Source organism: Beta vulgaris, chromosome 3 (genome assembly GCF_026745355.1).
Source record: "Beta vulgaris subsp. vulgaris cultivar EL10 chromosome 3, EL10.2, whole genome shotgun sequence".
In the NCBI taxonomy this organism is placed as follows: Eukaryota; Viridiplantae; Streptophyta; class Magnoliopsida; order Caryophyllales; family Amaranthaceae; genus Beta; species Beta vulgaris.
The window spans coordinates 44,609,995-44,682,083 of NC_079204.1; the positions used below are offsets into that span (position 1 = coordinate 44,609,995).

At 35.2% G+C, this 72,089-nt stretch overlaps 4 protein-coding genes across 9 annotated transcripts; all 4 read left to right on the forward strand.

Moving 5' to 3' along the window:
• Positions 1 to 8,449: 8,449 nt before the first annotated feature.
• Positions 8,450 to 27,527, forward strand: LOC104888733 (general negative regulator of transcription subunit 3). 6 transcript variants are annotated; one of them, XM_010673773.4, is made up of 18 exons: positions 8,450 to 8,745; positions 8,857 to 8,988; positions 12,347 to 12,484; positions 14,166 to 14,216; positions 14,707 to 14,796; positions 14,918 to 15,064; positions 15,216 to 15,326; positions 15,522 to 15,536; positions 16,793 to 16,861; positions 18,227 to 18,752; positions 18,866 to 18,951; positions 19,782 to 19,946; positions 21,278 to 21,443; positions 21,540 to 21,682; positions 25,667 to 25,945; positions 26,038 to 26,172; positions 26,265 to 26,446; positions 27,337 to 27,527. In XM_010673773.4, exons 1-18 carry the CDS (start codon positions 8,653 to 8,655, stop codon positions 27,401 to 27,403), a joined length of 2,595 nt encoding a protein of 864 aa, XP_010672075.1. In that variant the 5' UTR covers positions 8,450 to 8,652; the 3' UTR covers positions 27,404 to 27,527. The 6 variants fall into 6 exon arrangements, with proteins under 6 accessions (XP_010672075.1, XP_010672077.1, XP_010672079.1 ...); XM_010673775.4 differs by having other exon boundaries at positions 21,555 to 21,682; XM_010673777.4 differs by having other exon boundaries at positions 12,368 to 12,484.
• Positions 27,528 to 31,317: 3,790 nt separating this feature from the next.
• Positions 31,318 to 35,732, forward strand: LOC104888732 (glucan endo-1,3-beta-glucosidase 8). The gene is made up of 2 exons (XM_010673772.4): positions 31,318 to 32,820; positions 34,594 to 35,732. Exons 1-2 carry the CDS (start codon positions 32,459 to 32,461, stop codon positions 35,693 to 35,695), a joined length of 1,464 nt encoding a protein of 487 aa, XP_010672074.1. The 5' UTR covers positions 31,318 to 32,458; the 3' UTR covers positions 35,696 to 35,732.
• A 5,973-nt stretch (positions 35,733 to 41,705) lies between these two features.
• On the forward strand, positions 41,706 to 48,093 carry LOC104888731 (glucan endo-1,3-beta-glucosidase 8). The gene is made up of 2 exons (XM_010673770.4): positions 41,706 to 44,261; positions 46,926 to 48,093. The coding sequence occupies exons 1-2, from the start codon at positions 43,924 to 43,926 to the stop codon at positions 48,028 to 48,030; spliced, it is 1,443 nt and encodes a 480-aa protein (XP_010672072.2). The 5' UTR covers positions 41,706 to 43,923; the 3' UTR covers positions 48,031 to 48,093.
• A 10,082-nt stretch (positions 48,094 to 58,175) lies between these two features.
• Positions 58,176 to 61,368, forward strand: LOC104888730 (transcription factor bHLH91). The gene is made up of 3 exons (XM_010673769.4): positions 58,176 to 59,240; positions 60,001 to 60,441; positions 60,980 to 61,368. Exons 1-3 carry the CDS (start codon positions 58,449 to 58,451, stop codon positions 61,094 to 61,096), a joined length of 1,350 nt encoding a protein of 449 aa, XP_010672071.2. The 5' UTR covers positions 58,176 to 58,448; the 3' UTR covers positions 61,097 to 61,368.
• Positions 61,369 to 72,089: the final 10,721 nt, after the last annotated feature.

Sequence of the window (72,089 nt, forward strand, 5' to 3'; positions counted from 1 at the left end):
TTGCAACTGATTGCTCGGAGTCACCTTCGATTTTAGAGTTTCTCAAGACAACATCCTATCCAAGCTAGCTATTACAAGCTTAAGTTTTAGTAACCGCAAATTGAAGACAAAGAACTGAGAAAAACTATGAAAGACCAGATTTCTATGCGTAATATATGCTTGATGAAAAAACAGTATTATGTTATTTATTTCGCTTTACATTCTTAACTACCGCATAAGTCAAACACCCAAAACGTGCAATAAAAAATAGACTGTAAAACATCACAAACAAAACAAAACGAAGTAAAAATCTGATGTATTAATGGGACGAAAAAACCTGGAAGAAAGATGTGGATGCAGAAGAAAAGCATCAATTTTATACTCTAAGAAATCGCTGAAGAAGGTAGCAAGTTGTATACCTCCTCCAACTTTCTGGACCAAAGAGATTTCTTCTTCAAGCTCACTACGATCTTTTTTTGTTGTCTTAACCCGTTGTCTAACATCATGAGATGCTCCCCTACAATTTGTTAGAAACAAAAATATAACAATCAGGCCTAGGAAAAAAAGATTACGAGTAAGCAGAAAAAAATACGAAGCAAACTCCTTACAACCTTGGGTTCCGATTCCGGTTCATTATCATCACTCTCTGCTTGTAGGTTCTCGAAATTTCTCATAGCCAACTCTTGTATCGAACGCACCTGGTAAGAAAAGCAAGATTCAATAAAAGGACTTAAATGGCATACAAAAGTACTTTCAAAAGGCAAGTCTTTTTCACCTGCCGAAAGTAAATGGTATACGGAGCATTGTATTGCATTGCATTGGAACAGATTAAGAAAGATCATCTTTCTGTATAACACAATGGGAAATTCAGACAGAAGTTTAATTGGCAAAGTTCCACACTCATAGTATAGAAGTACTTATGATTTACATAATTTTTAGTGTACAAAAATTGCTTGTAGTAAGGGTTATCAGTGATTTGTGTATGCAAGGAATGTGTATAAAGCAATAAGAAAGTTGTAAGAGCAATGTAAGAGGGTGAACAACTCCCTTCAAGGACTCAACTAGTTATTAGGCCCGGGCTATGTCCTGGGTAAGAAAAAATATCATTTATTAATATAATACTTTATCATAATAACACTAGATACAACTTAGCCTGGTGGTTAAAACTTTAGTATATGTATTTGACGTCTCGGGATCAAACCCTATAGTACGCAATTTCTTAATTTTTTTATTGTAGATGGTTTACATGAACTAAAACTCCCTAGGAAGAGCGCCGCGTGGCACAATTTCTTGTTTTGGCACGCCTTTTAATATATTTGTACAGATATCCTGCACTGAAGAAAAGAACATAATTTTTTGATTCAAGATGAAGAATTAGGGTCCAAATTTTCATCATCGAATCAGCTTGTATTAGAAAACAAAAAAGTCAAAAACATATAATTTTAACTCTCCTAATGCAAGAAATAACAACCAATATACATGTAGATTCCAAAAATCTCTATCTTCATTGAAAAAGAATAAAGTCTTACTTTTAAACAAGATATTAGATTCTAGTAATAGAAAAGAAAAAAGGGCTTGCGAAAGAAAATTAAGGTTTTTCTAAAGAATTCAAGAATAAGGAACCGAGGGAGGCTGCTTCTTCCTTAAATTCTTCGACATATATTCATCGAAAATTATCAAAGGTTTTTTTTTTTATGTTTTTGTGTGTTTCTATTAGATCCGATCTTCTTCTAAATTTTACCTATTTTCTATTTTTTTGAGGTGTTGGAAATCGCATGAGTTAGGATCTTCGAGGTTTTAATTTTGGTTTGCTGAATTTATGATTTTAGATTTGTAGTCCTAACAGTTCCCTCAAAGTTCTGTTAGACGGATCATTGAATATGAGGTGGTATTATTTAAGCATGGTAATGTCATGCACTCATGCAAAGTATTGTGATAAAAAGGGAGAAGGTAAAAACTCCTTCAGAAATTGTTGTTCACTTTGCTTAGCTTATTGGAGACTAGGGAGAGGCCCAATCACTGGAATGCTTAGTAAATTGGAACGGAACTTGTAAAATCACTTTGGTAAGTGGGGAGTGATTAAATGCTTCATAAATTGCAAAGAAACTTTTGGTCATAAAATCTCGGACTCTCTCTTTCCTTCCCTCCCTCCCTCCCTCCCTCCCTCCCTCCCTGGTCAGTTTATAGCAACATGATATCTACATACAACAATTAAGCTCACAGAAATTTAGACTGGTGTATTATTCCACGACACAAAGAGGCCTCATTATATTAGCGTAACACTTGCTTCGGGTGAGCAACAATTTCACAAACTTCGATTGCATTGATGTATTGACTGCAATAATATCATATTGCAGGATTTTTTTAGTTTTGTTTTAATGTACAGTTTCAAAATATAACTTTCTATAATTTTTACAAAAACATTAATGATATTAAGGTCAAAAGCGTGCATCAATTGATGAAAACAATACTGCACTTATTTGGAAAGAGAATAGCAATAAGCTTTGAAAGTTTCATTTGAAAGAACGCTATGATATACCTCCAAAACAACAATTCGAAGAAGAACCCACTTGGCAATGGACCAGTGCTCCTCTAGAAAATCATTAATCATATCAAAGTTTCCAATTTTGTCAGTGGGGATTTCCTGAAAAGATAAGACATTAGTTGGTTTAGATGGTAAAAATAGGATGCAACAAAAAAGTAATAAATTCATATGAGCATTTACATCGTTCCAGTTTCTGTCAAAGAATACAAAGGCGACACATCCAAGCTCCAACAAGATCTACAAAATTATGAATACAACATACTAAGAATGGTTAAGGAAGACCATGTTTGTAATGCAAATTAGATGTAAGGGCAGTAAATTAAATTTTCCCCTATAAATATGCATGATGTTCTGCATAACCATTCGAGCTCATAATCATAGAGACCGCGTGAATTCAGTTGTATGTTAATTTCTACCCCCACAAAAGGAGGAAAAAGGAATCTTGAGCTAATAAGTCTATAAAACATTAATAGTTTGATGGCTTTGAGGTAATAAGACAAACATAAACAGAATAATAGAGTACATAGTGTTATGCAGTATCATGCATTACCGTAAGAGACCATGTATTATTTCCCTTCTATATTCATAACCAGTTAATATCTACATCCTTCCCTCTACATGATTAAACAACTTAGATACAGAATTAAAAATCCACACTTGCTATGATACTAAAGCTTCAGGCTCCTCTATTTCGTAGATAAAAAAAATCCACACTTGCTATGATAATCTGTTTCAGGATCCCCTATTTCTCCATTCCAGTGCCAATTTTACTACCCAGTCTTATCAAGTTAATCCTCCGTGCTGCACAAGAGTTCCAAGCTGCATAAAAGCAAGCTAAATCCAAACCACCGGAGGCTCACAAATAATAGATCAATGTGTGCAAGTAACAAGCCTAAAACTCTTTATACTCTTTAAGTTCAAAGGATACAGTTGATAGACAACATCCATCTTTTGTTGATGCTCCTATGCAACCAACACATGATATGACAAAAAGAACAACTCCGACACCGATAAACATATATATGAACCTGCAAGTTAACAATCACAGAAAATGAGCAACATATAGGAAATAGGATCAAGGAAGAAAGCAATGCATATCAAGACTTGCAAATCATGATTACAGATTACTAACTAAAAAAGTCTAAGTAAGCCATCATACTGTATCAACAAAACTGACACTGAAGTGAAGAGAAAAAAAAAAGGCGCACTTCACACTATAAATGATCTTAGATGAAAAAATGAATTAAATAAGTTAATATTATAGAGCAGACGAAAAATTATAGGCAAGTCTTTCTAATACATAGCCTCATACTCAAGCTTTGACAAACCATTACGCATAGTCACACTAAGTGCTTGTTGGGTTAACCTAAGAAAAATAGCAAGTGGAACTTTTTAGGACGTAAAATAATGTGGAATTGTTTCGTTGGCAAAAATATAAAAAATATCTCATATTTTGGTTTGCTGAAATTAGGGTTGTTAGATTAGTTGTTATTCCAGACAACACACCCTAATAAATCCAAAAATATAGATTATTTGAGATCAAATCATCAACACACAACACATATAGATCTTTTAGAAGAAAAAACACACCTTAGATCTGAAAGATAAAATGAAAGTGGAGATGGATTATTACCGTTGATTTCGCTCTGCATTGTAGCTTACAAATCTGAAACAAAAAAAGAATTGAAAGTCTAATGTTCATACATTATTATACCTAGAAAAAATATCAACAAAAAAGCAATGAAATCAAAAACAAAAATACCTCACATCGTGGCTTATCCAACAAGCACTAAAATGCAACAACACAACACACAACTACTTCTACTTTTCTCTTTGTCTTTCTCGCCCCTCTTCCTCCCAAATTTCTTTTATCATCATCATCATCTCCTCTCTAACACCTAGTTTTCAACAAAGATCTTTCTTTTTTCACTAATGTTTTCCCTCTTCAAACCCTAACCCACCTCCCACTATATTTTTTCGAGCACTTCACGTTGTCATCTTTTAAAAGGAAAATTTAGAAGAAGAAGATTGGATGGGATGGTAGCTCTTCTGAAGATGAAGAGACGGTAACCAGAGAAAGAAAAAAAAGGAAAGAGGGAGAAGGGAGAAGAGAGGGGTGAAGGAGAGGATAGAAAGAAAATATTGTGTGGCTGAGATGGAATAACAAATGAAGGGCTGAGATTTGTCAAGGCTTATGAACAGTGAATTTCATGAAATTGTGACTCATAACACTATTGATTAGAATAGTGGTAGAATTTGCCACTTTTAAAAGGTTATGGATTATGGATGCATTGCATATTATATAACATCATATTCCAAAAATCAAAATGTAGACGAAAGTCATCTATTGTTGTCTTAACGTCTTCAAAATAAGTTAAAACCCCATTGCTTCTATTAATATTAAATGTGAACATACTGGACATACCATGGAAATAAAGATGTCGTCCATGAAATAGTGTTAAAACCATAAATTCAACATCTAGATAATCCGAATATTCAAGTTTAGGGGACCACTTTTTGTTTGTATTATGTGCTTGTGTTAGGTTTTGTGGAGGGCATGATATTGATTTACATGTAGGGGAAGAAGTTGACATGACTATGCAACTTACAAATACGAAAATGAGTAGTGATCATGTATAATAAATCTTTACTATTTATAACAAAAAATGCTTTGTAAAATCCATATTTATTTTCGGATATTTATGTTAATTGGCTAATCAATACACGAAATTATGGTTGATTGGCAATTAACATAAATCATGCATGATTGATAAATTAATTTCATTACCATATTTGAATTAATATAGAAATCCAAAAATGTAGCCAATATGAGAGTGGATGATTTTCGGCCAAATATCTATTATATAAGGGAAGGGGAGAGCAACAACGTCCTCTTTTGAAATGCCTATTTTACCCCATTCCCTTTCTAAATTACAAAAGGAATGTCAAAATCAAAATCGGCACTCAAATAAAACTATCGAAAATTAATTTACAACACCCACTACAAATCACTTAAAAGAAGAAATTTTACAAATCACCATACAATTGAGAAAATCACGTTATAAAAATCACGCAAATCACTCAAATAATCAGGAAACTTTATTAAAACTTAAAATTAACATACAAACTAAAACTAATAACCTAGAACGTCAATACATACAAAAACATTTACAAAGATTTAATGGTGGATTATGATAAAAAATAGAGGTGTATTTGTAGTGAAATCAGAATTTAGAAGTTAGACAAGAAAAAAAAATTATTTACTTTTTTATAGTGTTTCCTATATATAATGAAACTTTTACATATATTTGGACCTATCTTTTTCTATTATATAATAGCGATTAATTATCAAGGTAAAAATGTTTAGGTAAAATATCATTCAAGAATATATATAAAGGGAAGGGGGAGCAAAAATGAAGAGACTATGTTACCCCCTTCCATTCTAAATTACAAATTCGCTTACAAATCAAAGGGGACTTCAAACAAAAATACCAAAAATATAATTATAACAATCACTCACACAAAATTGCATAATTTACGTTACGCAAATCACTAAAATGAGGAAAGTTTACAAAAACTTGAAAAATTCACTTACAAACTACAACCTATGAAAAAATTTACTTGAAATCAAAGTGTCCACTTTCTTTACAATTTATGAAATACTGTGCTTAATTCAAAAATCAACTAAAATATTATAATATTAGAAATCATAAATAAATTCAATAAAATTTCTATTTTGTTCATAGAATTTAACTTTGAAAAGTAAAAAAAAAAACAAAAAGAATGGTGAGAGACTTAAGTGACATAAACTTTCGTATGTCTAATGTTCAAATTTTGACTCTTATGCCGAAAAAAATCGAGTTTCTATTTCGAAAAAAATTCAAACACGCATCGTGTGCACAAAATTCTAGTTTAAATGGTGTTTTGGGATTATGAAATAACTTGCCATATTTATTCCATAAAAATCAATTCCTAAAACTTAAAATTTTTGGATGCACTAAATCACAAATACACAAGAGCACTTTATATGATAGCTTTTGATTTGGTTGTGCTCTACATTTGCTTGGCGAATATGAGCTTGCAACATACTTACTCTGTTTCATTTTAATCTACACACTTAGGCTATGTTTAGTTCACCTAGAATTTTCTGATCTGAACTTATCTGATCTGATCTGAACTTATTTTTTCTGATCTGATCTGAACTTATTTTTTTCTGATCTGATCTGATCTGATCTGATTTACAAGATCTTATCTTTTATAAAATATATTATTACTATTATATTATTACTTTGTAAATCATTATTATGCAATACATTATAAGATCTTCTTTATAGTATTACTATTAATTAATTTTATTTCTATTACAACTTTTACACAACTTTTATTTTATAATATAATAATTATTATCATTATTATAAGAACAACAATAATAATTATATAACATAATAATTATTATTACTAAAAATAATTATATAACTCAAGTCATTAATTTATAAGAGCACTTATACAATGTTTCACACTTTCCTTAAAAAAAATGTTTCACACTTGAGAAGTCGGCAAACTCAACTCTTTTTTTCCATATAAAATAAAATAAGATATACAAACAACTATGACTTGAGCAAAAAAGAAATAAATATCGTGCAACTTCAAATAGCTAGAGAGATTTGGAATTCGGTAGGAAGAGGTATACCGAATCTAAATTTATAATTTGTATCTCACACTTAGCTTATTTTGAAATGTAATCCGAACTTAGTATTTTCGTTGTCATGAATTTGAGATATCATATTTTATATATTTCTTATTTTTGCGTCAATCTTATGTTCTTAACACGTGGCTTTTAATTTTCTATTATTTAATAACAACAAAATAACTTAATATAATGATAACAATGACATTTATAATGGTAATAACAAGATTAATAATAATTATTAATATTAATAATTACCAATATTAATAATTACTAAGTACAACAACAACAATAATAATAATTCTTTTGAACAAATATACTAGTAAATAATAATACTCCCTTTGTATTTTTTTATATTTCTCACTTAGAATCTTGACACTATTCACAATTAGAGATAATCTTTTTAGATTTTTCTCAATATATAAGAAAAAATATAGTCATGTGGGGTCTTGTTTGATTCGTCTCAATGAGTTCTTTATTAATATTCAATTATTATAATTTTTATTAATATGTAATGAAAGATATTTAATAATAATGAGTTTTTAAATATAAGCATGTTCTGAACTGATCTGATCTGGTCTGATCTGATCTGAACTTATTTTTTCTGATCTGATCTGATCTGATTAGATCTGAAATAAGCAAAAATAAGGTGAACTGAATATAGCCTTACACTTTTCACGCATGCCAATGCAAAACTTTGAGGGAAATATCTTTAGTTTTGTATTTTTAAAAATTATAAAAAATACGTATTAATAAAATACATGTTATGATGAATCTAACAAGATCCCACATGACTACATTTTCATCCGCGTATAAATCACAAATGATTGTTAAAGTGAAATTTGTGAATGGTGTAAGTGTGTAGATTAAAATGAAACGAAAGGAGTAAAATTTAGGATTTTGATTTAGATAATAATAAAGATGAGATAAATTCTAAAAATGAAAAACTTTGCACGATTGCTATTTGTTAGTGATTTGTGTTTAACAAAGTACTACTACTAACAAGTAACAACAGTTGATAATAGAGAATATGAGTAACTAAGGATTCTTGATGTCCAATGCTATGACTTTTATCTTCTACATGAGAAATCAATGTTCAAATTTTGATAGAAGCAAAAATTTCAATATTGTTCGGGGGAGGAGATTTGGGGCTTGTTGGACCTCTTAGTGAATGGCACTATGCGAGAGCCGCTCAAAGGAAATTAATTTTACCACACGTCGCCAAAAGGTGTAAAAAAAAGAAAAAAATTATACGAGTATTAAAACATTTCTCTTTCTCCTTCCATCGCCATTGTCATCGGCTTCCGAAGGTAGACGACGAAAAACCCTAAAAGCTTCTCAACTCAAATTAACGCTCAAATTTCACTAAAATCAGTCAACAAATCCAGAAATTGCATGTTAATCCCCTCAAATTCGCAACAATTTCCTTCATTCTGACAGAATGGGAGCTAGTCGAAAGTTACAAGGTGAAATCGATCGAGTTTTGAAGAAGGTTCAAGAAGGTGTCGACGTTTTCGACAGTATATGGAACAAGGTTTCTCTCTCCTCCGCCATCTTTTTGTACTACTGAGAAGATTATTGATGAGGCAAAGAATATACTATATTTGCTTATTCGTTTCTTTAACTGCAATTTCTTTTACTCCAGGTTTACGACACTGATAATGCGAATCAGAAAGAAAAGTTTGAAGCTGATTTGAAGAAGGAAATTAAGAAATTGCAGAGATATAGAGATCAAATCAAAACATGGATACAATCTAGTGAAATTAAGGATAAAAAGGTTTGATTTTCTTGTCCTTGTTTTTTTTTTTTTTTGTGTGTCTGTTCTATTTTTGCACTTCCAATTACTTGTTTGTACACTGTTATATGAAGAAAGTGTAAAATGTGATATAGTAGGGGAATTTGATCTTTTATCAGTTTGGTTTTGACGTAGAATGCGTCTCCGAGTAGAATGTAGGAGCTTTAGCTAACAGGAGAACTCTTATATTAACTTTGTACTTCCTCCGTTAGTCCGTTTTTTAACAGTTCTACTATGTTGACTTTTGACACTATTAACATCCTCTACTTTGACCCTCTTGTATTATGCATAGGTAAGTAAAAATTTCCCGTTATGTATTTTCATGAAATAAACTTTTTCGAATTTTCAATTATGCTATTAATGCTCAAAGCTGTGCATTGGCATACATGCCGGATCTTTTGGGTACAACTATTAAAAAATAGAGTACAACATTTTTTTTTTTTTCCTTTGGTTTGCTTGCCTAGTCATTTGATCATTATAAAGCCTTCAATGTAATACTTATGAGAAACTTCTGTTCATGAATTGAACTTTTATGACATATAAGACGGTGTTGTCTGTATAAAACAAGAGCGGTTGATATGTAAGTCAGTGTTGGGATTCAGGATAAAGAGGGGTGCAGAGCTAGAGTCCTATCTAGGGAATTTTGTTTGGAGAGTGTGCCTGCTGCTAGCTCAATTTCCAGCTCACTAGATGATGCTACCGGCTACCTTTATAGAATAGAATATACAGTGGATGAATTAGTATATTGGGAATGATACTCAAAGCAGATACTAGATTAGTATCCAAGAACGGGTTACAATGTTTAACATGGCATTTCTAGCCTCTAGGCTCACGAAGAGTGGTTACACAGTTTATAAGATTGGATTAGATTTTGCTGCAATACATTTTTACATTTATGTATACCTAAATTTTACTTTGCTCTTTTCTAAAGTTTGTGAGAATGGATTGACTGTTCGGAGACTGTAGTCTTATTTCTTCTGTCTCATTTCACCTAATAGGACAACTTAACGTCTTATAAGACTCTAGAGTTTTGGATAACATGGGACTATCCTTTTCAAGTTTCTCAACAGAAGGCAATCAGGTTTTCCTGGTTATACTTTCAAAGGTTAATATTGGATCTAACAAGGATTTTGTGGTATGGTTGTGTCATGAAGGAGGTGTCTTTTCTGTGAGGTAGACTCGGAATAAACATGAAGGGGCTTGTAACTCTAACTTCCTTTAGGGGAGCATTTGGAGATAACTTCTTGCTTTGACAGTTGTGAAGATGAAGAATTCGACAGAAACTTAATTTAGAAGTAGTAATTTTATATTGCAGCTAGATGTAATCTCTGTGAACACAAAGAGATGGTTGATCATCTCATATGTTTCTGTCAATGGGTCTTTTTTCTGAACCCTTTGTTTGGAATTAGTTGGGTATGATCTGGTAAAGCAAAAGTAACTTTTGCAAGCTTGGAAGAGAGTGGATTGCAGAAATGGAGTGCTCATCCTTTTGTCATTTAATGGAGTTGGTGGAAGGAAAGGACTACCCAGTTCTGAGAGTAAAGCCTTCTTTCTAGGCGTCTAGGTTCTTGTATTGTTGAATCAAGCACTTCATGTTGATCATCAGTGTTTTGAATTTTAGATAAGATCTTAGTTGATTGTATGTGATTGAAGGCTATTAGGCTACTATTCGTCTGTAAGTGATTTTGAACAGCTTCTTTTTTTTGGTTGATCAGCCTTCCTTTTCTATAGGATTCACCCCTTGTTGTATTTCTAATGAAGTATATTCTTCTGTACTTAGTCTAGAGAAAAAAGAAACCTGCACTTTTTTCAAAAATAAATTTAAAAGAATGGAAGAATACAAGGGGGACCAGAGGTCCATTAGAAACAAAGGAAAAAGAACTCTCATCTCGCTTTACATCCGAAAGGGACAGATCAAGGCTGCTACCACGAAAGATTTTTCACTCTTCTTTAAAGAAGCTCTCATAATAGTGATGCCGGCAACTTACAGTTTTATCACCAAAAAAACACATGTTCTTAATCACTTACAGACTTATTACGAAAAAACACACATGTTCTCAGATATGTTCCTGAGTAAATGATCCTAAACAGTCAGCCCAATTATGACCAATCGAACTGAAGGATCTCTGGCACAGAAACGTTGCCACCTGACAGGCTGACAATGCAGAATCACCTGTTCTCTTCACTAAAGGTGATTTGTGGACATAGCCTTGTTCGGTCTCTCAGTTGTTAAACTTTGCAGACCTCTGGGTTTCTTGCCCCAATTACCTTTCCCCCTCTGAAAAATGAGAAGTAGTGAAAGGTCCAGCTATATAAGGTATTTAGAAGTAGTGAAAAGTCCAGCTGTTTAAAATTTCTGGACTTTTATGCGCTGCCGCTTAGTTAAGTATGATACTCTTTCAAAGTTTGAATAGAAAAACACCCTAGACTTTTACATTCTTTTTCTCTTATAAGGTATTTAGAAGTGCATTAGACTTATTTAGTGACATTTGGTTCTTTCTGATTCAGCTGTAGATGCTTTTTTTTTTTTTTTTTGGGATTTAGGTCAAAGAAGCTATATTTATCTGAGAGTTAGCGTGAAATTCCAAGAATAAAACTTTTAGAAGAATGTGTGCACTTGGACATTCTAAGACATAGGATTGGTTTCCAAAGTTTTATGTTTCTAGTTTCTACTACAGCAGGCGGAATATATCACATAGATTTTATCGACATTGCTTTTTTCCGTGCATAGGATTCTGCTGCAGGATGGAAAAGTAAGTATATCGCTGTGAATTTCTTGTTTTGGTCTCTGTATGAAGGACAGTATCAAATATGTCTCACCTTCCGAGCTCTCGTCTTTCAGCCTTTTAAATTTGCATATAGCCATATATTTTGAATCTATGTTTTATTTGCCTAATATTTCACTGAATAAGTCAGTGTCTGAAGATTAAATAACTACTTCCTCCATTTTTTCTAGTTCTATCACATTGATTTTTCACATTTGTCAATGCACCCCTTTGACCACTAATATTTTTAAAACTATCTATTATTAATAAAATTGATAGAATATTGATATTCAGAGAATATATATTGAGACGAATTCAATTACATTTTATGTGATGACATTGTTTTAATATATTAATAAAAACAGGTGAAAGTGGTTTGTATGAATAGTGCAAAAAGACAATATAGTGCAAACTTTTTTATAAACGGTGGGAGTAATTCAAAAGATGTTGATTGATGTATAAACAGAATATTAGCTTCTTTACAAAGTTTGGGTGTAAGTTACACGTAAGAACTTTCCATAATCATGGCTCACACTTTCTCAACTGATGTTGATATGTGATATATGTTGACGTAGGTTAGTGCATCTTATGAGCAGGCTTTGGTGGATGCTCGGAAGCTTATTGAACGTGAAATGGAACGGTTTAAAATATGTGAGAAGGAGACCAAGACGAAAGCATTTTCAAAAGAAGGCCTTGGCCAACAACCTAAAACTGTAAGTGTCCAAGCTGTTTTATTTCTTTAAACCTGTATCCCAAATTTGCATTTGGGTTCCTGTGCTTTGTTCATGTCACTTTGATTTGGGACTTAGGCTGCTGTATCTGAGTTTACATGACACGACACTGGTACAACGACCTTATGCGGGTTGGCCTGGTATCCATCATTAAGCGCGTGGAGAATTTGTGGGATATAGATTGCTTGAGGATGTGGATTGATTTTCCCTTACTGAGAGTGATGTTGGAACATAGATGTTGGTGGATTTATTGTTGTACGAAGGAGTGATGCAGAGATTTGGACTGTGATCTGCTTTGCATTGTTGCCTCCTTGGTGATCTCTTTCGTTTCGTACTTGAGGGACAAGAGAAGTGCAGCGACAGATTGTTGACCTTGGGATTGCTTGTTATGTTTGTAAAAGCTGGGGGCTGTTGATTTTTTTTGTTCCTTTTTTTTTCAGATGCTTTTGTGTTATTGTTAGAAATCTTGAACACTGAAAGCCATACAATACTATATTACAGAATTGTGTAGTGTCTCTCATGAGCCTTCCTCTTGGGCAAGGTACGGAAAAGGAAGCTTATAGGGGCAGATGTACATGTACTTCACTACTTAGCCTCATCTGTTGCAATTGTTAGAGCTTGTCTTTGTTAATGAAAAAGAAGTAGATATACTAAAGAGATAATGGCTTTAATATTGTTGTGTGAGAAAATTGCTTGGCAATGAGCTATGTTGAATATTTAACAGTTTATGGTGTCTCACAGCTTGAGACAGAGCACAGTAATCATCTTAAACTACCAAGTGTACATAACTTATCAAAGAAAACTTTAGATAAAGGAATTACAACTTATCAATTAAAAAAAGGACTTGTAGAGTAATGAGAATATATATGTAGATGTGAATTCTAAATATTTATGTGGTCCATTTGTTATCCGTTTGCACTTTGTTCGGCAATAGGATTTGAAGGTAAAAACAATGTTGATAGTGTTTTGGTGCAGCTTTCAGAGGTAGAGCTGCAGAGGTAATTGTTTAGACAAACTAAAAGAAGTAGCTTTGGAGTAACGAATAATATGTAGTGTTGAATGTTTCTTCTTTTACTAATCCAACTTCTGGTGCTATCTAACTCTTTAGTGTTGACAGCTAAACTCTACGGCTAATACTGCCTCTGTTTCTATTTAATATAGACACTTTGCTTTTCACCATAATCAATGAAGAAGTGAAAAGTATGAGAGAGAAGGGGAAAGTAAGCAAATAGTAGATTGCATGGGGGTCTGATTTGACAAAAAGTGTGGGGGGCCCAAGTTCAAAAATAGTATTGCGCGTGTAGATGAAAAAGAAACTTTCCGGAAAGGATATTGTGTAGATTATACAAGAAAAAGGTTCCAAAAAGGAACATGTGTAGACTAAAAAGAAATAGAGGGAGTATCTTCTTGCTATGTTTCGTAACTTCATATGCAACATTGTTTAACTGCAACGTATATTGGGTTAGACATTTGGTCTATAGCTTCCGAATCAGTTATGGCATAAATATGAAACTCAGGCAGTCGGGCCTCAACTTTCTGTATGTTCCAATGCTCCAATGTTTCTTCTTTTCCATGTATTTTTTTCGTAGTATGAAAGACTCTTTAGATGTCTGATATTTTCAATCACCCTTATATGTTACATGTTTTCTCTTATCTTAAATAGGACCCTAAGGAGAAAGCAAAATCAGAGACAAGAGATTGGTTGAACAATGTGGTATGGTGAAAACTTCTCTTTAACTCTCATTCTTTTTAATGTATTTTCTTGGTTTTGTTGTGCTGAAGATAGAATCAACTTCATGCAGTCAGTGTGCTCAGAAATCATGATCTGTAGTTTGTATTTTATATCGGCCAAATCTGTCTGAAAGTGAATTTTGCTGCAATTTTATTCTGCCTAACTTTGAGCATGTGAAGTTGCTGTATCCTTCCCCCCCCCCCCCCCGCCCCCCAAAAAAAAAAAAAAAAAGAGTTAGTGGCAGTTTCCTTTCCTTCTTAGTAAATTAAATCTTTATTTTTGTACTGTTATTAGCTTATATAATTAGAATCGAAAGCGCTGTCATGTATTCCTATCTTCCTCAGTCTCTCTAAGGTTCAGGTGATGTTGTGTCCTTGATGTGTTACGACTTTATGTTAATTTCAGCAGACGATCATGGCTCTGCTTATAGTGTTTCAAATACTAGATAATTTACTGCTTTATGTATTTGCAGGTAGGAGAGTTAGAGTCTCAAATTGATAATTTTGAGGCTGAGATGGAGGGCTTATCTGTTAAGAAAGGAAAGACAAGACCCCCTAGACTGGTGAGATGAGGATGTATTATGTATATGGTTGAAAGTTTCACTAATGAAGTAATGATACAGGAATGTCTTTTATTCGTGATGTGGGAAAAAGCTCATTTTAGTTCTTATTTTGTCCTTGCAGACACACTTGGAGACTTCCATAGCTCGTCACAAGGCTCATATAATGAAATTAGAATTGATATTGCGATTGTTAGATAATGATGAATTGAGTGCTGAACATGTAAATGATGTGAAGGACTTTCTTGAAGATTATGTGGAACGTAATCAGGTCTGTTTTTGCTGTAATTTTTTACGCTTAAGAATTTTGAAGAATTTATGGATTTTATATTCTAAAGCATGTGTAAATTTGTTTAATGATAAGGTTTGGCTTGTAGCACATGATTGTTTTTGTTTTTTTGGCTTTTGAATATGATCTCCAGGAAGATTTTGATGAATTTAGTGATGTTGATGAGTTCTACAGCACCTTACCATTAGACAAAGTAGAAGCTCTTGAAGATCTTGTGACAATGGGCCAACCCGGACTTGCTAAGGTGTGTATTAGTCATCAAATATACATGTGCTCATGAATCATTTGATATTCGATACCCATTGATTGTTGAGTATGACTTTATGGCATTAACTTATGTTAGTTAGCTGATTGATTTTACCTTGTCATTCTTGTTGCGTGACCATGATTTTTGAACACCGGTTGCGGTTATTTTCAAATCTTCAATTTTGACATTAAGGGCATGAAGTCACAGGTTCGAATCTCGTACTCTGTAGGTCACATTAAAGAGAACTGTATATGATTGTCTTTTATCTTAGTGTCTGTGGAAGATTTTATTTTCTTCTTATTATTGTAGATATGTGCCCTCCATCTTTGTAACTTGATTCTTGTTCTGGATTTTCGTAGATGTGTTTAACAATTTTAGGGTGGCAATGATCCTGCTTTGGTGTTTCTTTTTCTGTTAATCTTTTTATTCTTATTATCATTATACATTTATACTTATTATTATTTCTGTTTCTTATTTGCCATTCAATTGTTCATTACTTTATTTCATAACCACAATAGGTTGTATTCTCAAATATTTTATGATGCAACCTTGTAATTACTGTAAGAGTTGATATCATGAGTGGTAGGTGATAAGGCTCATGGCATTTTTGGAGAAAGAGAAATTGTTATCATGCTGCTAATGAAAAAAAATTCATTTTATTTAATTTGCAATGTCTGTGTCTGTGAGCTCTTGTTTTGTCTATCATGTAGAATGTCCTCGTTAGATTTCAGCTTTGTGAACGGCCTGAATAGTGTCTGTCGCAGGAACTAATCAAGGCTTTATGTGGATGCTAGTACCTGGATGTTGTTTTGCACATTTGTTCCGATTCTCACACAATGACATAGCAGATTAGCAGTTCAATCTTAAGTAATATTAAATAACAGTGCTATGTGTACCCCGCTCTTCCGGCTTTTTTCTTTCCCTTTGTGTGTGGATACTGTGTATTCTTGAATAAATGCCTCTACAATTGGCCATCAGCTAATTGTATAAAATTAAGCAATGTGAAGTTTGACTTGATTATTCGTGATTAGAATTTGCAATCCCTGGGCAGTTGTGTCAGCTTCACTAGTCATGGATGGGGGTTCTTGCACAGCTAAAAGGAATAAACAACTTCTGGTTAGAATATGAATAGAAAGCCTTTTTGGCTTTGGCTGTATGTTAGCCTTCATACTTGTTTGAATGTGGTTTATGCAAGGAAGTTTTACTAGTAGTTTGTGGGGCATAGCAGAAACCCATAGCTTCCAAAAAATTTGTGGCAGATCTATCTACAAAATCATTATCAACTTGGTGATTAGTTGCAGCTCGTATCATTCTGCCTATGCACTATGGTTGCTGCGTGGGTATCTGTATATTATGCACAATGTTTGAAAGCTGTCTGTTTGCCATTGAGGTTTTGAACAGAAATGCCTAGTGCAATTCAAATTCCTGTTGTTATAAGTCCTTTCTTCTTGCATGTTTGACAGGCTGGTGGTGCTACCAGTTCAGTTCTAAGTTTAAAGACATCATCGAGTACATCATCTTCTTTGGCGTCGGTATGCTATAATAACCATTGCTAGTAGATTGTAATCAAATTGACGTGCGTCGTGTATTCTTTTGTAAAGCATCATCTTTGTGTGGACTTGATGTTTGTGTCGGCCTTTCTACGCATTTTTCCAAAAAATATTTTCAATAGATTTGCTTAAGTCTCCAAAGAATGCTTTCCTTTTTCTCTCATAGAACCTTATACATTCTCTTTTATTTGTCTCTCTACAAATTTGTGTATTAATTTAGGCAGGAGAAGGTCATGGATTGTCTGATGTGGTGTCTTTCCTAGACTTTTGCAACATATTCTATTAGAACTTGTGAATGTAACTTCCTGCAGCCTTTTAGTTTCGCGCTTAATGTATTTTTGTTGCTTTGAGCTGCTTAGGCATAGCAGCAGTGATCTCTTAAGTTTTGTTGTCTGCTTTTGCTTGATTCCTCTTATGGCTTGTCTGAATACAAGCATTTACTTTCAAATTCCGGAATTGAGTGAATTCCTTTGCTTGGATAGTCAAGAATATGATATTATGGAATTGGCTGAAATTTCTAGGGTTATTAAAAACAGTCAAGAAAATAGTAATTAGAAAAGCAGTGGTTTAGGATGTCATTTGAAACGCTCCAGCCTGGATTTTCTTTCTCTCTACAATTTCACATATAAATGGCTACTGAGAAAGTGAGGTCAGTTAAAAAAAAAATCAACAGATGATACTATTAAAAGATGGAAAAATCATGGAAAATATATGCCATTATGAGCACAGTAACCAGCAGAGCATTTTGAAAAAGTATGATGCAGATGTTAGTTCCACCATATTTAATAGTTCAGATGTCCTTTACTGAAAGTACTTTTTTCTCTTGACTTAAAGGTAGTAAGTAGCTCACCGATTTCCATTTTTGTGTACGCGTCCTGTAATCTAACTTGGTATCCATGTCTTCTATAGGAGTATGGTATAAGTAAAATTGTTAAATAAAAAAATAATGAATACACCTATCCAATTTTCACATTGGTCTTTTACTTAAGTTTCATAGTTGTACATGTGTGAAGTAATTCCATGCTTGGTTGCTTGCTTTTGGAAGTATATCATTAGAATCAGAAATTATAATTAGAGTTCCTATAATTTGCCAAACACCATATATATAAATCAAATTCTAGATTTTGCATTTCATAATTTGATTCAAGGAATTCAAATGAAACCCTTCTATCCGAACACTACTTATGTCATTCTACTTTGTTCTATGACAGAATTCTATTCCAACCTTTTGCAATCTCCTATTGATCTTTTTATGAAATTCCTGTCACATTTTGCTAGGTTGTGGCAGCAATAATTTAATATCTACACTTTTATGTTTTATTTATTTTGACTGAATTTATTTGACAGGCGACAGTTACATCCCCTCAACTGAGTGTTCCCATCCAGGAGCAAGATGAAACAAATTCTCAGGATAGTAGTTCTGATACCGTCCCAAGAACTCCGCCTTCTAAGACTAGCATACTCAGTTCTTCAAATCCATCAAGTCTACCTGCAAGTCAGACTGCTTTAGCAAACCCTTCTACTCATCTTTCTTCGTCGCCAACTGCTTCAGCTTCTGTTCCTGGCTCAGGCTCCATGCGAGGCGTTCTGGAAGGTGCTATTCCTTCTTCTCCTCTGAATCTTCCAAATGTTGCCAAAGAAGAGGATGCAGTGAACTTCCCTGTACGAAGATCATCACCTGCTCTCACAGATACTGCAGCACTTACTCGGGGTATAGGTCGGGGTACCATACCTAGCCAACCTCCTGTTAGCGTCCCTCTTAGCTCTGTTGGTACAGTTCCTAGCAGCAGCATGACACTTGGTGCAGTTCCTTTGGCATCGGAATTAGCAAAGAGAAATATTCTAGGATCAGATGAAAGGCTAGCAAATAGTGGTATGGTGCAGCCTCTGACTTCTTTTTTAAACAGTAGGATGATTTTGCTACAGCATATCAAGTTATTGACTGATCTGGCTTGTCTGGTTCTGTAAATATTGATGATGTTTCAGTTGTTGCTGGTAGACAATTTTCTTCATCAGTGGTCCCTGGTATGCAGTGGAGGCCTGGAAGTTCTTTCCAGAGTCAGAATGAAGTGGTAATAATTATTTTGTTCATCCTCTGTGTGTCAGAATAACATTGCACCGGATCATAAAACAGCATATTTATTATCTTAGCAATTAGAATGAGGTGCTAATAGAGTGAAGTGAACCTGCTGGAGTTCTTCCTTCTAATTAAGAGTTGCTCCATAAAAGTGCATGACCATGATTCACTAACCTGATTAAAATTGTTTTGCAATAGAATATGGAGGATTAACAGGAATGTGTAGGTAGATGTTTTGCAGTGTTTCTCATGCTCAATCCTTGATTCCTGAATAGGATTATCTTTTTTTGTTGATTTTTGTTAAGAAATCCTGAAGAAGTTTGGTACCTTTGTTTTTTATTGTGAACTAAAAAGCTATTTCTATGAATTTAATAATATTAGTTCGGAGTGTCTAATGCTCCTTTGTGATGACATTCCTGTAAAACAAAATATTTCCTCTAATCCATAGATGGTTTTACTTTCTATTTAGATGATCCAACTAATATTTGTGAATATAACTTGGATATATAATGTATTTACTATTTATATGATAGCCTTCATTACCTTTTAGTTAGTGTTAAGTATCCATGTTTTTTTATCAACCAAACAAGGTGGCTACCATTTTTAATGCATTTGTTTGGTCAGTGGGGGGAATGTTTATGTGGGACAAAGTATTACTTTTTACTTCTGCTTCCATAGCACATTACATTATGTTGTACAATATGCATTTACATTAGATTGAGGATAATCTTTCACTTCTGCTTGGGTAGCACACTACATGTTGTGCAAATTGCTTGCATGTTAGTTGTATTGCCTTGAAAATGACTTGTGCATATACAAGGACAGTTCCGTGGAAGAACTGAAATTGCTCCGGATCAAAGGGAGAAGTTTTTGGAAAAGTTGCACCAAGTGCAGCAGCAAGGTCCCAGCAATATTCTTGGAATGCCAAGTCTTGCAGGCGGAAATTCTAAACCATTCTCGGGGCAGCAGCAAAATCCACTAATGCAACAGGTACAATTTTTCTTTTACTTCGTACATGATTGTAGCTTTGACAATGTGTATGGCAGTAGCTTGAACTTTAAAGTTGTATTGTGGCTGTGTAAAAGTAACTGCAATAGAAGTGTGTATTGATAGTTCCTACAATATAGACCTTATATTGGACAGATTTTCTTCTGAATTTAGACACATAATGCAAAGTTTTTCTAATCATCTCATAGGGTTCATCATTTCTGTGATTGATAGCTCTATCTAATGGTGAACATTTATGGTTATACTGCTCTACATACTGTTGGTTGCTGCTCTATTTTAGGCTTTTAGCTGGTAATCACTGTCTGATAGCTGTGTCCATTGATGCTCGCTCTTAATTGGACTTCTGAGAGGCCCATTACTTGTCTTTCTTTCTTTCTTTCTTTATTTCTTATGACATTTGACCTCATTGCAGCCTCGCCCATTGGCGTTGAAAGAACTAAGAAATATAAAAGTCGAAAGGAGGAACCAACTACTTGGTTTCCATACAGACTTTATCAGTATATTGTGCCTTATGCAAGCTGGTGTATAAATCCGATTACTAAGGGCTCGTTCATTATCATTGTCTGTTTCCAGTTTTCAGTTTTCTTGAAAACCAAAAACAAAAAAAATGAAAACTAGAAAAAGTAGTTTCTAGTTTTCAGTTGTTAGTTTTCAAAATTGACATGTTTGATATAAGTATAACTAATTTTAAGTTTATTATACTCCTTATATCATATAACTTTTATATTCAATAAAACAAAAGCTGAAAACTGACAATAATGTCGAACCGGTCCTAATGCAGGATTTTTATTAAAAAAACTTTACGATCCGAAAAATCTGTTTGATGGAGCTCTCCTCTCCTCCTATTACCTCCAAGAAGCTGCGCCGTTATCTAATTCAGGGGAACATCTGAGCTTGGATGCTTTTTGTGTTTCTATGTTACTATGCAACTAAATGGTCTAACACCTTCAATTTGAGTTATGCTTCTTGGTTCTGGCGTTCTGCCAATTGTGTATTGGGGACTTCCGTTTATTTAATCTTGGTTGTTTCATCACCTAATTTACTTCAACATCCTTTCTTTTGAGTTTTTGGTTAAAGATAGGGTTACTCCAGTCTTCTCTGTATGTTTTTCAAAGTGATGAAGTTAGTACTAGTAATGGCTTTTTGAAGGCATGTTTAGACTGCATATACTGTCATTCTCTGTGCTCTGTATTGCTGGACTCTCATGCTCCGGACTGCTTTCTTTATTTTCATTGGTGATCCCTGTTCGTTAAGATGCTTTAGCTGGGAATTTTTTGGTGTGAGAATCTCAGTTACACCCAATTGTTTTTCAGTTAAGCTCTCAAAGCTTGTCTATTTCCTCTCAAGTCGGGCTTGGGCTAGGATTGCAATCTCCTGGCTTAAGCACTGGTTCCTCTACGCCTATGCAACAACAATCAATTTCTATTCATCAGCAGGCTGTCCAGCGAGGATCTTCTATAGTTTCTCCAAAAGATTCAGGTAGATAGCATCGTTTTATCTATATTTTGAACTTTGCTTTCTTGTGTAGTTGGATTAGTAGGAATACATATACATTTATAAGTACCCTTAATTCAGATGATGGCCTTGCAGTGATCGAGGATCAGCAACAACAGAACTTATCTGAGGATTCGGCTGTTGAGATAGCTCCTGGTTCTGGGATCTCCAAAAATCTGATGAATGATGATGAGTTTAAAGCTTCTTATGTGAAGGATGTCTCAGTATGGTTTTTTTTTATTACTTTCAGCTCTATTTTGATGTATTTCGTGTGCTCACTTGTTGGTCATGCTATATGAGATTTCAGGTAAGAGTATAAAGATAACTCTGGCTTGATAGAAAAATGACTTTGGTTCACCAGAAGTCTGCACTCTGCAGATCTGGCAGAGATCCATAGCCAAAACAAAATCAGAAACTATGTTAATCAACTCGCTGATCCAAATTCAAGTTGCATGGGTCAGGTTTGAGCATTTTCTACCCTGTTACTTTACGTGACCCAACCCTCAATAACCCGGGACCTCGAAGTACGAATGGCAACGGGTCGGACTTGGACCGGATTATGCATAATCCGACTCCGACCCTACAGGAAGTCGGATTTTAAATCTCAGTCCGATTCCGACCCGACTTAAAATCCGAACATCCGACTCCGAATCTGATTAAAAATCCAAACATCCGACTAAAAATCCGAACATCCGACTCTGAACCCGATGAGACTTATTTTTCTGCCTTTTATAATAGAATAGTCTACTATAATACGATAATCTAATCATTATAATTTATTCTAATAATCATATGAAAATCTTATATAGTACAAATAATCTAAATAATACTATTATTTTTAACAATCATTTCTTTAATGGGAAAATCCTATATTATAATTTATACAATTGGCTGATAGTCGAAGTCAGGTTCTACATAAATTATACATTAACATAAATAAGAAAAAAGGATTGATTGACTCAAAGTCGTAGTCGGATGTCGAATTATTTTATGAGATCCGACTCCGACCTTCCTCCGACTCGGAGTCGGACTTTTTAAACGGAGTTGGAGTCGGATTACTTTTTGTCGGAGTTGACTCGGATTTTTTTTCTTCGGATCGGAGCGGACTAGGGCCGGATCCGGACTGGATTGCCATCCCTACCCAGAAGTAACTCAAGGCAAACCTGATTTGAAAGGAAACTCTTTGCATCTTGATGCACTTTGCACTCTTCAATATTAAGAGGAAAATAGAGGGAAAAAAGAATGTACATGAGAACATGACTGTGGAGATAAGGGGTGATATCCAAAGCCATAAAACAATAAAAACTGTGTCAGGGTTGAGCATTTTCTATCCTGTTACTTGACATGACCCAACCCTCAATAACTTGAACCCATAAGTGACTCAAATGCAAACCTGATCTGAGAGGATCTCTTTGCATCTTGATGCACTTTGCACCCTTTAATATTATGAGGAAAATAGAGAAAAATAAGAAAGAACATGAATATGGACACCTGTCAGTTCCGTGAGAAAACCAGCTGTATATCCAGGACAGCAGAATATTAATTTGTAGGGATGATTGAAGATGGTACTGTTGCTAGCATATACTCCCTTCGGTTTCTATTAGTTTACACTTTTTGACTTTTGACACTGTTCACATACATGACTTTGACTATCTCTTGTGATTTGTACTTAAAGAAAAATATAATCATGTGAGATCTTGTTAGATTCGTCTCAATGTGTATTATCCAAATATCAACTTTTTGTAATTTTTACTTATTGATAATTAGAGATGATAAGGTTCAAATTAGTGCATTGGCGCCCCAAAGAAATGGATAAGCTAATAAAAAGTAGAGGGAGTACCATATCATAAATTATTGTTGACCCAGTGAGACTCTAGAGGCTTCTGCTTAGGCAGGGATGGGTTGCTGTCTTGCTGACATCTGTTGGACCCTAGATTATAATGTGGTTAACTGACTAGAAGTAGAGGACAAGCTTGATGAGCTATGAAGCACGTGTACTCCTCCCGGGCAACGAATCCCGGACTGGTGACGGGTACAAAACAGATTCAGCTTGAATTCGTCCCCGAAACGAATCAAGATGGGTGGGTACATGGGTTTATATTGGTACGGCTCAGCTGGCTTTGGTACGGTTTGAGGACGGATTTTTAGAGTGAAAGAAATGTACACAACTCCTTTACAATGAAATCAATCTAGAGTTTTGTCATTTTTTCCCCTAAATTTTGAAATCTCCTCTTGAGTGCGATTACGAGCCTTGTAACACCAATTTGCCTCTCTCATCTTGTCGGCTCCTCGGCCACCGTCGCCGACATCGCGGACATCGTCGTCAAATCTTTGAACTCTTCGTCACTCTCCTCTCTAGTTGAACCTCCTCAATCTTCTTAGCAGACATCACTCCTCTCTCCTGTGCCTCGCCGGTGCCTCTATCTTGTTTTCTTGTTTGCGACCTTTGTTTTCTTGTTTGTTTAGCTAGGCAGATGAAGCACCAAAGGTGAAATAGAGGATTACAGGTGTTCCACACCATTTTCCTTTTCATATATAGAAGTGTAGTTTTTGGCTGCTTGCTGTGCAATACTTATCTTGGGAAGTCAACTAATTACTGCTTTTTTTTTTTTTTTACCTAAATTGACTTCTCGTTTTTTATATTCTGAAAAGAAAAAAACTTCATTAGTTTATACTTTTACATGAATGTCCCTGAATGTTTTTATAAAAAAATTAAATAGAAATTATAGAATATGTATTAAAAAATTAAGGTAATATTATTCGTTAAATATATTGAATTTTTAATTTTTTCTTTGACGTATATGAGCTGTACCCATTTTTGGAAAATTTGATTTTTCCGTCCCCGTACTCGTATACGTCCCCGTACCCATATCAGTGCTACCTAGCTGGTGAGACACTTGAGGAGGTTCATTAAAGCTAAAATTCTGTAACACATCTATATGAGCAATATGAGATGGTCTCTTTATAAGGGTGTGGGTCGTCATTTGAATTGAATTTTGCACTGGTTGCATGTTTTATCTTTTTTTTCCCTCTTCGTGGTATTCTTGTATCTTGGTGTAGGAGAAGCTAATATGCATATGAAGGGCTGGGATGGGGGGAGGGGGGAGGGAGGAGATAAAGGACTATAATAATGTGACTGAACCTTATCACCTATACAACTTTACCAATTTTCTTAACTTAGATCTCATCTCCTTCTTTCTCTCCTATGTTCTCTCACTTCCCTCTCTCCTTGACTTTCCTCCTTTTTTGTTGTCCATCTTCTTCCTTCAAATCCATTAATTCTCACTTTTTTCTGTTTTCACCGCTTTCTTTTTAGTTCCTACATACATTCATTAAGTTTTCTATTTGAATTGGTTCATCTTTTAAGTGTGGTTTAGAATTACTAGTTACCCTGTCATTTATGCTTATACACCCATGGATTGTGATGAAATAGCACTAAGTAACTTTTCTGTTTACTACATACTTCCATAGTAAAACAAAATATTAGCCAAATTCAAACTTAAGTTCTTAGACCCTCCATCCATTACTGTTTTGTTAGCAATTAGAAGCCTACTAAGTTTATATAATTACTTAATTCGTACTTGCTCCATGCCATGAACAAGTATTCCGTTACTCCATATACACACTTTAAGGCAAATTGGAGAGAGGGTGTAGAAATTTGGGTGCTACTTGGTTTCTTTACTCTATCTAATAAGAAAATGTGGGTTTATTATATATTAAAGGGGGGGGGGGAGATAGAGAGTGTGTGGGCCAAGGATGATCAAAGCACTATGAAGTATATCTTTTGACATAAGAGGAATAAACCACAGTGGGTATCTCTTCATGGAACAGAAAGAAACAGAAATAGGGTGCTTCATGGAATGGAAGGAGTACTTCACTAATACGTGTAGTTTGATAGGAGCCACTATATTTTTTAACAGTTTATAAATTCAATTGTAGTTAGTTATCAAGCCTGAGTGCCTGATATTTGACGTTGCAGCAGTACCTTTGATGCCTGTTTCCATATTTGGGTTATGTGTTGAAGTTCTATAGTATCCTGGTTTGACTTATGAATATGGTTAAATGTTTCAAGCTGAGCAAACAAAAGAATATGGAGGGGTGAAGCTGCAAGTCATTGTTCATATAACACCTCTCAATTTTATAATTTAGTCTCTGCAATCTAGATGATGATCAATTTTTGTGGGTTTTAACTGCTTATTGCTTTGCAGAGTGGAAGTGCATCTGGTCCAATGGCAGAGTCAGCCCAACTGACAAGAGATGCAGATTTTTCTCCTGGCCAACCTTTGCAATCAAGTCAACCACCTGGTAGCCTTGGAGTTATAGGTCGGAGAAGTGTCTCAGACCTCGGGGCCGTTGGTGATAGCATTGGCGGAGCAGCTAACTCTGGGGGAATGCATGATCATTTGTACAATCTGCAGATGCTTGAAGCTGCATTCTCCAAACGTCCTTCTTCCCATGACTCAGAACGTGCAAAGAGCTATACACCTGTATGAAAATTTTAACATCATATATTTTGATTGGATCGGTGCATTGCTTCTTGTTAATTTCTGATCCTTGTATTTCTTCATGCTCATCACAGAGACACCCTACAGTAACTCCTTCAAGCTACCCACAAGCGCAGGCACCAATTGTCAATAATCCTGCTTTCTGGGAACGACTGGGTCTTGATACCTTGGGGACCGATACCTTATTTTTTGCATTCTATCATCAACCGGTGCATTATCCTTTTTTTAATGAGTTCCCTGATATAACGTTGTGCGTTTAAGTGTTAGTTCCGTCGTTTGATTCTATCATTACCGCCTGCAGAATACATATCAACAATATTTGGCTGCAAAAGAGTTAAAAAAACAATCATGGAGATACCATAGGAAATACAACACTTGGTTTCAGAGGCATGAAGAACCAAAGATTGCCACTGATGAATTTGAAAAGGGGACTTATGTCTACTTTGATTTTCATGTTTCCAATGAAGACCCAAATCAAGGATGGTATGTATGCTATATACTCTTGCTGATGACCACGAAAAATCTTCTTGTGATCTAGTTATCTTCTTGTGCATTTAAGCCATATTTTTGAACTATATGTTGATGATGCTGGTGAAGATGATTCGAAAGTTTTCTGAATATTAGATACTTCCTTGGTCTCCAAAGGATTACCCCACTTGGTTATATCGAAGTCTCCAAGAAACGCCTTTGACTATCAATATCTTTGATAATGTATTAATTGAGATTGTAAGATTTAAGAGTACACATCTAAAAAATCTAACAAGATGTCCGACTTTTCTTCAATAATATGATCAAAGTTCAAAGTTAGTGAAGTTTGAATCTGAAAGAAGCCAATGGGAATTCCTTCGGGGGACACTCGGAATACTACTTTCTTGATATTATGTACGATGAAAATTGAAACCCGACCCGGATTAATGGGATGAAGAAAAGAAAAGTTCCATCCTGCTTTCGTGGCTTCTTATTATCTTGTAATGTATTTAGATCATTTTTTTGTGTGTTTTAGAGGTATTGATGTCTGTCATAATATAGTTTACTATCAGGAAAAGGATATTCCAAAAAATAAGTCCTTTTCCCTCAAAAGTGCAATGTCAATTGTGTAGTTTTGGTCATTTTCTTTTTCAAATGCCAATCACTGTATTCTTAAGTTGGTGAAGTTCTTTGTTGCATCTGGCAATGCTGGTTCTTGGGAAATGCCTGTTAAGTTTAACCTGGTAGACTCCGCACTTCTTAGTCAACTTTTCTAACTGTTCTTTATGATGACACCCCTTTTTCAGAACAGGAATATTTATTTCCCTTGGTATCTTTAAACACTAATTTCTGGTTAAAGGTCTCAAGCTTGTTGTGCTGACCTTAATCTTTTATGCTATTTTCAGGTGCCAAAGAATCAAGGCGGACTTTACTTTTGAGTATGGCTTCTTAGAGGATGAACTAATTGTATAGATGTATAGGCAATTGTTGAGTCTCAAGTTCTGTCAGTCTCTAACCCAAAATTTAGGGTTTTTACTTTGATGACTAAGTTAATGCTTGCTTCATTCTAATATGAACTTCTTTGGAGTGCCAGTCATTTTCGCTTGTCCAATTATACTGTCGTTTGTTCCTCCCTTCTCCCCCCCCCCTTCCTTCAATATTATGGTCGTTGGAGTTACCTTTGTACTCTACAGAAATCGCTCTACGGCTGTCATTCATCTGGTTCGTATTAGGTTCGGCCTTTGATGATATTGGGTTGACTTGATCTCATCTTCTACAGCCTAGTAAACCCGGTTACATTGTGGGCTTGTGGCCATCTTATTTCATTTGTGGCTGTCAAGTGCTGAGCACCAGGTCTAAATCTCGTCATACCATATTGTATATGCAGCTATGTATGCCCATTATGAAATTTTATTGGACAACAAGAGTATGGGACCACAGACTATCGATTATTGACTTGATAACAAGTTTGGCTGGCTAGTTTAAGTGTTTTCTAGTGGTGCACTCAAAGAATAGTCCCTATCAAGATTCAAGAGATATGGTCATTCATGTTCACAGGTGATAAGAATCATCTTGAGATGTTATGGAGTTATGGTGTATCAAGGACGCTCCTTTTACGTTATTTGCCTATTATTTTCCATTTCTTGCCATATTTGGACTTTCAATGGCGTCACAAATGATAATATGAATTACTCTTTGCTTTTTTTATTTGCTATATTGTTGTTTTCGAAATGAAGTCACTAAGTTTGACCGATTATTTTGAATATTTTATAAGTAAAAATATAGTCATGTGTGATCTTGTTAGATTCGTTTCGAAGTGTAAATTTATAATATGAAATTTATATAATTTGTGTAAATTTATAATATGAAATTTTTATAACTTTTACTTAAACGAAATAAGAAATATTAAGGGTTAATGAATGTCTTAAAAAGCAGAGGGAGTATTATAAGGTGGTCTGCATTTTAAACTAAAATGATCTGGAACATTTATTCCGTGAATTATATGGAAGAGTTGAGCAGAGACGTGTCTTCATTGATGTTGCTGACAACCAATTACGTTGGATCCTCCACGGAATTAAGAAATTTACTGTAACTGAACTGATAGCATCTCTTGTAAGATAGTCTCATGCTAATATTTACGGTAATGCCTGTTGATTTTTGAGTACTTTATTTTCATCACCACTAATGATAATGACCACTTTAGAGGTAGAGGTGGTCGCGAGTGACGGTTAAGATTCGTGAAGAGAACACATATTTGGGGATGAAGTTTTATTAACATGAACATTTTGATCAAACTTTGTTTGAAATTACATAACTTTATTACGATTCTATTCTATTTTTTATCTTACGGCATCAAGTGGGCTAATAAGAATACTAAACATACTGTATTATTCCAACTGTTCATTTTGAAAGAGAAAATATGATTTAGAATTGTACAAGTAATGAACTGCCAATGCCGGGGTTGTGTCAAGACTCAAGAGTGCATCTAAAGAAGAAATTTCTTGATATCTTGTTTGTAGGGAACCGAGTCAAATTGAAGGTTATACTTTGTCCTTTCTAATAATAGTTGCAAGGTTTGTTTTTTCTTAGAACTTTTAATCATTTATATTTTAATTAGTCGAAATTATAACAAGCTGACATGAAAAAATACACCTTGAGATAAATTCTACCACATATGACATGATTGTATATTATATATATGATCGAATTTGGTAAAGTTTGGCCGGCAAAATAATCTTCGTCTTTTTGCCACTTTCCCTTACGAATTGTCTAATGATCAAAGATAGTTCGAAGTATTATTAAGCCATGGTTCTTTACTGCCCGTTTGGTAGTTGGTCATAAATGATGGTAATGGGAATGAATTTGTGTGTAAATTTGTGAAAAATATCATTGTCCATTTCCATGGTAATGCTAATTTGTCCTAAAGTGTCCACTTTCCTTCTTGAATTTCCATTCCCATCCAATACCACCTTGTAGGGTGGTAATGAGTGGTAATGAAAATTGCTTCCCCTTGGAGACAAAAACACAAGTTTAGGGGTGAGATTGCTTTCCCATGGAGAAAAAATGTCTCCCCATGGAGATTTTAAGAGTGCTTCCCTAATAAAATTACACTTGAAATTCATTCCCATTACCACAATTTATTAACGATTACCAAACGGCCGTTAGTGTTAGCTACAAACACCCTATGTGGCTCTGTCAAATTCTTTTAAACTGAATTTTGACGGTTCCGCTACTTATACGATGGCTATAGGCTATTGCTAAAATAGTCATGAGTTTCCCGACAAACTATTGAAGGAGATGGCAACGTAGTAAATCTTGAATCTCTTGGAAAACTACACATGCACTCGGAATAACATTTTCTCATGAACGATGTTAGGCAGTTATTGGCTTATTGCAACATATCTTAGTATAAATTCAACATATCTTCATATATATAGGTCAAGTATGTGGCTGACTACTTATCCAAACAGGAATATGAATTACAATGATTTTTCTGATGTAACTATCACTTCTAATTTTATGGGCTCGTTTGGTCGAAGTTGGGAAGTGTAAATCTCATGAATTTGCATTGCTTATGAAATTTTATTTATTAGAAAGTACATTTTTTTGTTTGGTTGAACATGGGAAATTCTATTTCTCATGGAAATTTTCACTTATTTAGGGGAGCTTAAGTAAGTTATTTCCGGAAATAGAACTTCTTAAGAAGTTCTACTCCCTATGTTTTTGCAACCAAAAAACAACACATATTCATACCTCTCATGGATCAAAAAAAAAAAAAAAAAAACAACACATATATTTACTTCATAGGAATTTTAATTTCCCATGCATTTGAATGTTAAACAAACAAGCTCTATGAATATGTAGGACAAAAAAGATTAGAAAAGTGAATACTTTCTCCATTATAATTTACTTACAATAAGGAAGAGACACACATAGTGGTGGATCCAGTAATAATATACTACGGGGTCACTTATACAATATGTATTATGTGTTCATGTCCATATCACTATATCAGTAACTTAGTTATGGCCTGACATAACTTTATTCTTGCTTGATTTGGGCACGGCTGGTCGGAGCACGTGGCTTGTGCCCATCTCTACGTACAAAAGTGAAATGAAACAAACACAATGTTGATATAGAGTAGAATATTTCACTACAAGAAAATGTGTATTTAGCTATTAAAAACACCGACCTCCAACAAATAGGTATGTAGTAATATGTTTACCGGCTGAAAATAAATTAGTCATTAACTACCGACTGAAATAATATAAGTTAGTATTAAGGTTATGTTTTTCCAACTTATTTGCACTTATTAGAATTTATTTGAAATATTAAAACTACTTCAGGCCTTATTTGTAAAAAGGGTCAAACCTTATATTTGTCGAAATCGACTTGTTTGAACTTATTAACGTTTATTGTAACTAATTTGAATTGAAAATAAGTTGAAAATAACATAGTTGTTACTATTTTGAAGGATAAAGAATAGAGAAAGACAAGGTTACACAATTACTTTTTCTGTCAACCAGGGTCCTTTATACTTGAAAAAATAAACTTTACGATTTTTCATAAATAAGGAATTATACTAAAAAAAGGTTTACCACTGGCCACTTCCCTCTAGTTCAATCCGTCACTGAAGGCAGAATTAATTTTTTAAGAGAGAAGAGAGAGGACATAGAAAAAAAGATGACTATATTGATGCGGTGATATATATATATATATATATAAAATATCAAAAAAAGTAATGTTATAAGTAAATAGAAACAACATGAAATAGCATACCGACATACATTTAAATAGTTGCCAAACACACGTTTTCAAAGAGTTTTAGTCTCATGGATGATGATGGAGTAACTGTCTTTAGAGTGTGCAAAAGCAAAAGAACTTTTTTTTCTCCCTTGCACCTTTACTTCATAAGTTACTTTTCTCAAAAACAAAAATATATCTTTCAATATCTCCTATATGCACTTTTCAGCTCTCCCTCACTTAAATACATGGAAACAAAACAATGACGTGTTGAAAAACTCTTTTGTCAAAACTCAAACCTAATTCAAAAACCAAAGTTAAAACATCAATTTTAGTTCACAACAGTCACTACCACAAAATTAGTAGCCGTTAGACCTCTTTCCCTTTCCAACAAATAAATCCCACACTAATATTAATAATCTGTGATAGTGTACTAATTACTAAACTATTCTCTGATATCTTCAATCTTAGTTGAGACAAAATACAAACTCCAAAATTCCCCTCATTTTCATTAGATTTCCAAACATTTCTCCTTCTTCCTCTTCTTAATATACTATAAAATCTACTGAAAAACCTCATCTGTCACCTGGGTTTTTTCAAAAACTTTACTGCAAAATTTTCATTCCATAAAAAGTCATTTTATTTCATCAAATTCTTACTTATAAAAGAATCATCCTTGAAATTTTCCGCTTGCCATTATTTTATTTTCTGGGTATTTTTTGTTTTCATTGATTTTCTTACTTCTTCATCATTCTTCTATAATTCATAATCATTCATATTTCTGGTTTTTTTTTTATTATCATCAACAACTCCTAGAAATTACTTTACTTTTTTTTATCCGTTTGAGCATTAATAATACCCTAAGTTTCCTGATTTTAGTTAACTTATAGCAAAAAAAACCTGAAGAATTTTTCTCATATTTTTTTATAATATTTATTTTTACAATAATATAACTGGGAATATTGATTTTCGCAACTTATATAGTACTATACTGGATTTTTTTCTCCTCCCCCCATTCAACTCCACTTCCTTCACGATCTCCATTTTCTTGGGAAAACCAATGTTGGAGAGAGAATAAACCCAGAATTTTCGCTGACCACCGACCCACTCACACCACTATATAAAACCGTTTCTTGTCTAACATTTACTCATTTTATCAGCTGCCCCTTTTATTTTCCTCATATTTGGTCAAAATTTGTAGTAAAACCCACATTTTGTTTTTTGCACTTCATACACAAAGTTTACATCTTTGATAGAAAAAAGAGAGATTTGATTAATACCCACATGATAAAAACCATGAATTTTTCAATGGGAAAAGTGTGGATGTTGTTTGTAAGTTGTTTGATTTCTGGGTTTTTGTTATGGAGTGAGATTGTTGAAGGACTTGGAGTGAATTGGGGAACACAAGCTATTCATAAGTTACCCCCTAGTACAGTTGTGCAGATGTTAAAAGATAATGGGATTCAAAAAGTGAAGTTATTTGATGCAGATGAATCTACTTTGAGTGCATTTAGTGGTACTAATATTGAAGTTATGGTTGCAATTCCTAATGGTGATTTAGTTGCTATGCTTGATTATGATCGAGCTAGGAAGTGGGTTGAGAAAAATGTCACACGCTACAATTTCAAAGGAGGAGTTAATATCAAGTGAGTTTTTTTTTTTTTGTTTTCATGGAAAATCTAATAATGTTGAAGAATATTTATCTTGTGATCTAAAAAGTTAAAAGTGCAAACTTTTTGTGCCCTTTGATTCTTTTTGTGTGATTGTATTTCACTTGCCATGTGATTTGTTTTATGAAGCTCAATATTTCAAGGAATATGTTGGAGAGTTGCATCTTCTTTTTCCCTTTTTTTGATATGCTGATATAAATTCTCCAACTGACCCATCATGTGATTGTGATATTGACCTTAGAAAAATTAAATGACACTTAAATTATGATATCTGAAATGGTAGCATATTATAGGACATTTTAAGAACTATTATGGGTATATTGGAGATTTAACAAAAAATAGGGATGATTAGGAAGTTTGTCTTTTTTTTTTTTTCATCACAAAATGCCCTTGTTTATTCACTATTTACATACCATAGCGTTGAATTGTTAAGCTAGTAGTTTCTCATATGAACAAGGGCATTAACTGGGAGTTTTTAATTAGTTGACCAATATATAGTATAGTTTAGTGGCTCAATGCCTTTGTATTAGAGTATTTGCTTTGAGTAAGATTCTGGGGATCATTATTTGGGTGGTTATGATCTAATATAATACTACTAGTTTGGGCTTATGTCATGGTCTTTCTTTGCTTCAGTTTGAAGACTGTTATTAAGTGTATCATGCTTCCTTCAGAAGATATCTTTACCTCAAAAGATTAAAAAGAGTTTTTCCTTGGCTCATTTAATTAGTAACCAAGTACTTTTATGGTGTTGGTCAGGAAGATTGATACATCTATTCACAAGGAATAAACAATTAAAAAATAATTAATTCTACCGAGTTGGACTCCACTAATTATTAATGTCTATCTCTAGTGGGTAAATTGACTAGTGGGTGGACAAAGTTTTTCCCCGTTGGTTAGACAGACGATTTTAATGGACTATAAGAGGATCCTGATATTCCAATTTTCAATTTACCATCAGATAGATTTCCCTTGAATTATTGGTAATCTGCTGAAGATATAAATCTTGGGTTTTTGGCGTCTGATTGGAATGGTGCCTTGAACTTTACTGGTGCTGCAAGTTGAGAAAACTGTCAAATTATTGTTCTGGTGTTTCCTGGGGCACATATTCTGTTTGTAGCACAACTAGCAGTTCTGTAAAAAGTATAAGGAAACCAGAAAGTGATTATGTAGAAACCGAAGCTTCTTCCAGCATTTTGCACACTTTCAAAATTCATAATGGGCCTAGTGACTTGACATCGACATCCTCTATGCTGCAGTCCCTTCCAGGAATTACTTGAGCCGTTGCCATCAGATGATGAATCGTGAGAATCGATTGTTACATAACCAAATTTCAGTGGAGTGTGGACTTATGGGAGGGATACCCTTGGCGTGCATCCAGTAGGAACCTAACCTACAAATTCGCTTATTACAGCATTCCTGTAGTCGTAACATGCATACACATTCTAGGTTGTTTGATGTTTTTATCTGCTCATAGATCCGTAGTTTTTGACTTGTTGTGTTTGATTGTTTACAGAGGATCAGTGTGCATCATGTCAATGTGGTTAATTAAGTGTTATTTGATACATTATTTAAGTATCTGAAATCTTTCTGTCAAAGAACAAGCGCATCTACAATATGATGAAATAAAAATGAGAGGTTTGGAACTTTGCGAGTGTTCAATGATGATTTTTTGTTATTAATTAGCATTTTAATGTTTGAACCTTGATTATTGACAGTTCTGCAATGCTAAAACTTTTTTTCTGGTTGCAGATATGTGGCAGTTGGGAACGAACCTTTTCTCAAGGCCTACAATGGTACATTCGAGAATGCTACTTTCCCAGCCCTGAAAAACATCCAAAATGCTCTCAATGAAGCTGGGGTAGGAAACACTGTAAAGGCAACTGTGCCCCTAAATGCTGATGTCTATGAATCACCAGAAGGCACTCCAGTACCATCAGCTGGAAGATTTAGACCTGATGTTGCTGATCTCATGACCCAGATGGTCCAGTTCCTAAGCCAAAACAATGCTCCTTTCAGTGTCAATATCTACCCCTTCCTTAGTCTTTATGGGAACCCTGGCTTCCCAGTTGATTATGCATTCTTCGATGGAGGAGCAGCACCCATTGCAGATAATGGAATCGAGTACACAAATGTTTTTGATGCCAACTTTGACACTTTGGTTTCAGCCTTAAAAGCAGCAGGGTATGGGGACTTGCCGATAATTGTTGGTGAGGTTGGTTGGCCCACAAATGGTGATGTCAATGCTAATATTAACAATGCTATCAGGTTCTACCGGGGACTTCTGCCTAGAATTGCAGCTAATACAGGTACCCCTTTGAGGCCGGGAAATATAGAGATGTACTTATTTGGGCTGCTTGATGAGGATGCAAAGACAGTTGCCCCTGGGAACTTTGAGAGGCATTGGGGCATTTTCCGGTATGATGGACAGCCGAAATTCCCCATGGATCTCACTGGCCAAAACCGGGATGTCTATCTCGTTGGTGCGAAGGATGTCACTTATCTCCAAAACCAATGGTGTGAATTTAATCCAAATGCTAAAGATGTAAGCAAGCTTGCAGAAAACATTGATTTCGCATGCACTTTCGCTGATTGTACTCCTCTTGGGTATGGCTCCTCTTGTCACGGTATGGATGCCAATGGGAATATTTCGTATGCTTTTAACGTGTACTTTCAGACCCAGAATCAGAATCTTGAAGCCTGCAACTTCCAAGGTTTAGCTAGGTTAACGCTGCAGAATATCTCGGCTCCAACTTGCAATTTTACCATTCAGATAGCCTCCGGTCTGAGAACTGCTGTACCTGTGGCTTTCTCTTTCATCACTGCATTCATGTATCTATTCTTTTCAGTTTGATCATGTGGATATGTGATTTTGCCATTCTTTTGCTTCATATGTTTGTTATTTTGATGCTAGAGCAGAACCTCATATTCTTTTCTGATTAATTATATATAGAATGTTTAGAAGCAAAGTCCTTCCTCAAGGATGATTGTTTGGTTGATAGACTTATTATAGTTGGTGGTGGTTAGTTTAATTAAAATCCAGTAAGGTTGTGTTTGGGAATTGGACTTTCATTTCAAATCCATCATTTTAAATTCAGGATTTGAAAATCTTAAATTCAATTCCAAATCAAAGTTTAGAAAATTTTAGAATTATAAATCTTTGTATTAGAACTTACAAGATTATTTGACTTTTCATCAATTTATAAATACCAATTGATATTAGAACTTATCAGAGGAGAGAGAGTGTTGAGGAAGATGATGGACTTGGCAGAAGAGATAGTGTTGAGGAAGATGATGGACATGGTAGAGGAGAGAGAGAGTGTTGAGGAAGATGCGTGTGTGAGGCATAAACTATGATTGAGAATTTGAAATGAGATTATTTAATTCATAATTTGAAATCCTTATAATAATGAGCTTGTTCATCATGGTTTGGAATTTGGGTCGAATTCTAGATTTCAAATTCTAAGTCACCCAAACACTAGATTTGATCAATTCCACAATTGTAAATGAAATCTTACTATCCCAACACACCATAAGATTAATTAGAGAAGAGGAATATGTTTTTTATCTAAAATTTTAATTGAAACGTAGGGATTGTAATGCTTGCCGCCAGTTCATCATATTCTCCATTTTATGTTACTATTACTTACACATATTTTTTTCGTTCTTTAGTAATTGCAACATATTCATTGACTCCTTTTATAAAAAACTTATGTGAAGTAGAGAGTGATAGAGATGTAGATAAAAAGTGGAGGCTATGTGATAAGAGAGAGATAGAGAGAAGATATTACTAAATAAAGAAACGTCGCAATTAATATAAAACTTTCAAATACAAGAAACTTTGCAATTAAAAAAAGAGTGGAGAAAGTACTCCTTTCGTCTCAAAATATAGTTCCCATTTTTTTTTTCCACTGTAATTTATGCAAGTAGAATCTGAGATGGATAGTATTATTTAAATAAATGTTGTATGGGAAAAGATGGTTTTAGGAGAGAGAATGAAAAATAATTGGTGAAAGAACATAAATTGTAACATTTTGGTTGAATAAACAAAAGGAAAAAAATAAAATTCAAGAAGCAAATAAATGATGGGACACGATTTTTCTAGGCAAATTACGGAAAAATGTGGAACTAAATATGAAAATGGGAACTATATTTTGGAACACTTAAAATAAAAATGAGAACTATATTTTGAGACTATAAGTTTTTTCATTCAAATAAGTCAATTTCTTTATCATGGCCGCGTTAGTGGGACTTAGGCTATGTTTAGTTCACCTGAAATTTTCTGATCTGAACTTATCTGATCTGAACTTATTTTTTCTGATCTGATATGAACTTATTTTTTCTGATCTGATATGATATAATCTGATCTGGTCTGATCTGATCTGATTTACAAGATCTTATCTTTTATAAATATATTATTACTATTATATTATTACTTTGTGATTCATTATTATGCAATACATTATAAGATCTTCTTTATAGTATTACTATTATTATCATTTTATTTCTATTACAACTTTTACACAACGTTATTAATAATAATAATATTATTATTATCATTATTATAAGAACAACAATAATAATTATAATCTAATAATTATTATTACTAAAAATAATTATATAACTCAAGTCATTAATTTATAAGAGCACTTGTACAATGTGTCACACTTTCCCTTAAAAAAAATGTTTCACACTTGAGAAGTCGGCAAACTCAACTCTTTTTTTCCATATAAAATAAAATAAGATATAGAAACAACTATGACTTGCGCAAAAAAGAAATAAATAGCGTGCAACTTCAAATAGCTAGAGAGATTTGGAATTCGGTAGGAAGAGGTATACCGAATCTAAATTTATAATTTGTATCTCACACTTAACTTATTTTGAAATGTAATCCGAACTTAGTAGTTTCGTTGTCATGAATTTGAGCTATCATATTTTATATATTTCTTATTTTTTCGTCAATCTTATGTTCTTAACACGTGACTTTTAATTTTCTATTATATAATAACAACAAAATAACTTAATATAATGATAACAATGACATTTATAATGGTAACAATAAGATTAAATATTAATAATTAATAAGTACAACAACAACAACAATAATCCTTTTGAACAAATGTACTAGTAAATAATAATACTCCCTTTGTATTTGTTTATCTTTCTCACTTAGAATCTTGACACTATTCACAGTTAGAGAGAATCTTTTAGATTTCTCTCAATATATAAGAAAAAATATAGTCATGTGGGGTCTTGTTTGATTCGTCTCAATGAGTACTTTATTAATATTCAATTATTATAATTTTTACTAATATGTAATGAAAGATATTTAATAGTAATAATGAGTTTTTAAATATAAGCATGATCTGATCTGGTCTGATCTGATCTGAACTTATTTTTTCTGATATGATCTGATCTTATTTTTTCTGATCTGATCTGATCTTATTTTTTCTGATCTGATCTGATTTGATTAAATCTGAAATAAGCAAAAATAAGGTGAACTAATTAAAGATTGATATGCAAAAGAAAAATTACCTCAAGTTTATATTGCAGGGTCTAAATTTGTAAGTTTTATCTTGTAAACTTGCAATTTGATCTTAAGATACAGCTTGCTGGTAAGATAAAAGCATATGAAGAACGATTGTGAGTATCAATAAGGGTGTAGGCATTCATTTTTTTATTCTAATGAATTATTGGCCTAAATTATGTGTGCTCAATCTGGATAAATTGTATTCTATAATGTGGTACCTAATTTGGATCACTCATGACCAAATAAGACTTGATCTAGTGGTAAAGATTTGGTTTCATGATATTAAGTTTGTGGGATCAAACCCCGCTAGGAGCTCTTTGGGGGATGAGGTTTCCCTTACCACCCCTCCCTCCCAAAGAATCTGACCTAGGGGAGGTGTCAATTCAGTAGGGTCTTTCATCTTACGTACAAAAACGATTGAATTACTCATGACTTTACTTTCCCATCAATACTTAGGAATTAGGATAGTTGGGTTTATATTGAGAAGTAAAAAGATCATATAACAAAGGATGAAATAATCAAATTACATTACCAGATTTATGAATTTGACATCAACAATTTGCTTTTGCATTTTTTTCTATAGTTTTTTTATGGCATTTTCTAATGCTTTTATTGAAATTATCAAGTACAAAGAAATTACAATTTTCCATCATATACCCACGAGAATTTTTATTTGCACCATATACCCGTCGCACTTTTCTGATTGCATAATATACCCCTCAATTTATTGAAAATACATTAAAATACCTTTAATAACTAACTGCGGTTAAATTCATTCAAAATCACTATGGGTCCTATTTGACCCTTCTCTCTCCCTCCACACAGTCCCCTTCTCTTGCACCTCCCCCTCTGGCGGTCCCCACCCTCATGTCTCCCCACACAGTCCCCTCCCCCCTCCATCTAGTCCCCTGCCCTCTCCTTCGGCACACCACCAGCCCATACCCTCCTTTCTCTCTCCTCATTTCTCCCTCCACCTAGTCTCGCCTTCCCATGCATCTGCCTCCTGCAGCGCACCACCAGTCATCACTCTCCTTTTTCTATCCTCATTTCTTCTCCTATATCCTGAAAGACTAGGAAACAACACATCGTGTCCCGTTCTTCGGCTGAAGTCGAATATTGGTCGATGGCCGATGTGATAGTTGAACTCAAGTGGTTGAAAGCTCTTCTTTCTAGCCTTGGAGTTTCTCATTCAGGTGCATGTTCTCTCTGTTGTGATAACATCTACTCTCTATATTACCCATATTCCTGTTTTTCACGAGTGTGCGAAACACATCGAAGTTGATTGTCATTATATTTGTGATACGATTCAAGACGGTCTTGTTGATACTGCACACCACCGAACAGCTTGCTGATCTCTTTACTAAGGCTCTTGGGACTCGCCAATTTCTGTATCTTATTAGCACGTTGGACAGTAGTGATCCCCATGCTCCAACTTGAGGGGGGTGTTGGATTATTGTAAATATAAGTTGGGTTGTATATGTTTATTTTATATTAGGCCCCCTTGTCATTATAGCCCATGTATTGGTTGTTTTACACAATTTCACTGAGCTGTGACAATACCAATAGATAGAAGGACATGATTATTTGAGATTAGATTTGGATTATTCGAAATTTTAGGAGAATGTAGACATGAGTTAGTATACTATTTTAATAAGGGGACATTTGGTTAGACCGTTAGGGAATTACAGGAAACGAAAAGGAAAAGAGGGAAAATTGATTCAATTCCATTATGTTGTTTGGTTGAGGGATTTTGTTTTCGGTTTTTTCACCAAATACCCCCGACAAATCAACAAATTCACAATATACCCTCAATGTTTCAACAATTCACCATATACCCCTGACTTTTCATTTTTGTGCACCATATACCCTTTTTCTAACGGACGTTAGGTTGCCGTTTGTTTTATTTACGGTTTTGCCATCATTATTCACTAACCTTAATTTGAACCCTAATCCCTAAAATCTAAACCTAACCCTAAAAGGTAAACCCTAACCCACCCCAGCCCCCACCCCTCCCCCACCGGCGCTCCCCCCACCCCGGCGCTCCCCCACCCCTCCCCCTCCCCCACCGGCGCATCATCACTCCCCCTCCCCTCTTCGTTCACCGGTGCAACACCCCCCACCCATCCCCCTCCCCCATCCCCCTCCGCCGCAGCCCCTTCCCTCTGCCAACCCCTTTTCCTTATTCTTCTCTCTTCGCCGACCTCGCTGCACCATCCCCTTCAATTCGCCGACAATTTGCCAGGCTTGTCGGAGATTCTCTCTCCTCTATTTCGTCTTTACCCCTCCCCCTCTTCAATTCGCCGGCGATTTGCCAGGCTTGTCGGAGATTCTCTCTCCTCTATTTCGTCGCTGCACCATCCCCTTCAATTCGCCGCACCACTCCCTACGTTGCTGCACTGCTGCGTCAGTGTCGCGTCGCACCACGCTGGCTTCGCCGAAAATTCTCTCCTCCGCTCGCTCCACGGCTGCGTCAGTGTTGTTGTTCGAATTTCTGGGCTACGGGGGGTAGGGGTTGCGGCAGAGGGAAGGGGAGGGGTTGGCGGGGTTGCGGCAGAGGGAGGGGGAGGGGGGTTGCGGCAGAGGGATCGGAGGGGGAGAGGTTGGCGGGGTTGCGGCAGAGGGAGGGGTGAGGGGATGGTGGAGGGGGAGGGGGAAGGGCTGGGCTGGGCTGGGCTGGGCTTAGGGTTAAGGATTAGGGTTTAGATTTTAGGGTTAGTATTTAGATTAGGGTTAGAGATTATGGTTTAGATTTTAGGGTTAGGAGTTAATTGTGGCAAAATGGTAAATAAAGTTAACTGTAAGTTAACGGCAGTTAAAAAAATGGTATTTGGTGCACAAAAATGAAAAGTCAGGGGTATATGGTGAATTGTTGAAACATTGGGGGTATATTGTGAATTTCGCGATTTGTCAGGGGTATTTGGTGAAATAATCGTTTTGTTTTTTATTCCCTTTCCCCTTTGTCAATCAAAAGCCCCCGAACTTGTGTTGGTCTTTTGGGACAATTATTTTTTTGTACTTCATTTACTTGTATTTTCGCATAGAAAGAAAATTACGAAAGAAACACAAATGAGCCCAAAATTGAACCAGCCAGTCAGCCACCGATTACAATTTTCAACAGAGTACAAACAAGCGTCTCCATGCCAACGGCTAACAGCCTAACATGCGTAAGCGTAACTAATCAATTCGTTAAAACAGCGCAACAAGAATTTAGGTTATTTCGCGCACTTCTCATTCAACAAATACCACTCTCCGCATTTCTCCTTTGATTCTCTGGTGGGGCACATCATTCGTAATTCAGGTGACTTCAATTTTATCGCGATGCTCAGTTTTACTTCGCACAATTTCAATTTTCAACATTGTTTATTTGTTCATCAATTGAAAAACTATAATCAATTTTTCTGGGATGTTTGTTGGAGATTTTAGTTAGTATTTATTTTTGGTTCTCTGAGATAATTATTCAATTTTAGATCCTAAACTAAACCCTTCTCTCTCACTTAATTCTCATTAATCGGGTAGTTGAACCGAGTATTATTAGATTAATAGATTTTTCTTAGTTTTCTTTTTTATAGTTCTAGTTGGAGTTTTAGTTTTTCATATTTCAGTTTTTTCCATTCTTTTTTCCAGTATTTAGTCTTTGTTTATGATGTCATGATGACCTTTGACCATCTTACCTTACTTGTATGAACTTACGGATTATTGATAATTCCTCCTGTCTTTTTTAATTATAACGTTCCTCTTATTTGGAAGTTTCATATTAATTGAACCATTTCGTTATTTGGTTCAATGTCTCTCTCATATCACATGGCCCCATTAGTAATGGGGTTATGGTGCCATTATTATGGAACGGAGGAAGGATGTCTCCTGCAAATTAGTGCTAAGATTTCAGTAGTTAAATAGGTTAGTTAGTAGTTAACTAGTCCTTGTCAGTATCCAGTTCTATTTAGCTGGATGGCGGTTATATATCAATAATTAGTCTAGTTATGAAATATCATATGATTGATGCTTAATTGCTTAGTTTTGTATTAGTCGTTAGTTTCGTCAACTAGGTCTTCATGTGAAATCAATAACCTTCATCTCATCATGGTCACATTAAGCTGTATGTATCAGTTATACTGCTTTTGATACGGCTTGCTTGTGGTTTTGTTTGGGTTTTTCTTGAAAATCCACGACTCGAATTCTTCATTAGCATATTTATTTTTCTGGATTACTGCATGGGTTTGGAGAACCTATTATTACCATTACTGAAGTACTGAACCTCATGAAATTTGTTATTGACTTTTATATCCAGAATTGGTTGTTATAATTGAAGATACTAGCTCTATATATCCAGAATTGGCTGCTCTATATCAACACATGCAGGGTTTATTTATTTTTTTGGTTTGTTTTTTAGATAGTGTTGCCAACATATTGTGATTGATTCAGTATATAATTACAAGTAAATAACCTAATGTCAAACTAGATAGAGCAGTCATGCTGTAGATAAGCTGACTAAGCAAGTGCATCATCCTTGTCTTCATATACCTGTCCTATTCCTTGTTATCAATTGAAATAATAGAGTAAATGCCATGTAGCACATTGCTATCTGTACCATTCAATTCATTCAATCTAATCCAATAAACATGCAAATTGCAGAACCTTCTCTTTTCTTGTCCATAATTTGTTAACCTTTCCCTTCTCCACTTTTATATCACGCTTCTGAATGCCCCTCACCAACCTGGGTTTTGGTTGCTTCCCTGCTTTCCCAATTTTTCTGCAATAATATGGCCATCTAGAATCTCCCTTGCTGACATATTCAGGGGTTTACACCATTTCCTTTCTGTTCATTTTGAGAATCTTCTCTGAATTTTCCTCCTCAATTGACTTTTCCTTTGTCTTGTGGTATATATTGATTCTGTTTTGACTTGCTTTTTTTATATTGTTCCCTTCTGCTCCTCAGTAATTAAGCTGATTTATCTCTGTGATTGTCCGAGATCGTTTTTGGGTGATCTCTCATCTAGTTATAACCTCTTATGTGTTTATCAACTTGTGTCACACTCCTTTTTCTGTTGTTCCCCCGGTTTTCGTTTTCCTTGTACAAACTTGCTGATTTCTGTTAGAAAACTTTCGACCTTGGGCATTTGACTTTATCCCCCCATTCTAAATCGAGTTTCATATTGACTTTTGTAAATATTATCCCTCCCTGCTCCCATACACTTCCTTTAAAACATTCTTTATCTTTGGGAAATAAAGTTTGTGAAAAGAACTCGCAGGATTCTTGCTGGCTCAGGCTCACCAATCTGTTGCCAATCGTTCAAACTACAAGTGCTTGAAATCGAACATTTTTCTTGTTTTCTCAGCTGATTATTAAGACCCATATCCTATTGGGAAGAATATAGGGAGTACTAAAACCCAAAAATTTGACAATTATCTTTCTTTACTTTCTTGCATAATACATACACAAGGCTTGAATTATTGCTGATCTTGAGCTTTGGTGACTCACCATTATCTATAGCCTCTTGTGTTTCGGTGGAAAACGATTTGATTACCTACACCATAGACAAATTTTGTTTTCCATGGAAAAGATATGGCTGTTGTTAGTGAGTTGCTTGGTGGTTGGGGTATCATTATGGACTTATAATGTTGAAGGGATTGGAGTCAACTGGGGAACACAAGCTAATCACAAATTGCCTCTTAATACTGTGGTACAGATGTTAAAAGATAATAGGATTCAAAAGGTGAAGTTGTTTGATGCTGATGAGTCTATTTTAAGTGCTCTTAGTGGTACTGGAATTGAGGTTATGGTTGCCATACCTAATGGTGATTTGGTTACCATGCTTGATTCCAATCAAGCTAGGAGGTGGGTTGAGAGAAATGTTGTGCGTTACAATTTCAGAGGAGGAGTCAACATCAAGTGAGTTATCATAATCAAATTTCCCCCCCTTTTTTCATCTTTTAAAAAGTTGACTTTGCCCGGTGTTGTGAAAAAAAGAATTTAATGTGATTCAGTAATGAATAAATGCAAATTTTCTGCTCCTAGTTTTTCTTATCTCTGTATGTGTCATTCTTCATCCACTTACCATGTAATTTGTTGGTTGATGTAGCATAAAAACTATTGAGTCATTTCTAAAGCTGACCGTTATTTTCTGGATTGAAACTCTAGATTGGTACCAAATTTAAGGTACTCCATCTTTGTTCTTATTCATGGTAAGGCACCTCTATCTCCATTCAGATGGAAAGTTGACTTTTGTGTTAACTGTTCACCTTTTTCCAGGGTACGGAACTCTTGTTAAATTAATTTATATCTCTTCTAATCTTAACAAAGAAAAATAAATGTATGCAATTTGCCACTAACTCTCCAGAGTTAACATGTCCATATTAACCTCCCCCTTCCTCTCGCGGTTCAACTTTACTCATCTTCCGAGCATTTTGTCTGTCTTGATTTTTGGTCATTTGCAGAAGGCTTGCAAATGTCTACCATTCATCTCCCCCCAAAATCTGCCATTATAGCTCAATGGGTAGTAATAGTGACCAACTGACCACTACTGACAGAAGTTTTATCTTCTTCTACCCCATCTTGAAACCTCTTTGATACACTGAAGAAATCTTCCTGCTCTAATTCATGGTTTTTAAATCTCAGTTGCTGTTGCTACTGCGGAAATGGTAGCGTATCATGGAAGCGTATTTATCATGGTCTTGCAATAGAGATGTGACTGACGTGGAGTCAATTTTTTAAGCCTAGTATTAGCTGTAATGGCCTTGTAAAAGTCATGCTTAGCAATAGTAACGACCCTTACCAACACGGGCAATAGTGGTTCGGCAAGCTCGAAACTCTGTACAAATCGGCCGGCATGGCGCAGTTTGGCCTCGATTTAAAAGCATGTCCTAGTTAGATTTAGGATATCCCTTGTAAGTGTCAACAGTCTGTGGAGTCAAAACTAGCAAATCTTCTTCTACAAACAATGACGTCTCCATTTCCTATTTATAATAAAGTAATTTTTTTCCCTGAGATTTTCTGGAAACATCGTCTTCTCTCCACTGGCAAGCAAGCAGAGCACACCCATTGAACTGTAGAAACCATGGAATTACATTTGTTCCCCGAAAGTTCTTAGTTATTTTCTATTTTTTTTCTGCATAACATGAGAAGTTGGAATAGTATGATCACAATCAAGGTTTACTGTGTTAGCCATGACGTGATTGGTTTTGTTAGTTTAAAAGACCAAGTATTCTTGAAGGATCGGATTAGGGGTAAAGCCAATTTGCTTACCTTGTTGTAGAATTTTGGTTTTATTTGAATAATGGTTTCCAATGTTACCCTGTTAATAATTGTTCAATACCTTTGTTGAAGGTCTCTTTATCCCATTTTACGAGTATTTCTATGCTTAACTAGATGATGGTAGGATATATTACGGGAAACCCAAATGTCCTCAACTTCGTGACAGTGATAGCATATATGGTGCTGATTTTCTAGACAAGCACTTCTATGAAGGATAGTATAGGGAATATGTGAAATTTGAGACTTTGGCGTGATTGAACTTGGCATCTGCTGAACTTCTCAGGCAATGCAGAGCTGAGAGAACCCCATGCTGCCTGGTGTGAGGCTAATCTTATTTTTAGCGAGATTGTGAAATAGAAACAGGAAAAAAGAAAAAGAGGATCAGTAATCAATTGTGCAGAAATAGGCTTTCCTCATGATAATTTGTGTGTGTGAACTGTCAATTGTCACTGAGACCATAAGAAAAACATGAATGTAGGTTGTTTAAGATTTTTTGTTTATGCTATCATTTTTTTAATGCTTATAGTGGTTTAATATTTGTCAAGATAAATTTCCACTTTGGTGCCTTGAGGTTTGCAGAATCCCACTTTGTTACTCATTGGATGTCTAACATGTATATCTAAGATTCTCAGCTAGTCCAAGTCCCCAAATAACCCAAACCAGAAAAATGATTTCATTTCCCCCTCAAAAAATTTTCAAGAATATCTTGATGTATTATCGAACTCACAAAAATAAAGAAATAACAAGGCTTGAAAGTGCTTCCATTTGGAGCAATAGCAACAAAAGGGTTGCTTATACTGAATTATTAACAAAGTTAACCACTTTAAAGTGAAAAAAAAACTATGAAATTGAGGGCACCAAAATGGAATGAGTGTGGAAGTATGTCGTACCTTGGGTCTTGGGGTACCAAAGTGGTAAATTTTCTATTCATTATGTGTGTTGTTTTTAATTTTCTTTTATGTTTAGTCATCTAATACCTCCTCTGTTCAAATAGTTTTTTGAGTTTGACTTTCACTTTTTTACCCCTGCATGACTTATTTATGTGAAACTATCACAGTCAATATTTTAAAAATATATATTGAAATAAATCCAATAAAATTGTAGTAAATAACATGTCTCTATATAGTAGTATAAATATATGGTCAAAGTGGGTTATACTAGAGGAAAAGTTAACTACTCCAAACATTTATTCGTGAATGGGAGTAATACAGTAAGAAAGAAAGCTAACGAACTCTTCTTCTGCAGAGTATCAAACTGATTTTTGATTCCATATGCATAGTCTGACTTCATGATTGTTTGCAGATATGTGGCTGTTGGGAATGAACCCTTCCTCAGGTCCTACAATGGTACATTTGAGAACGCTACTTTGCCAGCCCTGGTAAACATCCAAAATGCTCTTAATGAAGCTGGGGTAGGAAACACGGTAAAGGCAACTGTGCCCCTGAACGCTGATGTTTATGGTTCACCACCATCAAATCCCGTACCTTCAGCTGGGAGATTCAGAGCCGATGTTGCTGTTCTCATGACCCAGATGGTCCAGTTCATGAGCCAAAACAATGCTCCTTTCACAGTCAATATCTACCCTTTCCTCAGTCTTTACGAAGACCCAAATTTCCCGGTCAACTATGCATTCTTTGATGGAGGAGCAACGCCGCTTGATGATAATGGGCTCCAGTACACTAACGTTTTTGATGCCAACTTTGACACATTGGTTTCAGCCTTGAATGCAGCTGGATATGGGAACATGCCAATAATTGTTGGGGAGGTTGGATGGCCCACTGATGGTGATATCAATGCCAATATTAACAATGCCTTCAGGTTCTACCGAAGCCTACTGCCTAGAATTGCAGCTAACACTGGTACTCCTTTGAGGCCCGGAAACATAGACATGTACTTGTTTGGGCTCCTCGATGAGGATGCAAAAAGTATTGGACCTGGTTCATTTGAGAGGCACTGGGGAATTTTCCAATATGATGGACAGCCAAAATTTCCCATGGATCTCTCGGGCCAAAACCAAGACATCTATCTTGTGGGTGCAAAGAATGTTCAATATCTCGAGAATGAATGGTGCGAGTTCAACCCGAATGCTAGGGATCTGAGCAGGCTTGGAGACAGCATTAACTTTGCTTGCAGTGCTGCTGATTGTACTCCTCTTGGCTATGGATCCTCTTGTCAGGGTTTGGATGTATATCAAAACGCCTCCTATGCATTTAATGTCTACTATCAGACCCAGTATCAGAACCTTCAGGCCTGCGATTTTGGAGGTTTGGCTAGGTTAACATTGCAAAATATCTCGATAGGAACTTGCAATTTTACCATCCAGATAGCTTCATCAGGTCTGAAAACTGCTGCACCTGTGGCTTTTTCTTTCATCACCGTGCTCACATATCTGTTCTTTTCAGTCTGACCTTGTGGAATGTGGATATTGTGGTTGTTCCATTCTTTTGCTTATCTAAATCTTCTGTCTTTATCTTGATTGAATCTCATACCAGAACTTTGTACATTCTTTTTTTCTGATTGATTTATTTCATGTGCAGAAGGCTTTCACCCTACTGTGCATTCCTTCTTGTGAAATGAATTGTGTACTTATGTTCCCATTAGCATGGAGTTGATAGCGGGGTCTAAAAATCAGGTGATTTAGGAAGACAATCTTTCAAAATTAACATAATGTGACAGTGACAACAGAAGGGCAAATCAAAATAGCCAGAAACTCGAGGCAGTATGCTTAAACGAGCATGTAGACCTGAACTTGCGTACACGAACAAGCATGTGGTCCTAATAATTCATTTGGATTTGTTTTGGTCTTGTATAATCACTGACACCATATTGTTTTTCTGACTGGCCGATTCGGGTCAAATAGTTTTCTGTTATTATCTGTGAAGCTCGGACTCGGCCGGCCACCCTACCGTACTGGTGTCGACACGACACGACACCGGTGCCGACACGGAATCTGGATTGGACGCGGGGAGGAGAAAGTGGACGCGGCATCGATCACCTGTAAACCCTAGATCTGAAAATTGGCCTAAAAATAGATGATTTTATTTCTTGAGATATTGGGACTTTTACTCGGGAGGATGAGTCGTTTACAATGGTCTTACTTTCGTCATGCGTGCTTGCTGTTCTAGAAACCCAGATGGTGAAGATCTTTTTTTTTTTTATCCAATAATTTAATGTGAGGGTGGGAAACCGGAAGAGGGGAGTTAAAAGAACTATGTGAACCAAAAAGTGAAAAAGTAAAGCAATAAAACTGGCATATTAAATTCAAGAAGTAGTATAGCCGCAGACAGCTGTACTACATTACATTTACACCTTTTTGTTTTTTTAGGAAACATTACATTTACTGATTTACACCTCTTCCTCTTCTCTCTATCAAAATATAGTAAACCTTTAGCTTCTTTTTTTCTTTTACTTTTTCTTTTCGATTATACTAGAGCTTTTGAAGTTAAATCTGTAATAATGTTTCCTAATACTTAACTGTCGTGTCTCCGAGTCCATATCCAAAATTTGGATTCTTGAAAAACGAGTCCACGAATCCTTAAAATTAGAATTTGAAGGGTCCGACACTTGGACCTGTACTCCAGTCGATACTCGTACTCGAGTTCGAGCATTTTAGGTTATTATTGGGTCGAGTTTCTTTCATGTCGATTCGATGACCAAGAACCTTCTGGAAATCAAGATGTTGTTTGTTTTGCAAGACCAACAGTTATATTTTAATGAACATCATTAATAACAAGATCAATAATTGTTTTTCAATGAACTTTATTAATTTCAAGACTAACAATCACACCAAGAACCATGAACACTATTTCCAATCTCATCTACTTTATCACAAATAACAAAGAAATGACCTATAAGCTAGTTCTCTAAAAACACTATGGAAAAGAAGATATTGCAATTATTCTCCTACCGATGATATAAATACATATTATCTTTCCTCACATCTACTTTTTCGAAAACCTTACTGTTTGGGCCCATTAATCTGGTCAAAGGCCCTATACCAGCTGACACTGTCACATAAGCTTCGTGGATCCCACCTATCACACCATGGCTAGCAGCCATTGGGGGGATTCAAAGGGCCCACAGAAATCATTCCAGAGAAGGTGTCTCCACCAATCCCTAGGGAAACTGTCCCATCAAAGAGGGTCTTTTCCTAAGGGTTCTCACCACTATTAATACCCCTTGTCCCATCAAGGTAAAGGTATTGAATTCTCACCTAACTAACTTGAGTTTCTCACTCTAGATTCTCTCTCTACCTCAATCATCAACTGACTTGAGCGTCGGAGGGGCGATCCCGGAACAACCCCCGGGGTAATTTTACGTGTTTTGCAGGATACCGGTGAACAGATAACCAGCTCTGCTCAGATTATCGACTTGTCCAGCACAAACCATTAACCTTAATTTCTAGACAGAATCACTTACCACAAACTGCAATCACATTTAGTTTTTTCTCTTGTCTAATATAGTATCTATACTAATATATTAAAAGGTGTGCGTAAACGAGGAACGGTGTCACGTGGCGCTCTCCCTAGGAAGTTTTAGTTCATGCAATCCATGTACAATAAAAAAATTAGAAATTACATAGTATATGTTTTGATCTCGTGACCTCAAGTTCATGTGCTAAACTTTTAACCACTAGACCAAGTTGTATTTAGTGTTATCATATCAAAGTACAATATTAATAAATGAAAATTTTTCTTACCCGAGGTATAGACCGGGCCTAGTAACTAGTTTTATTGAAATAATGACCCATCTTATAGTACCTCATAACACCTTTTCCCTAAAACAAGTATAAAATGTATAATGAGATGTAGATCGTATCTTGAAATGGATGCTTCCAGGTTTCTTTTAAGCTGATAATAATATATACAAATATATATGATCCACAATGATATTCGACGCAGAGTTTTAATTCTAAAACTGTGTAAAATCATTTTTGTAACACTAGGGACTAGTCGATGTGCAATAGCTTTGAATGAGTTAAGCTTAAACACAGTACTAAACTGGGCACAAAGTTGCAGTTTTCTCATCCTAGTTGTAAAAGTTGCACTTTACTCACTCAAACCAGAATTATGTTAACTCCAAATATAATGAATAGATAAAGCTATTTGGCACGAAAAACTAGAATGACAGTTATATTTTTACAGGACAAAATTTAATTTCCCAACGGTAACTAAATCCGGCTATTTATGCCTTCCAAGAGAATGTAAATTTTCTCTTAAAATCTCCTATTAACGCCACTTCTCCTTCTTGCTCTGCTCTCAATCTCCCAAAATCTAGTAGTGCCAAGTACCAACTACAGTGGTTAATTTTCAATTTTTTCATGTTTATTATCTAGTAGATATGTAAAACTGATTTTTTTCAAAAAGATTTTTTTTTTTTCTGTGGATCCATCGTGTCCACAACTAGGTCATGTTCTAAGGAAAATCCTAGCGAAAAGATTTCTAGCATGCATTGATCATGATCCTGAAGCCAACATAACATGTTGCAAGTTTTACAGATGGGTTGATGTTGAAGACCATACAGCGTGGCAGAGGTATGCAATCTTGAATTTAATGGAGGAGAACACACAATTGATTAATGAAGTGAGAAACTTTAGGAAAATTCATGATGGGAGACTTCAAATTGCAAGAAAGATGGATGCCGAGAAGTTGATGTTGAAGATGCAGCAAAATGTAGGGTCCAAATTTGTTCTTAAAGCATGGTTTATTTTAGCACTCTTTAATGTAATTATTGTTGGCTATGTTCTTATGGATGTATGACATAGAATGTGATCCAAATTTGTTCTTAGAGCATGGTTTTTTTTATCACTCTTCAATGTAATTATTATTGGCTATATTTTTATGGACATATGACATGGAATATACACCTACTCCCCTATTGGCTTGAGTAGTACTTGAGTGTTGCAATGAACTTACTTAGTTTAAGTTGATTTGCCTTCTTTTCGCCCTAGCTAGATCTTGTAGTGCTTAATTGGCTTGTGATTGTTTGCAAGTTATTAGAGCCAATATCAGGTTGTGACCAATGGTTTTCTTGATTGAAGGTGTAAACAGTCTGATCTCCTTCAAAATCTAAGTAGAATGCTACTGGCCTTGGTTGGTAGAATGCTAATGGCCTTGTTTGGTTGAATGCAGGTTGTGACCTTGCACTGACTTCAATTTGAGGAACAAACTGCAAAACATAGAACCATCAGTTATCTGATAACAAAACAACTACTTTGCTTAATACATGAGTCACTTAAAGTCACTTACAGTTGCTACTCTCTAACATCCATCGGGGTAAGTATATACACCTACTACCCTATTATGCATTGGTGATGTGTTGGTTGTTCATTGTTCAGTGTTGGTTGGGGGACCAGTGTTATCTGATCTCACATTTTTACACCCTTTCTTGTTGTGTCCTTGTATTCCACAAGAACTACAAGTCATTACAATCCCAACCTTCTTCATTTTACCTAATCTGGTTACCTCAATAGTTTAAAGTCTCTTTTTCGTCTTAGCACTATTCTGTACCTTTTTCAGTTTGGATGGACGCACTAAGGAGTCAGAGTGTGGCCACTCTTGAGGACCATTCAATGGCTCCAACAAGTACTCATATGCTTTCATGTATGTCCCTTTTCTGAAATAATCAATGACATACTGTTCAGGTTCATCAACATTGTTCCATATTGCAACCACTGCATGCTTACAAGGTATTCCACTAAGTTATCATGCATTGCAGCTACATATTCTCTCTGTCAAATTCACAACATATTTAGTTTGTCTTGCTCCTTATCTTACTCCATAACGGAAGCCATCATCCCAAAAGGCATTCCACCCTCTAGCTCAAATCTTGTGCTTCTCAACAAGTTGTTGAATTCTACGGCATAGCAACAAATCTTTATTCCCAATTTCGTCTCTTTTCTTATGCAATATTTCCATCAAACCCCTCTCTCATGTCTTCAAGCATTGTTATAAATGGCTTGTGTCTGATGTTTAGTATGTAAGTGTTAAAAACCTCTGATATGTTATTGTGCACCCTATTATACAAAGACATAGAACTGTAGAAAGTTATACACCCCTTCCTATATTCTTTGTTAGGTAGATCTTCTGTTGCATCATTAGACATTTGCCTCATCACTTTAATTTGAACATTGAACTCATTCTCAGTTGTGGATTTGGGAATAATCCAAAATTGCTTCGTACACTCCATGCCACCACCAAAAATAATCATGAAGTTTGTGTACACATGTCTGGCACAAACTATTGTCTTAACTTCTGGAAACACTTTTGTGAAAGCAGCTACTAATCCTTTTTGTGATCTGACATGAATGTGTAACCTGAACCTTACTCCCTAAATCTATAGTCAGTATCTATAAAAACCAACTCCAACTGTCAGTGCTTTCCACCTCCACCACTACCCAAGCTATTGAGAAAATTGGTTGTTCCCAACCACTGCTAGCAGTAGCTCCCTCCAAATAGACCCTTAAGAAAGCAACCATCAAGTGAAATAAATGGCATGCAACCTGCCATAAACTCTTTCCTCAATGCCTCAAAGCAGGAGATTCCCATTTATCTTCAGCTTCACAATATTGTTTCTACTACTCAGGATCTCACCTGCACACCTTGGTATTATTTCATATTGTTCCTTGTATTAACAAACTATTAAAGCTTGCCTCTTTTTTCTTGCTCTCCATGTCATGAACTTGCTAACCTTGACACCTGACTCAAGCCAAATAGTCTCAATTATGTGTTGAAGGTTCATGTATGGGTTCACCTTAAATTTTATTTGGTACGTAGCTTACAGCTATCTAACTTGCTCTCATCTTCTTCAGCTTTGGAGTTCTCCCACAAGTATGTTTAGAAATGTGGGTTTTGACCATGAAATTTCTCTTGGTGCTTTCCCAAGATGACCAAATTCTCCATGGGCATTCTTTGTCCTTATTAATACAAGTGTGTGCCAACTCTTTTGTTGTCATTTCTATTCATAGGAATGTCCCTACCAACTAAATGGAGTAGTTACGGGTTTTTTTTCCAAAGGTCTTAGCATTTTCAAATGACTGTCCAATGTAGAACTTGGACTTGATACTCCCTCCTTCTTCCAACAACCTGTTCTTTTTTTTGTTGTTGCGTAGTTCTAGTGCAACTAGATACCCATTATCCTCGTCATCTGATTCATTAGGGCTTTCTAGATTATTCTCATCTTTATCAAACCCATTATCTTCAATGTCAATGCTCTTGTCCCTCACTTTGAGCTAGCCTAGTCAACATCTTCAACTCATCCTCATATGATAGCTGAATCTTTTTGTCCTCACCCACACTATCCCTAGCATACGCTATTTCAATATCATCTTCATTAGTGCCTTCTGTGTCATAGTCTTTGTCTGCTTGGTTCACATTTATTGAAAGAATAAGGCTCTGTACTGAAGTTAGTAGGTCAACAAAGGACTCAGTTTGGCTATGTAGGTCAACAAATGCTTCAGTATGGCTATGGCTATTTAGGTCAACAGTTGTTTCTGTTTGGGTTCCTACATATATGGGTTCCTCTACCTCATGGTCGGTGTAGACATGAATCGCTTTGAAGTTCACAAGTAATGCAAGGAATGGGTCAAATGTACTTTTATCATAACCAAGATACCTCCTAATCCCATTGTTGAAGTCCTTCGTGGGCTCTAAGTATAAAGTTCAATTATATCCTTGTGACCTAAGCTGCTAATCAAGTCTTTCATGTAAGACATAATCACATAATCATGTATGTCCTCAAACACACTAACATTCCCCCCATTATACACCATGTCCAAGTAAGATGTCCATTGTCCTCAATGGTGAACAATCAAACATGGACTAAGTGCAAGTTTTGCAACAATACAACAAACAAATGCATGAAATAAATGTGAATAGTGTGTACCATAGTCATCATTAATTGCAACAACACATTACATCAATAAAGTTGGTTGATCCCCTCAAAAAAAAAAAAAAAAAAGTTGGTTGATCATCATATAACACCATCAACCACCCAATTAGAGCCAACTTTGTACAATCAAAATAAGGATGTCATAGTAGTGACAAATGCCAAAAACAAAAACCTAACTTCTATTACATTCAACTTCTACATGGCTATGACAACCATCCTTATAAGAAAACCTATTTGAATTCATAAGAAGCTTGACAATAGGTACCTACCAGCTTAAAAAAAACTACAAATGTCTACCCACCAACTCCCCATACATAACCTATAATCAGTCCTTCTTAAGGAGCTACTGCACTACAAGAATATTTACATATAAAGACAACACCTTGAGGCAATCGATTTTTTATGGCATCTAAAAGTGCTTTTTAGAATTAGTTAATTTTGGTCGCTTCTAAAAGTTGTTTTTTGCATCAATGAAATTTAAGTACTTTTTAGTATCAAGGAAATAATGGTTACCTCTAATTTTTTTTTTTTTGCATCAATAAAATCTAGGTTAGTTGCCTCTAAAAAGTACTCCCTTTGTTTTTTTTATTGTTCTCACTTAGAATCTTGGTACTATTCATACTTAGAGAAAATCTTGTCAATTTTCTTGTAGTGAGGGAAGCCATCGAAATAGACTGTCATGCCTTTGGAGAGCCAAGCCATCAGGTCCACTCCATTGTTGTAAATAATATCTTTGAGGGCCCAAACCTTAAGTCACTATCAGTTCCAAAGTAAGGCTATACATGATAGGAAAACTGCCTCAACCTACACCAAATTCCCCATTTCTTGCAGGCCAGCTTCACCTTGATCTGATCGAGGTTCCCAATAATCCATGGAAGTATGTGAAAGCATAAGATATTTTGTTCATGGCACATGGGGTGTGCATCATCTAAGGCAGTCAGTTCTATCATTCTATGCATGATTAAAAAAAAAAGACGTTTTAAACAAATCCTATTTTAACATAATCCCTTTTCTGTTTTAACAAGTTTTAAATTGACTAGAGCTTATTTTAATGTAGAACATAAAGCAATTAACAAAATAAAAAAATTGAAACTTAATCTCTAAAAGGTTAAGATGATATTTTACTCACATAAATACCAACAATGAAGTAAAATAACACAGTACTCAAATGTTTCAAATATAATTAATCAGACGAAAAAAATTGACTTACTGATCCTTTTGATAATATCATATCATACACAAAGAACAACAAATAGACCATACTTTACAACACTTTACCAAAAAAGAAAGGAATTTAAAGAGTGCATAAAAGTAGTTAAGCATATATCTTACAGAGGAGAAAAATTTAGAATTTTCCTGCATACCGAGCTTTCCCGCGCCATTTTTGTCTTCAACCAAATAGAGAGAAATAAATGAGAAAGCTTGAAGAACAAAGTTTGATTCCACTTACAGAGAATATAACTAGTTATTAGTCTCGGGATATTCTTCGAGTAAGAAAAAAATTTCATTTATTAATATAAAACTTCATGATAATACTAAATACAACTTATTCGAGTAGTTAGAACTTTAGTATATGTACTTGAGGTATCGGGATCAAATCCTATACTATGCAATTACTTTATTTTTTCAGTTAGATTACAACAATTTAGACGAAATGTTAACAAAGTTATACCTATAGTGAGAGTAAAGTCAGTAAACTGTAAATTTACAATTAGAATGATTAAACTTCAACTTTATTAAAAGTTTAGTGTCTTGTTTTATGCTTACTTCCTTCGAATTTTGATGGAGCATTTGTGGTTTAGCAGCGCTAAAGCAGCGAGTACACCAGACTCGTAAAAGCTCAAAGAAAACAGAAAAAAAGAGGTTGTAAAGGTAAGTTAGCCACGCTAGAGGAAGTACCAAAATGCAGAGGATCAATTGTGGGTCCCTCCCCATTAACAGACTTTCCTTTGCCATTTTACCTTCTCCCCCATTAACACCAACACAAATATATTGTACTCCTTCTTTACCTGAAGTTCAGTTAAAATAAGGTAAGGTCACTACTTTAGCACTTTATCGGTACAAGACTTCTTTTTTGTTACACTCTCCATTCATTTAGAATACGCAAAGTCTTATAAAAGACCATCTAACGTGAGACGAGTTTGTTTTTCTTCCAAGTCTTAGCCTTGACCTTTATTTATGGTTTTATGGTTAATAATTGTAATTCTGGATATTAGTTAATGTTTTCTGATAAATAGTTATGATATTTGGGTATTTAGTTATTATTGTTTTTTACGCATAAAATGCATAAAACTTAGATTATCTCCTGCAATTTCACCATCTTGAATCTCTCCAATGGCGAAAATGTTGAAGAAATTTCAAGACTTCTCAAACACAACAACTTGAAAATTTTAATGGGTTCTTCAAACATCACTAAATAGCTAAACCCATATATTATTCAATCTGTTCTTCATCATAATCAGTTTTTTGATCAAACTAAACTTCTGGGTTTCTTCAACAGATCACATTCTCGATTGGGTATTGATCAATATTTGTTTTCTTTCTCGATTTTGGTTGTTCTTCTATATAGTGATCATGTTTAAGAAAAAGGTTTCTTGATTGAAGCTGCTAATGTGTTTTTGTGTGTTAAAGATGGTGATTTTTGCCCTTGTTTGGTTTGTTGCAATTCTTTGTTGTTTGACTCATTGAAGAAGAGCATGATGGGTTTGTTTTGGAGGGTTTATGATAGAATTAGTGCATTAGTTTTTTTTTGAGAAAGACATAATTATTTATGCGTGATATTGAAGTTATGGCCCATACAATGCATTATAATTTGATTTTTATGATATAACTAATATACTTCAGCGGTTAACTAATGTACTAAAGCGATTAACTAATAGACTCCAGCGACTAACTAATATACTCCAGTGACTAACTAATATACTTCAACGCTTAACTAATTCTTCCAGAATCAATTTGAGGCTAGCATGACTAGTAGGTGCAAACGCTTAACTAATTCGACTAATGGTTTGATGCACGCCCGTGATGTCAGCATGACATCAGCGGTCTCACGTTAACACTAACGTGAGACCGTCTCTCCAAAAACGGACTCTTTAAAATAATCTGCTAAGTTCATGTAATAATATTAATACGAAAAGAAACTATTGTACATATAGTATGGTTTTCAATTCCCTCAAAAATTATGGTTTTTGATTCAATTAGTGAAATTTCTTCGCCTGAACAAAAATAAAAATAAATATACTTTCTGACGATGAACAAAACTCTATAAACAATACGTATTGGATATAACATATTAAATCATAATTTAATATGTGTAACTAAACCTCACACATACATAATAATAGAGACTCCAACATAAATGACAGAGACTACAAAGAATGACATGAATTTGACGTGTTTCGTCATTTATTTCATGTCATTTGAGTTTTTACAAAAGAACTAGTGATTTTTTAGTTGTTACACCATAAATATGGTGTAAAAATTACACCAAAGAATTTATATATGTTCAATAAATTATATACTCCCTCCGTCCTTTTTATTATTCCTATTTTGACTATACATATTTATCAATGTAATTATTTGACTTTAAATATGTTTCACTGCATATTAATAAACAGTATAACAATTGAATGATGGTAAAGTACTTATTAAAATTAATTAAATAATATCTTACATGACTATATATTTTTATATATATTAAGAAGAATGTAAGAAGATTCTTAAAAAAAATACAAACTAAAAAAAAAAAACGGTGAAGTATGTGTTTTAATCTTGCCATCTCTTTTACATGAAAGAAAGAGTACTTTTTATCATATGTATTGAATTTCATGTCCAACCTCTTTTTTGTTTTCAAAAACGATTATGTGCATATAAGACAGAGAGACCCACTTTATAAAAAGAAAAAAAAAAGTATCAGGCAGCAGGAGGAGAGAGAAAATGTATGATCAGACACAGATAGAGGCTGCTCCAACTGCTAATGATACTCTTACTAGAAATGATCCTGCAATAAAAAACAACCATTCTCAAGAATGTAATTCCTCAATAGAATTTCAAAACCCTAATTATGGCAATCCTCCTTTTAGTACCCATTTTCCTTTATTACCCAACTGCAGTAGTACTAGTACTACTCAATCTGGTGATTCCAAAACTTGGGTCCCCACAAATATGAACCAACACCTTGACCATAACAACAATCATGAAATGGGTTTTACCCATTTTGATGAAAACTTGCAACCTACAACTGATTTTCTCACACTTTTAAACATACCCAGATTCTCTTTTCAACCCACCCAACAATCTCTTTCACCTTTGAGCTTTTTAGGTGAGATTAGCCCTGCTATGATGATGGATTATCCATCTGGGTGTGGATCGTCTAATACCTTTTCTCATGACCCAACAAATACACCATATGAGTCGAATTCGTTTCGTCTCAACTTACCATTTCAACCATCACTACTTCATCCTCATGGGTATGGGTATGATAATACTCCTGGAAGAGGGAATGGTGGTAATGAACATGTTGGGAATGGGAATTCATCTGCTTTGTTTGGGGCATTGGAGGATGGTAATCATCATTACTTTCATGGGAATAATGGGGTTTTTGAGTTTTGTAAAGGAGATGATAAAGTGAGTAAATCCCCTAAGAGTTCTGCATCTGAGAAACAAAGAAGGCAAAACTTCACTGACAAGTATACAGATCTTAAGAATCTGATTCCCAATCAAACCAAGGTATAGTACTCAATACTCATTACATGATCATAATGCTAAATTGCGTACATAATATGGTTATTTTTTACTCGTTAGAGGGCTATCCGGTTCGTTTCAAGATGTACCAATAAAAATCGATTTAAAATCTTTGACTGTGTTTTCAACAACTATGACTGCCCATTTAGATTATACAACATTACCATACAAAAAGTATATACTATATATTTATCAATATTACAGAAAAATGAATATCGGAAAAAGGAAAATCACAATTGTATATTTAGGGTCGGTTCGTTATCGTTTTCTGTTTTCAGTTTTCTGTTTTTTTTAAACCAAAAATCATAATATGAAAACCATAGTTTTTAGTTTTTAGTTGTCAGTTTTCAAAATTAGCATGATTACTATCATTATGATCAAGTTTAAGTTTATAATACTACTTATATCATATGATTCTAAAATCATAAAAACCAAAATCTGGAAACGGCCGTGATACCGAACATGCCCTTAGCTTCTACAACTGTTTGCTAGGGTATTTTTTTTGGTGAAACACGAAAATTTTAAGAGTTAAATGACTAAAAGTCTTAGTACAAATTCGTCCCGTAACTTCAAAAATAGGACTAGCGGTCTAGCAGGTTAGGATGTTAGTGCACTTTTATTTACACATTTGGTACATCTAGGAGTAGAATTGGAAATTTCTGCAAGTTATGTTATATATTATACTAAACTATACTTTTGGTGATTGATTTGCACTTAAACTGTTTGTTGAAATGCATGAATTAAGACTGACAGAGCATCAATAATTTTGGATGCAATAACACACATTCATGAGCTGAGAAGAACAGTAAAAGAGCTAAAACTCCTGGTTGAAAAGAAAAGAATTTCCAAGAATAGGATGAAGAGGCATAAGAGTACTACTGAGGATACTCATAGCGGTGGCAGTAACTGTAACGATGGCGCGGCCGTGGTAAAACCCGACCCAGATGGGGACTTCGATGGGTTAGCTGCTAACCAACTCCGAAGCTCATGGATCCAAAGGAAGTGTAAGGACACACAAGTCGATGTTCGAATTGTAGACGATGATGTGACCATTAAGCTTGTGCAGCGCAAGAAGATTAACTGCTTATTGTCTGTTTCAAGGAATCTTGATGAACTTCAGTTGGATTTACGCCATGTTGCTGGAGGCTGTGTTGGGGATTATTACAGTTATCTTTTCAATTCTAAGGTAATATTATATAGTTCCCTCCTATTTTTATGGTTTTCAAGACGCACTTTTAAACTATAAAGGTTTTTAAGTTAATTAAAATGATAAGTTCTCTATTTTTTATTCCTCAACTTTCACATTTGTTAACATATAAAATTTTCCATTGCCCTCTTCTTTGCATTTTTTAAGATTCTTTCTTTATGAGTATCGTAATTGATATAGTCTTATTACTCAAAAGGAATTCAAGATTTTTTGAACTGTTTAAAAGATTCAACATGCATTTTTTTATTGGGCACTTTCATTAACTGATATAGATATTAGTTAGTCCACTATATTTTTTCATGATAGAAAGAAAAGGATTTGATATGCTCCGATTCATTATTTATTGGAATTTAATTCAAAAGCACTACCAAAGTTCTGTATATTGTTATAACAATATTGTGGAACGTGTAAATAGTTGAGTAGACCAAGAAGTTTAACCAATTTTTATTTTATGTGGGTTTAATTTGTAAATCTGATTGATTGATTATTTTTGTTTGTTGGTTGGATTTGGCATCAGATTTGTGACGGGTCATCAGTGTATGCAAGTGCAATTGCAAACAAGCTAATAGAAGTTGTTGAGAAAGGTTATGCGGCTGCTTCTGTTGGTGTCGTTGCACCCACTAACAGTTTCTAGCTAGTTTGTTAACTAAGTCGTTATTGAGTGTTGATCATAATGATCTACTTACTCCTAACCAACTTCAGTGGTGTTTTGTTGACATGATTATCCTTTCATCAGCAGTAGTGTGGTACTAATTAGTATTATATTTAGTTAATAGTAGTTTAGTAGATGCTAATTTGCTTTATGGTTAAACTTATATATGAGGTCCAATTATCAACTTCTTAGGGCACATATATTTCTCTCGCTCGTGTTCACATATGTATATCAAGATAAAAATTTGCAACCAATATGATATCTATTATTATTATTATTAATTAGTAACACTAGTGAAGATTTTTTTTTCTTGGTGTAGAGAGAGCTATAAAGGCAATTAATGTAGACGAGATTCAATCCCAAGTCTTGGACACCACATCCCAAGACTTAACCAAGTAAACTAGTTGACATCCACATTAATACAGATGATTGATATAGTTTTTATCAAACAACGGAGAAAGATAAAACGATAATGTAATTAACTTGTGTGGTTTTTGCCGATAAAATGAGAAATCCCCCCTATTATCTCTATCAATTGAGAAATTCACCTCTCTATGGCAACCTCTTCCCTTTTACCTTCGGCCTACCACGACAAGCCTGTATAAGCGGGAAAACACTTGTACTCCATAATAATCTTGCGAACCAGACTAGCTTAGGAATCCCCTACTGTCAAAAACCAAAATAAGCTTAGGAATCCTTAAATTTCTGATCAATTGAACCAAACATAGGAGATTTTAGCTCTCTTTTCCTTTTCTTTTACCTTCCTCTCCTTTCTTTACTTGTCCAACCATCTTATTAACAGTGTTATTATTTGCATCAAGTACAACTTACACTTCCACAATATCTAGCATGTTATATTATGACACTAACCACTCCAATTTAAGGTGTGTTTGGTTAGGTGTATCGAGGGTGACACGTGGGTCGACACGGGAAGAGGCACAGGAGCCGAGGGCAGCTCGTGTGCGACATTTGTGGGGGACCAATCAGAGGTCAAGACCAAGGGAGAGGTGTAAGGCACACCGGACACAGAGCCAACCAAAACATGATATGGAAATGTATGTTCATGAAAAAGAACATGACGACTAGTGTCTACTTTCTGGGTAGTAGGATCAAAACATCGATACCCTTTATATTCCAATGCATATCCAATAAAAACACAAGTTTTAGATTTAGGTTGTAGTTTGTGATTGTTAGAGTTGAGAAACAAGGGAAAGCATTCACACCCAAATGTTTTAAAAAATTATAGTAAGGAGGACGATGAAATAATTTTTCAAAAGAAGAAACACCCCCTAAAATCGAACTGGGTAATTTATTGATAGTGTAAGTGGCAGTATATGATGCATCAATCCAAAATTCGCAGAAGTCAGAATGAATAATCATAGTACGAGCCATCTCAATGATATGACGATGTTTGCGTTCTACAACACCGTTTTGAGCTGGAGTGTGGGGACAAGATTTTTGAAAAATAATACCATTGTCAGAAAAATGTTGAAGAAGAGGAGAATTGTCAAATTCCCTTCCTCCATCACTTTGAAATATTTTAATTTTGCAATTAAAAAGATTTTCAACCATCTTTTGAAACATAAGGAATTTAGAATAAGCTTCCGATTTTCGACGTAAAGGATAAATCCAGGAATAGCGCGAAAAATCATCAAAACACACTAATAGCGAAATAATGATTTGACAAAACAGGAGATTGCCAAAGATCACTATGAATTTTATATAATGGATATGTAGAAATATGTTCAACGAATCAAAAGGTAAACGATGTATTTTTCCTAGCTTACAGCCAAAACAATCATCATGAAACTTAGAGGTACATGTGATATATTTATTTGAACATAAGTTTCCTATAATGCTAGAAGATGTATGACCCAGACGAGCATGCCACACGTCACCCGACTCCTTAATGGCTAGGAAAGCAGGAACTGAAGGCTCAGGAGGGACAATGCTGGGCTGAAGAGGGTAGACACCTTGTTTACTGGTTCCCTGAAGCAGAACTTCCCCCGTTATCTGGTCCTTAACATAAACAGAATTTTTATCAAAACTCACAACACAAATTTTCATGACACAACTTGTTAACTGATAATAAATTATGTTTTAAATTAGGGACATGACAGACAGATGATAAACGGAGGGGACGACTTGCAGTTTTTAAAGTTAAATTCAGTACTTTTAATTGGAGTAAGGTACCATTACCAACTACAACATAACTAGACCCAGTATAAGGAGTTTTAATAGAGAACGTACCATCCTGAGAAGTCATGTGAGATGCAGCTCCTAAATCCGGGTACTAGACTGAGTCATTAGCTTCACCACCAACAGACAGTGCAACTAAGGCTCGAGTGACACTTTCTGAAGAGGAGAGAACAAAGCTGGAATTGAAACGCTGGGGACAATAGGCAGCTTGGTGACCTGGAAACCAACACAAACCACATGTATCGGAAGTAGGGATACAGGTAATATTGTTACTATTTGATGAATTACTCCCTGCAGACGACAAATTATTAGTAATATAATCTAGGCAAGGCATACTATAGGATGACAAGTTAGAAAATTTACTTATACCATTTGATCGTCCCCGATTACCTTTGTTGTTGTTGTTTCCTCCAGAGCCACGATTATTATTGTTTCCTCCATTCCCACCATTATTACCCCGAGCATTCTGATTATTGTTGCTCCCACGATTACTATTACCACCTCTATTTCTGTTATTCCTTCCCCGATTTCTCCCTCCAGAATTAGTCTGGGAGGAGGAACTTGAACCAATACCAGTAGATTTAACGGCAAGTAAGGCATGATGGGATGAGGGATCAGATGCATCCTTAGAATTTATCAATCTTTGTTCATGCAGTAGCAACTTGGGACGCAAATCATCAAAACTAATGGGGAATGGATAATGCAGGAGGGTAGTAACTATATGATCGTACTCAGAATCACGATCTAATCCAAAAAGGGTATACTGCACTAAATCCTGGTTCGACACAGGACATTGAATAGCATCAAGGGAATCAGCAATTACCTTAATCTCACGTAAATATCCATCCATGGTCTGGGAAACAGTCTTTTTAATACGAGTAAGACGTCTCTTTAATTCCATTGACCTAGCCATACTAGCATGCATAAATCTAGTTTGTAAACGAGTCCAAATTTCAACAGAAGTAGATAAATCATGTACATCCACAAAAAACATCTCTAGACAATGTGGCAAAAATCCACGACTTAATTTGTTGATCCACACGTAAATATTCATAAAAATGAGGATTAGGAATCGTAATACCACTAGCATCATTAATAGTAGTAGGAGGAATAGTAACATTGCCTTCAACCATACCAAGCAATTGATGAGACAGAAGCAAACAAGTAATCTGAGTTTTCCATAATAAATAATCCTCAGGAGAAGATAGAGTTATCGTTACCAAATTAGTCAGATTAGGCGCCGATAATTGTGGAAGATTGAAGGAATAAGTCGGGTTAGAAAAGTCGGCCTGTGGCGTGGAGGTGATATGTGGCGACAATGAACAAAGTGAAACCGGGAGTCTGGAGAACATGGCTGGATTTGCGCCAATGTGGGAGACGGCCTGAGAGGTGGCCGGGAAACCTGGCGGGAAGTGCGGTGAGACAAGCGTCACAGAGGCGGGGGAGGAGACACCGTGGTGGACGGTGGAAGGACCGACGGACCAAGGCTGGGCGAAGAAACTGCCAGCATACGGGTTTGTGAACGCAACAGCAGCATAGGGAGAAAACTGCGGCGAGGTCGTCGGAGAGGCTGCGGTCAGCGCCGGCGAAGGCAACGGGACGCCTGAGGTCGACGCTGGCGTGAGCTGGGCAGCGGTTGATTGTGCGGCGGAAGCAGGCACAAAATCCATGAAGAGAGAAAAAAAAGCGTGACTTGGAAAAAAAAACTGTAGGTTTTTTTTTTCTTTTCTTTTTGTTTAGGAAAACCTAAGCTGTGATATCATGTACAAGTGTGAGAAATAATTGTGTTAACCTGTTGTAGGTTAACCCGACATTCAATATATATAGTGTTTACATTACAGACCTATGACTATGAAAGTACCATTCTACCCTTTACATATAATATTATCCCTTTACATATAATATTATCCAATATTTTCCTTACTTTCCTCTATTTGGTTTGGACAGGTCAACGAAGGAAAAATATGGGTTAAACTTTATTTTTCAAGGGTGGAAAATTACTTTCTCTAGGGAGACAAGGGAAGCCACGTATTCGATCGCTCACTCTGTCAAACAATACCACAGTACAAACAAAGGAAAATGTGTTCGTTCAAAGAAAATTGACTTTCCCTGCGGCCAAACAAAGGAAAATCTATTTAGAATTGAGTTTTCCTCTGAACAATTATTTTCATGAAAAATCATTGGAAATGTTTTCCGTTCAACCAAACACACCCTTAATACCATTTGAGATATATAATTAATGTTTATTGCCTTAAGGACTATAATAAGTTAATAACAAACCCGATTTCTTTCGAATTACCTATACTTTTATTCATAATGTATTGAAAGTAGGCTTTGGTAATTGTGGAGACAAAGGGCATCCATGTTGATGGAGGTTGAGCCTAGCTTGATCCATCAATTTATTAGGAGTTAAGATGAGGAGCACACCGATTTTCAACTAATCTAGTCATAGTGTTTTACTTGGATTTTGCAGATGCATTGGCAGCTTGAAGAATCATTTGATAGGCAGTTTCCACGCAAGTAACTAATCTTTGATGATCGATAAAGCCGTTCTCAACTACTAAACCAATTCTTAGCTTTTCCATGTAACTCAACACGGAAACTGTTAAGCTCTGCAATAAAAACAACCAACTTTTGTAACGGGTATTACTAGTCTCAACTCTCAATGCGGGTCAACAATTTATTCTAAAACTTCTCTCTCTACTTTTTCTTTTTCTCTGCCTTCTCTCTAAAAACAAAAAAACTACTGTAACCCTAACACTCGCCGGAGATCCGGCGCCGCGCAGGTTTCCGGCGGGTCTCCGGCGAGTTTTCGTTGCTTTCTTTTCGCCTTGTCTGTCAGTTTTGCCGGTTTCTCGTCCTTCCCGTCGGGTTTTTAGTCGCTTTTCTTCGCTTTCGTCGGCTTCTTTGTCTCGCCGTCGTTTTTTTCCGGTCGTAGCTGCTCCCTCCAGCCTCCTCTTCGCCACCCTCCTTTTGTGGCCGCATCTCTTTTCACGCCTCCTTGCTCCAACCGTGCCTCCACCGTCTCCCCTCCCCCCGTTTTTTTCGTGGTTAGTGTTTCCCCCTCCCCCTGTTTCGTGTTAGTGTCTTCCCGTCCCCCTAGTTGTTCGGTTTTTGGGCCTCCCCCTCCCCCTCCCCCCTTTAGTGTTGTATCGAGGCAACAGTCAAGTTTTAGGGCTTCCCCTTCCCCTCCCCCTTAGTGTTGTATATAAAAAAAAAAAGGTAAAGTTACAGGGCTTCCCCTTCCCCTTCCCCCCTTAGTGTTGCTGTGTCGGGTTTTAGTGCTGTGTTGGTAGTTTATTTCCCTTTATCTGGAGTTTCTTTGGCTCTTTGAGGTGCGTCTCCTTTTCCCACGTTAGTTTAGCTTACTGTTTTCATTGGCGAGGTTTCTTTGGTTGGATTACAATGGTGTTGTTGATTATTATGGTGGTGGTATTTGTTACTTCAATCTGGTTATGTAGTTGGTTAGGGTTTATTTCATGTTTGGGGTATGCTTCATCCGATTTTTCTAATCGGATGGTTCTTCGAGATCTAACCTTGGTTAGATTTCATTCTCGCTTGGCAATGATTTCATTTATCATTGACTTGACAAAACGAAATCTGAAGGCGGCCCCCAATTTCTTAATTGGGGTTACAGCGCGTCCATGAGCTTCTCCTCACCGGAGAAGCCTGTATTACTCTTTCAAAAGGGTATTACGTCACACAAGAATGTGACTCTTTCAACAAACTCGACCATTGAATTCCGGGTGACAAAAGGTCACTGGCATTGGTCTTGTTGCGAGTTTATAATCTCGCTGGTACCTAGTTCCCCTGCGCGTGAAATCAGCTTTTTCCTCCTACTCCTTTTATCCGGATTCCGGCAATCGTCATCCACCAGAAGAAACGTCATCCACCAGATCAAGCAGCTTTATTTTAGTTTATGTTATTTATGTTTTTGCAGTTGTTGTGTAAGAGCGAGTTCCGCTCAATTTCGTTTTTATGTTTTTTTTTTTTTTTTGGTTGTTTTTAGCATTAGGATGTAATTTCGTTCTTCATTAATGCAAATTTCTTCGATGTCAAAAAAAAAAAAAAAAAATCTCAATGCGTGTGAAAAATAAATAGATTGCAAAATTGTACTATAACATCTAATAACTTCAAATAATAAGTAAGAAAAATTGTTCACAATTGACATCGTTTCTATTTATCAAACATTATATAATCACTTACGTGAATATTATAACAAGATCCATTGATAAAATTATATTTACATCATTTTTCAAAATCAAAAAAAATCTTATTGGTTGCATTAGAATGGTTGTTTATTTGCCTAGCCTACTAATGTGTTTTCAGGAGGCAATAAGTTAAAAATATGGTAGACAAATGGGTTTTATTGGGACTCGCAGCTAAGTAGTTAAACGGGTGCTCGAAATTTTTCCAAGACGAAAAAGTAAAAATAAAAAATAAATAATTGATTATAATAATACAATATTTCACCGATTAATTTTTAATAAATTAACCTTTAAATTATTTTTGAATAATAATGCAACCTTTATACCTTATTTACTTCTACTGAGTCAATATGACTTAAAATCGTCTAAAACATCCATTACCCATTTATCATAGACGAGCTGGGAAATATGATTTACCAAACAAATTTATTATCAACACGTCAAAACCCATTAAAAGGAAATACATCCAAAAGGTTACATTATTCAAGAAGAAGTAAAAGGTTGACTTATTAAAAATTAATCATCAATAAAAGGTTGCATTAAAAAGGGGTCTTGGAAAGTTATGATGTACATAATACATAATTGTTGAGATGTTAAATCTGAGGAGGGAAGGTTAAGATAAAGGGGTATAATTGGATTTCTACCTTCTAGTCATTACTAATCTTAACATTTGTGTTAACGTTCTTTAATCTTTGAAGAACAATCACTTTAATTTAAGAAGTCATAAACACAGTGATACCAGTGGGAAGGTTAAAAATACTACTGCTCTCATTGACAAAAGTTGATAATTCGGTGGTATCAGTAAGAATTTCCCAAAATGAAATTTCATCCACAAATACGAGTCTATTCATCATACACACATGTGTAGCATGTGCATGGTCTACCAAAAATTAATGTTTGTTCATTTGAAACTCTCCTTTTTAGTATATTTTGCTCATTTGGATTATTTCAAATGAGAAATGAGTAAAAAAATAGCTTTAGGTACACCATTCTCACGGTATATTGAGTGTTTGATAAAATTTGTACCCCAAATATAGGGGATATTTAACAGAAATTTTAATTCTCCCTCAATACTATATTCCCTAGTGCTCATAATCCTAATGGATGATAATAAAGATTTAAGAAGAAGATAATTGTTTTAGTTCGAAGTAGCATTACAAATTACAACAGATATTGACACGAACCTTCATTGCAAATTAATGCTGAAAATGTATTACCAATACTGCAATGCATGACTTTTTACCAATTGGATTATAAAATATCAATTTGATTTTTCATTAAATGGTAAAGAATCGTTCATGTTGTAATATTAGTCAAGACCCAAGAGTGATTAATCACGTACGTGAATAAGCTTTCTCTTAAGGTAGATACAAATTTTATTTATAAACTCAAGTTTACCATGTTTGGCAGCATACCATGCTGAAGGCTATTTTTATGTTAATTGCTCATTTGGAATCTTCTAAATGAGCAAATACTAAAAAGAAATATTTAAATGAGTAAATGAACATAGATTAGTCTTAAGTATATCATATATATACTACATCATCATTAGGGATGATAATGGGGCGGGTCCATTTGGACCCAGACCCTTTTATTTTTCACAGACTCATCTGACCCGCTCCAGATTCGTTGAGTCTAGATTTTTCAGACCTAGATGCAGATCCGCTGGGTCTAGCGGGTTCACGGGTCCTAACTGGCTTCTAAATGGGTCATTCTTAGTTTTAAGTTTTCATCACATTTTTTAATATATGTAATTAAAAATTTTCGCCCTAATATATATAGGTTCCTGTATTCATGGTTAAAGTCTTTTCTAATCAAAATTTCAAGAATTAACTCATAAAATATTAAAATGTTACAACTTAAAAAGTTATAAGTCTTAGATGGAGTTACAACACTAACGAGTTCACAAATCACAACTCATAAAACCATTGAGTTTAGGTAAAAAAAAAAAATTCTAATATGTAAATTGATCCGCCTGACGGATCTGGGTCTAGCATATGTGGTTCGAACCCGGACCCAGACCCGACCCATGCTCTTCGGGACCCAGATCCAACCCAGACCCATTGGGTCTAAAATTTGTGGATCCAGACCCTTATAAACGGGTCAGATCCAAACGGGTCTAGCTAGGTCGAATCCTGGACCCATTGCCATCTCTAATCATCATAATGGATGATGAACAAACTCGATTATTTGTACATTATTGCAATATAAAGCAAGTATCTATAGAAAATGAAACATATAGGAGAATTGAAGGGAGATGATTCTGACCAAGTTCAAGCCAGTCGGTACAAAGTAGAAGCCTTTTATTGGGTGATCGGCAATACTGATGTGCTCCGTTGGTCCAATCATATATATTGGTCATCATAAGGGTGGAATTTTTCCAGCTCTTTTCAAAGGTCTGAGCTGCTGCCTACAAGGATGATGAAATGTGATGTGACAACTGAGATGTATGAATGTGTGGAAGTAATATAGGACTCGAAAAAATCGCAAATTAGATCCTACAATGAGGTGTAGAATGAGCATCTTACACCTTGTCCATGTGGCTGGCTTTTGACAGTATTTTTGAAAGTGGGCCGGCTCTTTCTCTCTCATCACGTGAAGCAATTTTTTTAATGTACAAATGCATATGGTTTGGTGTACAATAATATACGAGTGTACATTTGGGGATTTTCAGTGATCAAAGCAATGACCATCAGTGTACATTGTGATTTTATTGAATTTCGGTATGAGACTGTAATTGTACATATTGAATTTCATTAGTGAACAAACATCAAACACACCAGTGTACAAAAATTGAAAATTACTCACTTGACATATTTCGGTATGGGACTGTAATTGTACATATTGAATTTCATTAGTGAACAAACATCAACACACCCAGTGTACAAAGATTGCAAATTACTCACTTGACATCAGCTTCATGAATTGGGTTACTTTCAGTTGGGGGGTTGTCATTGTACATTTTGATTTTATTAATTAAAAACCACGAAGCTAAGAATGTACAAGGAGGTTGAGTGTGGAAAAGAGAGAAGTGGTGAATTTCGGTATGAGACTGTAATTGTACATATTGAATTTCATTAGTGAATAAACATCAATACACCAGTGTACAAAGATTGCAAATTACTCACTTGACATCAGCTTCATGAATTGGATTACTTTCAGCTGGGGGGTTGTCATTGTACATTTTGATTTTATTAATGAACAACCACGAAGCCAAGAATGTACAAGGAGGTTGAGTGTTGAAAAGAGAGAAGTGGTGAACTGTATATGGGGGGAAATGACGGTTGACATCAAATTAGTTATTAAATGGTGAATAGTAAGTGTCAAATCAGTTACTTTTTGTATTTTCGACATGTACACTGGATGTAATGGGAATGTACATTAGCTGTCAAATCAATTACTTTTTTGCATGTTGAATGGTGCGTTTGATTCTTCGTGCCTTTCGTTTTGGAGCTGGTGTAGGATGCTCATCCTACACCTTGGTCCAGGAGCTACTAATTGCGAAAAAATTGCTTGAGACCGTGTTAGTTAGTGATCGAGACGCGTTTCTGCCATATTCAATTTACATGATTTGTCCCCTCAAAAAAAAATACATGATTTGTTACGAGTTTATTCATATTTGTTATTAGTATATGCATACATCATATCAGTTTATATGATTTTATACTATTTTTCACTTTATATGTATTTAGTACTTCCTTCGTTTCTTTTTAATCTGCACACTTAGAGCAACTCCAATGGTGAGTATTATGAACTTGCTAGCAAATAAAAAAAAAAGTTAAGCAAGTAACCTAACTATTGGAGTGAGTTGCTGAAATTTCATTTGCTAGCCAATTGATCTAGCTTAACTAAGTCAATTTGCTTGAGCTAAAGATGTGGGCCCATGTGAGAATTTTGGTAAACAATTTCTATATTCTTCTCTACAAAAAAAACTATCTTACTTCAAGTGGGACCTAATCAAGCAACAAATATATTGGCTAACCATTGTGGGAGTTTTGGCTTAAAGTTGAGTTAGCTAGAAATATCTATGTGGCACTCTAAGCCAACTTTCATTTTGCTCTATCATTGGAGTTGCTCTTACACTTTTCACGCATGCCAATGCAAAACTTTGAGGACATATATCTTTAGTTTTGTATTTGTAAAAATTACAAAAAGTATATATTAATAAAATACATACTAAGACGAATCTAACAAGATCCCACATGACTATGTTTTTATTCACGTATAAATCACAAACGGGGTCAAAGTGCAATTTGTGAATAGCGTAAAATATCAAAGCGTAACAATTAGAATGAAACAGAAGGAGTATTAGTTTGTGCATATTTTATATTAGTTTATATACATTTCATTTTATATCTTTTAATTTATAAAGTAATACTTCCTCTATTGTAATTCCTAAAATAAATAAAACCTATGAGGAGGAGCACCAGGATAAAAGAGAGAAGAGAGATAGGGAGAAACAAAAAGAGAGACTCATGAAAGAAAGAAAGAGATAGACGTATATTTCATTTTATTTTTTTAAAGAGAGGAGAGAGATAAGGATCGGAGAAACAAACAGATAGACTCAT

What these genes read in the sequence shown, in the direction of transcription:
- LOC104888733 (XM_010673773.4), top strand. Translation starts at nt 8,653, where the DNA reads ATGGGAGCTAGTCGAAAGTTACAAGGTGAAATCGATCGAGTTTTGAAG. An exon ending in AGTTTCTCCAAAAGATTCAG is followed by an intron (nt 21,444 to 21,539) that starts GTAGATAGCATC and finishes CCCTTAATTCAG; the next exon opens with ATGATGGCCTTGCAGTGATC. An exon ending in GTGCAAAGAGCTATACACCT is followed by an intron (nt 25,946 to 26,037) that starts GTATGAAAATTT and finishes TGCTCATCACAG; the next exon opens with AGACACCCTACAGTAACTCC.
- LOC104888732 (XM_010673772.4), top strand. Translation starts at nt 32,459, where the DNA reads ATGATAAAAACCATGAATTTTTCAATGGGAAAAGTGTGGATGTTGTTT. An exon ending in AAAGGAGGAGTTAATATCAA is followed by an intron (nt 32,821 to 34,593) that starts GTGAGTTTTTTT and finishes TTCTGGTTGCAG; the next exon opens with ATATGTGGCAGTTGGGAACG.
- LOC104888731 (XM_010673770.4), top strand. Translation starts at nt 43,924, where the DNA reads ATGGAAAAGATATGGCTGTTGTTAGTGAGTTGCTTGGTGGTTGGGGTA. An exon ending in AGAGGAGGAGTCAACATCAA is followed by an intron (nt 44,262 to 46,925) that starts GTGAGTTATCAT and finishes GATTGTTTGCAG; the next exon opens with ATATGTGGCTGTTGGGAATG.
- LOC104888730 (XM_010673769.4), top strand. Translation starts at nt 58,449, where the DNA reads ATGTATGATCAGACACAGATAGAGGCTGCTCCAACTGCTAATGATACT. An exon ending in TGATTCCCAATCAAACCAAG is followed by an intron (nt 59,241 to 60,000) that starts GTATAGTACTCA and finishes GCATGAATTAAG; the next exon opens with ACTGACAGAGCATCAATAAT. An exon ending in GTTATCTTTTCAATTCTAAG is followed by an intron (nt 60,442 to 60,979) that starts GTAATATTATAT and finishes ATTTGGCATCAG; the next exon opens with ATTTGTGACGGGTCATCAGT.